The sequence below is a fragment of the Falco peregrinus genome, chromosome 6 (genome assembly GCF_023634155.1).
Source record: "Falco peregrinus isolate bFalPer1 chromosome 6, bFalPer1.pri, whole genome shotgun sequence".
Taxonomy (NCBI): Eukaryota; Metazoa; Chordata; class Aves; order Falconiformes; family Falconidae; genus Falco; species Falco peregrinus.
The window spans coordinates 47062589-47134677 of record NC_073726.1 but is presented as its reverse complement, the minus strand read 5'-3'; the positions used below and the strand labels follow the sequence as shown (position 1 = coordinate 47134677).

General features: G+C 42.1%; 1 protein-coding gene and 3 non-coding genes across 12 annotated transcripts; 3 read left to right on the top strand and 1 right to left on the bottom strand.

The window, feature by feature from the left end:
- Positions 1–36835: 36835 nt before the first annotated feature.
- TRNAD-GUC (transfer RNA aspartic acid (anticodon GUC)) lies at positions 36836–36907 on the top strand. The gene has a single exon. It is a non-coding gene; the product is annotated as a tRNA-Asp (tRNA).
- A 106-nt stretch (positions 36908–37013) lies between these two features.
- On the bottom strand, positions 37014–37085 carry TRNAD-GUC (transfer RNA aspartic acid (anticodon GUC)). Its single transcript has one exon. It is a non-coding gene; the product is annotated as a tRNA-Asp (tRNA).
- Positions 37086–37547: 462 nt separating this feature from the next.
- On the top strand, positions 37548–37619 carry TRNAW-CCA (transfer RNA tryptophan (anticodon CCA)). The gene has a single exon. It is a non-coding gene; the product is annotated as a tRNA-Trp (tRNA).
- Positions 37620–43569: 5950 nt separating this feature from the next.
- On the top strand, positions 43570–71678 carry TMPO (thymopoietin). Of its 9 annotated transcripts, none has more exons than XM_055807981.1 (11): positions 43570–43660; positions 55907–56033; positions 57663–57821; positions 61373–61473; positions 66250–66369; positions 66473–66568; positions 67125–67235; positions 68109–68198; positions 68275–68367; positions 68500–68594; positions 69803–71678. In XM_055807981.1, exons 2-11 carry the CDS (start codon positions 55970–55972, stop codon positions 70092–70094), a joined length of 1221 nt encoding a protein of 406 aa, XP_055663956.1. In that variant the 5' UTR covers positions 43570–43660; positions 55907–55969; the 3' UTR covers positions 70095–71678. The 9 variants fall into 9 exon arrangements, with proteins under 9 accessions (XP_055663956.1, XP_055663951.1, XP_055663954.1 ...); XM_055807976.1 differs by lacking the exon at positions 43570–43660 and adding an exon at positions 45771–46216 and having other exon boundaries at positions 57747–57821; XM_055807975.1 differs by lacking the exon at positions 43570–43660 and adding an exon at positions 45794–46216.
- Positions 71679–72089: the final 411 nt, after the last annotated feature.

Sequence of the window (72089 nt, the reverse complement as noted above, 5' to 3'; positions counted from 1 at the left end):
GTGGAAAGTTGTGGTGATAGCTATAGGATGGATATAATGGAAGTCATGTTACAGGTGAGCTAAACCAGTGTAACTATTTCCCTACCTGTAGGGGATTAGCAGTATAGTACGAAACACCATTTTTTCCTGTGAAAGCACATAGACTCAAACTACATACAATTGTACACTGCAGACATTCGACTGCTGTCTAGTTTTGAATCCTAGGCCAAATACATTACAAAATACACAGGATCTGTTATGCAAAATCTGAGACAGAACTGTCAAATTTCAAGTGTTCCTTTTAGTTTAAATGCACGATGTACAAAGAAGGCCATTCCCAAACTTAGTGGGACGGATATAGGATATACCTAAAGATACATTTGGGGCATGACTGTGCAAAACAAAATTTCTGCTGCAAATGTTATTAGACATGTTAAATATGTGGATATTGATAGATATGCTCTGTATGTTAGTAAGTTGGACAATAACAGACTATTAGAGAAGCTACTGTTCTCTGCAACTGGAAGAACTTTTGTTTTGTTGCACTTTGGTTTCACATTTGCTTTTCCAGCTTCTATGGTTGCCATTCTTGCCTTGGTAAAAGATCACCTGCAGATTACTCTTATTTTGTCTCATAATGAAATACACAATATCTCACTCTTGAGGAGAGAAATGTATACAATCCACTCTAGAAGGAAACTGTGCAGACTGAGAAAAGAAAATTTAAAATACAGAAATTAGAAAAAGAAACTAAAAATAGTCCTGGAATTTAAATTGTTTCTGATCATGGAGAAAAACACACATGATCTTGGGGAGCCTTGTGAATGATAAACATAGAGGACTAGAACTGAAATAAGGCCAACAGGCTTGTTAGTAGGATAGTCTTTCCACCTGCAAAATAAGCAAAACTATTCTAATTTTAAAAACTCAACTCAAAACTTAATATTCAAAGGTCAAAGACAAACCAAGAAAATGTTGCATTTCCATGTCATATGAGGAGTTCTAACAGTAGCAAATGGGTATAATATTAAAAAAAATGAAACAAGAAATGGAAGAAAATGCAGTTACAAAACAAAATTGCTCATGTTCCTGTATGCATACCGGTATCAGAGGCAAAAGTTGTCTCCCTTAGGCCAGTACTATTTATTGAAACTGAATCCTGCATGGAAGTGGGCTGACCAGAAAATTTCTTTTCATTGGTATTACTGTGCATATTTTTGAAGACAGATTAATAATAGCTCCTACTTCTTCAGCAGCTAAGCTGCATCTGTACAGAATTCTAAATAAATATTCAAGTTATTTTAAGCTGCAAGGATGAAGATTTCGAGGTGGCCTCTTAGAAAGCAGAAATCTCCATCAGAAGACTGACTTCCAGTTTCTGTCCACAATTTTCAGCTGCACAACGCAGTAGGAGCTGGACATGCTGCTATGGCCAAATCATGTCAGCAAAATTTGTGGCCAGTAAGTATATTACTGGTGTTACTGTAATTATTTCTGCCCTGCTGAGGTAATGCCAGAGGTAGGGAACTCATTGCATTATGTATTCTATAAGAATATGAAAATTAGATGGTCAGGTGTTTACATCATGATAATACAGATGGTGCCACAGGGGAGTGGAAGGAATTGTTTAGATGGTAGTAATCACTGAAATGAAAGCTGTGCGCAGCACATTGGATGTCTGACCATCCACTGTGGGATTTGCAGCAAAGAAAACAGGATTGTGGCGTAGAAGTTTAAATGAAATACCTTTGGACAACAAATGACCTAATGTAGCATCATTCCAACAGATTTATCTCTATTATATTGAGCTGATATATCAAAATAATTGTTTGATTGCTGTGATTAAAACAGTCACATGTCCATCTGCTTACCCCATATACAGACTTAAACTGAGCTAAAACACAAGGCTCTACATTTTTTCCATGTTTGTTTTTGTCAGATCCATACAAAGCAGACTTTACCAAGTTCAGTCAGCAGAAGCATCACTACTTGTACACTATAGTGTCACAATGTGGCAGCTGATAGTTCTCAATCTATTCTTAGAACTAGATGTAAAATCGATAAAAATCAGTGTCGTTATAGTAGACTTTGCAGAAACACAATGCAGATACTCCTTGAGCCAAACGGGCTTATAAAGAATGGGGAGAAAGCATACAGACAGTTAAGTGCAGGTTTAGCTAATACCTTTTAATACACAGAGCAGGGCTTTTATTACCTGCTCTCAGAAATGCCCAGCATGCTTTTCACTGCTCTCCATTTTGCTTTTTTCCTCCATCCTTCTGTAGCCCTGACTAAAACTGACAGACACCTGTGTTTCCCCAGATTCTCCTCTTCCCTCTGGACATAATTACCCAGTGGATTTTGAGGATTTGCTGTATTTGTTTGGGATTTCCATGTGTCTGGGTAGACAGAATGGGGTGGCACAGTGTTGCACATGGTCCAAAAGGAAAGCTGTGAGTAGAAATCTCAGTGATTTCCCATAGTATGAGTGTACTGTTCTGGTCCCTGTGCAATGTCTGTGCAGCACATGTTCGGCATGTCTGACATGAGTAGTAACAGCACCTGCAAACCGCTTTCTGCAGAGGACATCCCAGGCAGACACAGGACAGTCCCATCCCTGATAAATTATTGCCTTTTTCTTCCAAGTGTCTAATGTGTGTCGGTGTGAGGGCAAGCAGGATGGATGCAGGACTGGCAACACCATTAGCTCTGACTGGACTTTGCAGGAGGCAGGCAGCCCCAGGGGCTCGCTGCTCAGCCCTTCTCAGCCAGCCCACCAAACCGCACTGCTCTCAGGGCACCCCCGCTGCCTCCTGCACCCAGTGACTTCTACAGCATGTGAATGGGCCCGTTTGGCCTGGTCCCCTTTTGCTCTGGTCCCCTGTAGAGGGATGAAGCTGGGTTACTTATCATTGATAACATACAGCTGTGGGCTGGCTTCAGAGGAGGTGGGTTGGCCGATGTAGATAAGGTGCAGCTGTGGCTGGTTCTGGTGAGAGGTTGAGAGCCAATGAAGAGGGAGCAGCTGAGGGAGAGAGAGAACACATGCCCAGGATGAGGTGAGATGAGGAGAAGGCAGCAGAGGGACTGGCCTGAAGAGTATGTTGGTATGAGATGGTAAAAGGCCTTGTTGCAGCTTGATAGTTTGGAGAGTGCTGTGACAGTCCCCTTTCGCCCTGGTCCCCTTTTGGCCTGCCTGGCTCAGGTCGGTGTAACCACACTGCAGGCCCCACTCTGAGCTCACAGCTATAATCCCACTAATCACACCGTGATTATGGAATGCCAAACAGCACCCTCAGAGACTTTGTCCCACTCCTCTGCCTCTGATACGTTTTCAAGGTGAGTTTCTATCCCGGTGTCCTGGTGCGAGCTGCAGGACTGCATGCTTCCCTGTCGACACAAAATGCCCCACGCATGGAGTGACTTTGTTCAGGCTGGTGGCTGCAGCTCCCAGGTGTATATCCAGGAGAGAAGAAATCCCTGCCAATGAACGTCGACCTCAGAAACCCGTTTTTTCTGAAGCCCGGGGTGCCCGCAGCTCCCCCGCCCCAGCTGGGGCCAGGGATTCCCAGCTCGCCTCCCTGCCGGCCCCGCTGCACCGCACGGACGCCAGTGGCGGGTCGGGGGGGCCGCTCCGCTCTGCCAAACGCGGCTGAGCGCATTCCGGGGGTCGGAACGGCCAGGCGGGGCCCGGCCGGTGCCTCGCTCCCGGGAGGAGCCGAGGGCTCCCAGCCTCCCGGGGGAGGGCGAGTTTTCCACGCCGACCGCAAGATGTCCTCGCTGCCCCAGCGCAAGCTCTGCGGCGCCGCGCCAAAACGCCGGCCTGAAAGAGGCTTTCGCGCAGGGGCGCGCAGCGCGCAGAATCGCCTTAGGGCTAGACTAACTCTGCAGCTTAATAGCTGTGATGGTTTGCTTTTCCCCCACCGTGGTCCAGTTTGGGTTTGCGTGCGCTGAAAGCACGGCAGCCTCTAGCTGGCAGGTCGCAGGCCCTGTCACCGGGACCGCACACTCCCACCATACCTCAGGTGCCATCGCTCACTGGAGCAGGGCCGCAAGGCTTTGAACATGTAATCAGATAAAAGAAAGGCTTTATACTAAAAATGATAGATCAAATAGTGCATTTGCCGTACTGAAATTTTGGAAAAGTGTTAATTGTGTCATTAATTAACTCTTGATTTCGATTCATACCCATCTTCCTGCCTGTTCCGACAGTCCCAGCCCTAACCAGAAAGATTAAAAATTCAGTATAAAACCAGAGGCAACATGTGATGGGCAGGGGGGACAGCACAAAATAAAGAAACGCAACGTTTCTGTACATTGGGTCATATCACAACCACCACATAAGAGCGACAAGAAAAGTAACGAGAGCGTGCTGAGGCTCAGTGTCAACATAGGTCACCATCTGTTTTAAATTCCAGTTAGTTTTAAGCTAACAGTGCTCAGGTTCTGCACTCAGCAGCCAGACTTTTCTGTCCCCGCTGGCAGATACAAGTAGGTGGAGGAAAGTAAGTCAGTTATTTTTGGATATAGTCCAATGAGTCCAAGCCCAAAATGGATGACATCCACTGACTGTGAACTACTCAACTTTATGTACTCAAACAACAAAAAAAGGTAGTTCTGCCTCAACTTTTTAGATGTTTCTCCCACAGCTGTGGAAATACTGCCACATTAGATTTAGCTCCAGTACTAAGTTCATGTGTCGTTACATGACATTCACAGTGATCGCTTTCTTTAAAAACATATTTATATTCAAGGATATAAAACGGACTATAGGTGATACTGAAATAGTAAAATCTGACCAACTGTTTTATAATTTGGGAGTCAAATATCTTTCACTATTGAGGAAAATGCAGAAATGTGGTGTCATTATCCCAGATTTAAACAGGAATTGAAATACAACTGACACTATTTCAGCTGTAGAGTCCAGTAGAAGCAACGCTTACACAGATGTAAAAGTATCATGGGCAGTATGAAAATGAATCATTTAATTACTAGAAAGATAGAAAGGGAAGTTATAAAATCTAAAATTCACCTTTGAACTTTAAAGGGGTTAATCCTAGTTCCTGCTATGTCAGTATTAAATTCCATATATAATTAACCTTTAAGGACAGTAAAATATTTCCTGAATACGAGCTTTCCAAAATCCTGGTTGAGAGAAGAAAGAACCTCACAACCTGACATGGACTATGGAAAACTTGATTCCTATTAAAGAAGCAAAATATAGACCAAAAGTGAAGAATCCCTGTATACTCTTCCACTTCTCCAGTCAGGCTTCTAGTTTGATAAAAAGATAGGAATACTGCTCATTTGAAACACAGATACCATAAAAACTCTTTCTTTAGACATTCATAAACTTCAGATTATCAGAAGCCAGGAGCATGTACTAGGAATTAGATTTCTTCATAAACATTTTTCTCACATTCCTTCCAATTTGCCACTGTTCAAACCAGCATATTTGGGCCAATCAAGAAAGAAAATCCATATGTTATTTCCCAGCATACTTCAAGGAACGTCTGATAATCATGGCAGACTTTTCAGTATGACTGTGTGATGACTGGGAAAGCAATATGAGGTTAGAGTAAACCAATGGCCAGCAGCCTCAGGAAAGTGAACAGCCCCCTCTTGATACTTGTTGCTACTCTCCTGAGGTTACTCACTGCAGTCTTCCTCCTTGCACTTTATAGGATGTTTTAGATAAATTAGGGCCAGGTTCTGAAGCATCTTGAATATAGACACCAAGACAGCAAGCAGATCAGGCTGAACACCATGGGAAATGCTTGTAAAGACAGGAGGACAGATCTGAGAGGAGACACTGATGCATCAAATTTTCATTCTTTACCTAAATAGTTAGAGTACCTAAATAATGAAAGTTTCAGGTCCTAGCAGGCACAATATTGTAGTCTAGCCAAGACTTACATCATCATGTTGCTTTAATAGAGATACAAAGCTGCAGGGGAAAAAAAGAAAAAAGACACTCATCCTGGGTAAGTTATACAAGTATTATCTTAACAGTGTAATTATACTAGTGCAATTATGTAGACAAATACTTAGGTTGCTTTTGTCAGTGTCTCTCTTCTTTTATATAGCTCCTCGCTATAAAACACTATTCAAACCAATGTTTTATAGTTTCAGAGTATGTTGAATAGGAGGAGGTTGTGGCTTGGCTGCCAAGCAAATTAGAAGGATGAGTACTCTCCCTGGGTAAGAACAAAGCAGTCAGTTCAATAGCAAGCTTGTTCAGGGGATTGAGAGTAGTTATTTCATAGCTTCTGACCCTAGATCTTTAGAGTCACTGTTCAAGGGAACAGAGCAGATGCTCTCAGTTTGTGCTTTGTCCAAAGGCAAATAGAATGAGGTGAAAATGCAAGTTTTAAATGCAGCAACCCAGAGCTGGAAAGAGTGGGACTGGGGTGTGTATGTACTCCAAAATTCCTGAGAATGGCATCTACTAATGCATGCATTCTTAGACTCCTTTCATAAAGCAGTGTAACTGCAATGTGGGACTTCTATTTAGCTAGTTCATACCACGCTGCTGTCTTAGCATGTTTGCTTCGTGACTGCTGCTGTGTGTCTCAGAACCTGTACTTCCATGTTTGAAACAGGTAGGGTTTAAGAAGCCCTGTGGAAACAACTTAGGAAATGGGAAGCTAATGCTGTATACATACATTTGCAGAATAATATTGTCTAGAAACAGGAGTTTTTCTGCTGAGAGAACGTAGAAAAGCCTCTTCTTTTTCAGACTAAAAACTCAAGTTTTCACATCAAAGAAATTCCAAAATCGTGGCTTTCAAAAGTCCAGATCTCTTTGTGGTTTTACCTTTCCACAAAGTTCCTTCACATTCGCCAAGCCATGCTACACCAGTGTTTGGGATGGCTGGGCAGCTCAGGGCTGAACACTGAGAATTTCCCTGTTGCTGGCTCTTGGCAGCCCTGAGGCAAGATACTTAAAACTGAGAACATAGAAGCTGAGTTTTCAAGGAGCTACATGCCTGGCTCCAGGACTGCGTGGTCTCAACTTGCCATTGCCCCTTGCTTAGTCAAACTGGCAGGTTCTCACACGTGCCTCTGCAGCAGACAGCTCTATTCAATTTTTGCTAAAACATCTTCCCATAAAACACTTCAGTTTTGATAAATCAGCATCTTCAGATGAAAAATAGTTCTATCTAAAAATAAACAACTAGCTTCAGCTTTGAGAGATGTAGATTAGTTAATTTTATCAGTGAGTGCTGACTTTGAAGCTTAGATATAAACATCCTCTTAATATCCAAGCAAGCTCTGCTAAGCAGAAAGGATGATTTATAGATCAGTGCAGAAGGTGGCAGAGCCTAAGGCTTGAGATTAAGCCCTAGTTTAATACTTGTTGATATTACCACATCGTATGCCTCCCAGAAGGGATGATACAATACAGCAGAGAGGGATCAGGTTTTGGTCATGTTGTGTTCTGTTCCTGTTAATTATCTCCCAGGTTGCTGTGTTCATATTCTGCACATGTGGCTGCTAATGACAAAGGATCCATTACAGTCACACTAAAAACGTGTAACAGTCAGTCCTGAGTAATAAGCTAGAGCAGTGTTTTGTCTTGTTTCCCAAAGAATGTGCTTTGGCTTGGACAATTACATTGTAAATGCTTTTATCATACTATTTTGATCCTTAAAAGTGAACTTTCAAATTCATAGCATCTTCCTCTCCAGTTTCAACTAAAATGGTTTCTTTGTATGCCTTCTTTGAGCATGTTTCTTGCAAAACTGACAAGCTATTTGTCTTAGTTAAAAGGACGCCTGAAAGGTTTAATGTTCATGCCACCTGGCCACTATGTGGATTATGTTCTTAACATCATGAATATAAGGTAGGGAAAAATGCATCAAGAGCAGCTGAATATCTGATCCTGATTCCCCCCAGTTTTATGCAGCCCTGAACAGAACAGGGAGCACAGTCAAAGCCACTGCAGCCCTTGGCTCCAATAGACACCGATGCTGAGAGTATATGAAACTGCACTAGCATCGTATTGGCTCAAAAAGTGTAGGTTAGGCATATATGCTCCTCTGACTGTGAACATAGAGAGAGTGCTGCTAGAGCAGTGATTCGAGTATAGATTTATAAACTCTGAAATATTTCTCTGAACTGCTCTGATCTCATAACTGCAAGTTGTGCAGCTAACTGACTACGTCCCAAGTGCTAGCATTTTCTGTTTGGATAATATTCAAGAGTCTGCTCTTCTAAGTGCATCCTAATCATCCAACATTTTAAACTGTTTTTAGTTTCAAAATAAATGCAATTAAAATGGAATTTGGCAATATCATATGAGGATTTCTTAATCAAATGTAACACATACATTATTCAATGTGCATAATCTTTCAGAGCCTACAAGCAGCATACCAAGATCTCCATATCGCAATGCACAACCCCCATGATAGCTGAAGAGAAGGGACATCCAGCACTGGTCCACAGACAGGTCATTACAGTAGATCCACAAAGCTCCACCACCTCCTTCTCCCAGTTGAGGCTGGGTTAGACAGACAGACAGCTGAATCCTTCTGTGCCCTGGCCCAGGATTGTCCGTCCCACCACATTGCTCCGGTGGCTGGTTCAGATCACCACACAGATTCATTGCCAGTGCTGCTCCATCACTCGCCACAGCAGCAGCAGAGCAACTTCAATAGTGCATGAGCTGGCCAAGGCTGAAAAATCACATTTGGACATTCTGGACAGAGAATATGTATTATGAGGAGTTTGGGATCTTAAGCCACCAGTGTTAGTACTCACTAATGAGGAATTTCTCAGCTGAACACTAGGCAAAGGACAGGAGAAATTTTCTGTCCCAAACTATCCAGTGGTTCAGCCTACTCACAGAAGCTGCACTGGTTTAAAGGCCGGAGTAGTCACTTTGGTGATATTATTTCTTTAGGAAAAGCTCAAGGGAATTTGATAAGCCTCTCTGACCCCCATCATCCTCAGTTTTGTCACAAGACTATCTTCTGCAATCCCTGTAAGTTATGGCAAGTCAGTGTGTGCTGCTTAGGTGACACTCATATGCCAAGGCCCTTTGGGATTGTGCACAGTAGCCTATTTTACCCTCATTGCACAGCAAAGCTGCATCACTTGCTGCACCTGCTGCAATCATAAAAAAACAGCCTGCCCCAAAGCATACTTTGATCTCTGTTGCTATTTTTTCTTTCTTTATTCAGAAATTTGGGTTTCTTTCTCCCAGCTTGAAAATCTCTCCTAACTACTGTCTGCAGGTGTAACCACTGAACAGTTTAACTACCCCTCTGCAACATTTTTGAAGCTATTAAAGCATGCAGAGATACAAAAAAGGGAAGAAAATCTGGTCCAGGAAATGGGAGGACTGCTGGAATTACAGTGCTGGATTTTGAAATTATCCTTGAAGAAAATACATTGTTGAGAACAGCAAATATATGTGCTACTTATTTGAGAACTTGCTTCCTTACATATCTTTACCCCTGCCAGTTAATACACTCAAGCTTAATTAGATTCTATTAAACATTGCTACTTTCTTGCCCAAATCATATTAAAACTTAATTGGCAATACTTCTTTCCTACATATTTTTATTTCTCTTATTTTTCTCTTCCTCCTGGCCAGCTGGGTTTAGCCATAGAGTCCCATTCCCCTAACCTCAAAACCAACCGATTCCTCTTTACCTCTTCATTTTTTCCTGTTGTTATGCACTTTTATCCTGTTGTGGTTTTATTCCACTCCAACTACTGTGCTTGATTCCTGACATAAATGTAATAACTCCAGAGAGTTTGCACATGCAGATCTGTGTTCTGAGACTTTAATCCAGAAATGAGCACCAAATTTAGAACAAATCGGTTACACAAATCAACTGTTCATATAACATTTTCCTAGTGTCCTGAGACAGTGGCACCATATGCAATCAATAGAAGCCACTTATCTCTCTGACACTCACTGCAGGTGAATAAAAAACAGAAGGAACACACTGAGATCTCATTTTCTCTGCCTCATCCGTGTTAGTGATGAAGAACTGGTTATAATTAGAACCCTTAGATCTTCTGAATATAAGTGTTGAAGGTCTCTCTAGAGCTTTGGAAGGAGTTCCCTGGAAGGATTTGAGAAATTGCTGGGGAATAGTCCTTTCTCCCTTTGGCTTGTTAACTAGTAGCACTATGGAGGGAATGTGTTCCATGCTGGTAAGGTTTTATACGTACCTCCTGTTGTCCCGAGACACATGGGTAAATATTGAAATCCTGACTCAGCTGCACAGGACAATGGTGAAATTCTTAAAACATATCTGAATCCACTGGTACCTGATGAGTTAAAGGCTTATTTCCTGAACCAAACCAAAAGTAATTACTTTCATAAAATGTTACATAATGCATATAATATATAAAACATAATTAAATGCAAAACCTTAAGACATATTTCTGATAGAAAACAAGGACCCATATCCTTGCACATAGGTGACATATTTTTAAGTTCCCTTGCTAAAAAGCTGCAGTTCAGTTCAATCCAAGTTATTTGGCTCTTTCAGTTTACAAATCTTGAATTACAAAGAGCTTTTCCTAAAAGAATGCTTGACCATGCTTGATCATTTGTTTGCCTTCCAATAATCTTCAAGGTCAAATTAAGAGCTATTAGTTTCCCTAAATTAGAAATCAAAATTGTTCAGTCCTGGCTCTAACTAGAATATTATTGATCTATCATATCACAAGAAAGATGCTGCATGACCATAATCCCCTCATAACTTGGCTCAGATGAAAAGGTTTTGGAAGTTGACCACAGACCCACTGGTAAGCATTTGTGGGCTGAATATGTACTTGGATTTATAATGGCTGAACATAGACTGGTTTCCTTATACTTCGTCTTTCTATCATTTCCATTAACATTTTCTGTTTGTCAGGAACAGCATTAGCATATAGTGCCCTATAACACATTTGCAACATAATGAGGCTAATGAACACAGAAGTATTTTAGCAACTTCATCTATTGTGCTTTCACCCTTTGATAGATAATTGCCATAATGGAACACTTTACTATTCTGATCTTGTACAGCATGAAGTCCCATTACAATTGTACACTAATCAGGGCTGTCTATTAGTCCTTGCTCACATGAATAACTGTTTACAGACTCTGTTCCAAAATACTTTGCCGCATGTGTTTTCTTCCTGTGGTTTCTTCTATTTCCACCTCCATTTACCTAATCATAAGATTTTAACGTAATTTCCTGAAATAAAGCATTAGTTTCTTCCTATGCCACACGTCTTTTTGTAGCCTGCCTTAAACCCTCTTCAAGTCACCCATGGAGGGGAGGGAAGAGGAGAGTTTTCAGGAATGATTTCACAGGATCAGAGGATAATGCAGGTTGGAAAGGACCTTCAGAAGTTCTCTAGTCCAACCTCTTGATTAATCAAGGGTCAGCTATGAGATCAGACCACATTGCTCAGGTGTTTATTCAGTCAGATCTTGAAAACCTCCAAGGGTGATGACTGCGCAGCCTCCCTGGGCTCCTGTCCTACTTCTTGGCTGTCTTCATAGGGAAAATGGCTTTCTTTACATCCAATCTGAACCTCTCTCAGTTCAATGGACATCCCTTGTCTCCTGGCTTCCCACAATCCACTGCTATGAAGATCCTGGCTCCACCTCCTCAATCACCTCCTTGTAGGTATGGGAAGGCTGCTCTTAGGTCCCCTGAAGTCATCTCTTCCCTAGGCTGAACAAGCCCCATTCCTTCAGCTTCCACTCACAGGGCAGGTCCTCCAGCCTGACTGCCATGGTGACATTTTGCTGAACTTGCTCAAGTTTATCAAAGTCTTTCGTTTTGAGGAGCCCAAAACATGTACTATCCAGGCGTGATCTAACAAATGCTGGTAGAGATAGATAAAGACTTTCTTCAGTCTGCAAGCTGTACTCCTGTTACTACAGCTCAGGATGCTTTCCCTGATGTTAGGGCATATCACTGGCTCATGTTCAGCCTTCTGACTGTCAGTACCTTCAGGTCCTTCTGCAGTGAGCTCCTCCCAGCCTGCCAGTTCCCCGCTTGTATCATTGCCAGTGGCTGGTCCTTCTCAGGTGTAGGACTTTGCACTTGTCATGTTGAGGTTCATAAGGTTCCTGTTGGTCCATCCCTCCAGCCTGTCAGAACAGCAGTCCAGTCCTCAAGGGTATTGAACAGCCCCCTTGATCTGCTGTGATATGCAAATTCAATGAGGATGCATTCTGTTCACTCTACAACTCTAGAAACACAATCTGAGGACATGGCTGGAAATGAAGATGGAAAGATGATGCTGGGAAAGCTGTGAAGAAAAGCCATGAGACTGAAATAAGAGCTTAGACTTGGAGATTATACGTATCTAATTATTATATTTGGGATTCCTAAGAGCTACGTGTACAAGGGGGCATGGCAGGATGATGCAGCTGTTTTTCTGAGGGTTGACATATTTTGCAGCTGGTTTTCTGCAGATTTATAGCATTGTAAGTAGGTGGAGTCCTGCACCAAGGACTGAGAAATCAGTAAAATTACTTGAGGAGATGCTGAGCTCATTCTTAAGGAAACAAGCAAGATGCTGTATTTTCTGATCACTTCAGTCTTGTGATGTTTATTTCAGTATCATGGACTAACACTTCAACTTTGTCGTGACCCCTCAAGAGCTCTGACTAGAGGCCATTTGTCAATGATTTTTGTCAATACTCTGGTTCATACACCTCTTTCTTCTCATTAACCATCAGCTTAGCCTCTCCCAGGTATGTCACGACAATGATGCAGAAGATTTGGGGAGCTGAAATTCATATTTACAGAGAACTATCTCCCTAATATTTTCATTTCAGAAGTACTGTGGCAATACAATTAAAAATCAATGGCTAGCAGGAGAATAAATTCCACAAAATATTCTTAACCAGTATTTCAATCATAGATAATTTTCTTATGAGACCTCAAGGTGTCATGGTTTGTAATAAAGATAACATCTTTTATTTTTGCGATTCATATAGCTGGAAAAAAATGAGACTTTTCAGACAATGTAAGACTTTCTTTTAGTCTGAAATTGTGTTTGCATAAGACACCATGTTGTTGCCTGATGATGGTATTCACATTTAATGACAAGTTGAGTGTATTTCATTCACATCATTGACTATTGAGACTCAGGCCTCAGATCTCCTCAGTCTCTTGTTTCAAGTCAATATTCTGCAATAGTGCTGCTTAGAAATAATTGAAACTTGCAATCATGTTCTTAAATCAGTCCTTTCTTAATCTTTCTCTCTCCTATGAAAAGAATGTCATCAGTTGTACTTGAAGACCAGGAATCTACATCAGAAAATCACATAATCATTCAGATCAAGCAGTATTCACCCAAGGGGAGGGGCTGGATAGTTTGACTAGCGTGTTGGACCCCATCCTGATGTCCTTGATTTCTCTGTACTTTTTGCCTACTATTAGCCATTGACTAGCCCTGTGCTAGTTTAAGCAGATGTAATGATGCTATTTCTTTTCAGTCCTGGTGTTTTCCCCTTCAGTGGCTGAAACAGAGCTAACAGAAACTGTCCATTTCAGATGTATTAGCTGCAGAGAGGGAGGGACAAGTTACAGAGACATGCTCATGACATGGAAGCATGTCTTTACCTTGCTAGATGTAATTTGCTTTACGTTTAATAACATTTAATTACTCGAGCAATGGGCCCAGTTGACAATGTCTCCTCACCTGCTCTGCAGCTCTTATACAGCCTTCCTGACCCTGCCATAGGGTATGGTTCCTACCTGTTAATTGTTATAAATCCTGTGATAAACTCTGTTTCCTGCTGACACTGTTCCCCCACTTGTTCTGTAGTGCCTTTACTGAATAGATCTCAAAGGGTCCCGAGTGCATCCTCCCACTGTCTGGTGATCTGGCAGGAGGGCTCGGGGCCCAAGACAGAGCTAGCACAGCCCCTTCCCACCAGGAGAGAGGCCCCCAGACAGTGCCATGGAGATGTCCTGGCCAGCCATCCCAGGCATGTGTCTGACACCAGAGCTCCTCACCAGGACTGATCCTGACCCACATCCATTGGCTGATGCCCCAGCATGGCCTCAGCCCATCCCACAGAGGTACACAGTGCCCAAGGCTGGGGATGTGGCAGTGCCCCCCTGGCTGCCCTGCTCCGGGCTGGGGCGGTGGGACACGCCTAGGCTGCCAAGCCCTGTCCTGCCACATCCCAACCTCCATGGGGAGCCCCTGGCACCCCAGCTCCAGGGAGCCACCTCCCCTTGTGCAGCAAGGACAATATCCACTCATAGCTTCTTACCTATATTATCTCGTTTATATATCTATATCCAATCAAATACAGCTACTGATATATATTGCAGGGATGGCTTTTCCATGGAATCCACAATCTGGCTGACTGAATGATTGAGTTCCTGTTCTGCACGTTTAGTCTTTGGATACAAATTTCACATTTGATGGAAGTTTCAGGTTCAATGGAAGCATATATGCCCTCAGCCACTGCAAATACTGTGAATGGCAGTAAAACGTATTTACTGTCATCTTCTCATCTTAATTCTCCATGGCCATTTCCAAATACAAAATCAACTGCTATTCATGCCATTTGCTGCTGTAAATCCAACACTGTTGGTGGTCTGAGTCCCACCACACTTCTCTGCTCTTCTGTTAGCAAATACTGCTTTACTGTTCTCCTACTTGCTGCTGGCTTCACAAGACAGAGTACAGTCCCAGGAGTTCATGCACTCTGCAAGCTAATATCATGAGGAGCCCTTAAAATTAAAGGCTCTTAAAACTGAACTGTAGAACTGTTAAATATTTGCATGAGGTTTGCTTATTTGTTAGGTCTTACCTTAGTGCCTGAATTTCACTGTCAATATAGTGCTACAACCTTTCTCACCTTCTGCATTCATGTAAGTAAATGCAGTTTGTCAACAGTCTCTGTATGAGCTGTATTTCAGGACTGAGGTCCTGGAAAAAAAAGATGCAACAGCATTGCATTGTAGCTCTTATCTTCCTTGTCTCTGCATTGAAATTAGGCCCTAACAAACACTGGCAAAAGCAGCACCTCAGCTCTTCCTCTGCAAAATGACCAATATACCCAGCACATGCCCTATGTCCCGTGTTTACATCCCTGAGCAATCCATTACATACCACCCTGGAGTTTAACACACTGGGTCTCCAGAAAATGAGAAACGGTTTATAGGACTTCTTAAAGAAACATTGTAAATGGGGAACACTTGCAGCACACCAATGGTCTGACTTTCCCATGCCTTCCTCCAAACCTCTCCTTCTGTAAGATGCACTCCACCTGCGAGTTCATCATAAATGGCTATGTCTAGGAGAAAATTATGCTGTTTGAAGACCAACAAAAAAACCCTCCCCCATTGCAGGCTGTAGAAAAGCATATAGTAAGTACATAAAAGGTCAACAATTTTAAGGCACTTCAAAAGACAACAAGAAATCTATTCCCTTCAGAAAAATCTAGGTACCATAGCTAGGTGCATGATAGAAGAACTTTTCATAATACCAATAATTCCAAGCCCTTTTAGAGTCTTTCTTCTCATGTTCTTACCTTCTGCTGCAAACTTTTTCTCTATTCCACTTTATCTGCATTGAGAAAGCAAGGGATAGTCATGTAATGAAATCAAGCCATATCACATCTTTAGTTGCTTGAAAGCAGTCTCATCTATGAAAAGAGGTCTCATCTTTGAAAATGTATTTGTACTCTATAAATTCATTTTTATAGTTTGCAAAGATAGTAAGATGCGTACATCTCTCCGAGAACAATGGGATTCAGTGACTCTTCAGTGACTCCTGTTAGGCATCTGCTATACAAATGACACTATCACTTGCATAAAACAATCAGTCCAGCAAGCCAGAGTTCATATGTCCTTTGGATAAGGTCTTTGATGAATAGACCCTCTTATTCATTTCCAATCTATTATTAATAACATTCTCTGTGATCATCCAGACACAAAGAATTAAGACAATAACTCAGTAAGTGAATACCAGAGCCTTAGTTTACCCAATGGAATAACAGTCATTAAGTTCCTGCCAAAAGACCATTGCTTCAGACATAATGATGAGCAATTACCATACAGGCTTGGAAGGTGTTTATACATAGTATATTCAGTTAAAATATTCCCTCTTCTTGGGAGTTGCCTTGTGGTAGCACCAAATCTATCAATTAAATTACCTAATGAAACATATTTCAATATAAAACAATCTTCATTCCCAGTGTAACCATCTCCTTAGTAATAATACACCAAGAATATAAAGCTTTCGTGCATGACCATCTTCCTGTAGACACATTTAAAGAAAGAAAAAAATGGGTCAAGGTAGATAATATTTCTGTGTTGCTGAAATAATGAAAAACTTTAGGAATTAACTTCCTGGGACAAGGAGGGGGATATGAAACAAGTAGAAATAACAATTTCTCAGTAAAACAAGCTTACCTTTATCCCACCTGACCTTGGACACTGTAGGCAGCCCAGAATAACACTCTGCTAGCCTAACACTGAAATGCTGCCCCTGTCTCTCTTGTGTCAAGGTTTAACCCCAGACAGCAATAAGCAACATGAGCCACTCACTCACTCCTCCACAGCGGCATGGGGAGAGAATCAGACGAGTAAAAGTGAGAATACACATGGGTTGAGGTAAAGAAAGTTTAATAAGTAAAGCAGAAGCTACGCATGCAACCTAAACAAAACAAGGAATTCATTCACTGCTTCCAATCGGCAGGCAGATGTTCATCCATCTCAGGAAAGCAGGGCTCCATCACTGTCCTGGTTTCAGCTGGGATAGTTAATTTTCTTCCTAGTAGCTGCTATAGTGCTGTGTTTTAGATTTAGTATGAGAATCATGTCGATAACACACTGATGTTTTAGCGGTTGCTGGGTGATGTTTATACTAAATCAAGGACTTTTCAGTTTCTCGGGCCCTGCCAGTGAGAAGGCTGGAGGGGCACAAGAAGTTGGGAGGGGACTCAGCCAGGACAGCTGACCCCAACTGATCAAAGGGATATTCCATACCATACGATGTCATGCTCAATATATAAACCAGGGGTAAAGCTGTCTGGGGGGTGCTGTTTGGGAACTGGCTGGGCATTGGTCAGCAAGTGGTGAGCAGTTGCATTGTGCATCACTTGTTTTCTATATTCTAATTCTTTTATCATTATTGTTATTTTCTTCCTTTTCTGTCCCATTAAACTGTCTTTATCTCCATGCATGAGTTTTCTCACTTTTTCTCTTCTGATTTTCTCCTCCATCCAACTGTGGATCGGGGAAGTGAGTGAGAGGCTCTGTGGTGCTTAGCTGCCAGCTGGGGTTAAACCACACAGTCCTTTTTTGGCACTCAACATGGGGCACAGCAGCTTGCGATATGACAAATCTGACTAGAATTCATTAGAACAGATTCATTATAAGCATTCATTATATTAGCTTAATAGTCACTGGTCACAATGTTGATTTATTTGCTCTCAGAGTTGGTGTGCTTGTTCTTGAAGTTGCATTATGTAACACTTTACTTGCAGTTCATGTTCCCTGTTGTGCTGTTTATCACCCATGGGAACTGGGCTAAGGTTGTTGTATTTTGTAACACTGGCTTATGATATAATAGAATTGCTCATCATGAAATTAATCTGGTACTTGTTCTCAGCACTGCTGTCATCTCTGTACTTCGGGAGCCATCTATTGGAAACTAATAATAATTAAAGCTTTTACCTTTTCTCCTCAGAGACCCAATCCATGAAAGAGACATCTCCTTTCTCCTCCAGGCTAATTACAATAGCTCTTGAGATTTTGAATATCCTTGGGATTTTCAAACCGGCATGATCTTATTGCTGTATCTTCTGAACATGTTCCAGGTCTTGTTTAAGGTTAAACAACTATTTAATACCACCAAGAGATCTGCCCCAAGGCCAGATAGTTATGAGTGTCAGGGTGTGGGGGATAGTATGGGCAAGTATTTAGGACAGCGGGAACCTTCAATGTCTTGGAACTTCATCCCTGAACAAGTGTGTTACAGATCTGCTAATAAGTTAGAATTAATTGACTTTATTTGATTTTATAAAATCATTTGGAATAAGAAATATATTTTAATGAAACTTGTAGTTGCACGGCAAAAGCTGCTATGAAATCCTTTGTACAGCCCTGTACCAAGGGCAGAAGAATGGGCTAGAATCATTGTTTAAAACTTAGGTAACAAATTTGGGATTTTACAGATTTCTTTGTATTTGACTAGTCTTCTGTATGTAGAAAGTGTATTGAAATGTCAGAATATAGAACTAATGGGAACTGGGGAGAGTCAACTGGAACAACTTGTAGTTACCTGCCAAGAAACCGTGAACTTTAGTAAAAGGTAATTCCGGCAGGGGGAGATGGCCACCACCGACTCACATACTACCTACCCAAATCGTACCCCAGACCCATTTCTGGACCTTTCTAACCTTTACTGCACAGAATCGGATATGGGAGGAGAGTATGTTAATGGGTTTTGGGAAATACTATGATTATGCATGAATACTTAAAGAATATGCATGAATAAGTTCTATATATGGTGTATGGTTTTGAAACTTGGTGTGCGTTGATCGTGAGAGAACTCACTCACGCACCTGGCCGTTAATAAAGAAGTGTCTGCTTATCTACATCACACTGGTGTTGATAAGTTCTTCATTCCGAGATTTCGGTGACAAGTGCAGAATCTGGAAAAAACAGTAAAATGTTTGGAAAAGTATGCTGTAACCCTGGCAATTCCAGAGAGACACAGATCACTGCAATGTGCTGAGGCCTAGCCCATGGCTACCAAGCCCTGTTCAACACTGTTAAGTACCCTCAAGGGGAAAATAAGGTCTTTGGATCTACTAACAAAATGACATGCACTGCAGCTACTCCAACCTTGATGGTACTACAGCTACTCCAAACCCTGTGACAGACACTGCAACTACTCCAGCTCCTGCAACAGGCATTGCAGCTGAAGCACAGAACCAACCAATGCCAGCATCAGTCACCCCTATACACAAGAAGAAATACATACAAAGGTCAGCTTGTTTTGTAAGGGGTAAAGAAGTAAGGCCATGACAAGAAGAGGAGGAAAAAAGGCAGAACCCATGAAAGAACCACCTGATCTCTATCCATAAGTGAGCTGCCAGACATGCAGAAAGATTTCAGCCATCATCCAGGCTAGCACATTGTTACCTGGCTGCTCCAATGCTGGGATAATGAGGCCAGTAGCCTGGAATTAGAAGGTAGGGAAGCCAAGCAGCTGGGAACCCTTTCTAGGGAAGGAGGCATTGACAAAGCGATTGGAAAAGGGGCACAAGCTCAGCCTCTGGCAGCAGCTTCTGTCAGGTGTGAAGGAAAGGTATCCCTTCAAGGAAGATGTTACAAGTCACCCAGGCAAGTGGACCACCATGAAGAGAGGTGTCTAGTACCTGAGAGAGTTAGCCATGCCAGAGGTGATTTATGATGACCTGGACAATGAACAGCTGTCCAAAGACCCACATAAAGTCAAGTGTATATGACCTATGTGGCAGAAGTTTGTATGGAGCACACCATCATCATATGCCAACTTTATTGGCATTAATGACCTGGAAAGATTGAGAGGGACTAACAGTGGATGAATTGGCTGGCCAACTCCAACAGTACAAAGCCTCTCTTCCTCCCTGCGGGCCTACATCTCAGCTGTGGACAAACTGGTGCAGCAACTCAAAGAGGAGAGGTCCTACTCCCCACCTATATGGAGCAGTGTCTCAGCTATTGGGAGTAAGCATTCCTCTGCTCAAGAGAGAGGATACAGTGGGTACACACCACAGGCCACCTTGTGGTTTTACCTGCAGGACCACAAAGAGGACATGAGGAAGTCGGGTGGAAAATCTACCTTGATCCTAGAGGCACAAGTACATGACAAAAGGGGGTTCTTCCATAAAAACTGCTGCTCCGGTCTTCATTGGACAGTGCCCCAGACAAAGAAAAAGGACTGATCTTACTCCAGATCTTAACGAAAGACTTCTGATTTGTATTTAGAAGTGAGTAGGGAATACTACTCCACCCAGCCAGGTGGGGAAGGGGGACAACTGGATTTACTGGCCTGTGTGGATTCAATGGCCCGGTACATCAGGCCCACAGGACTATAAGGCTCTAGTGGACATGGGTGCACAGTGTACCCTAATGCCCTCAAGCTATAAAGAGGCAGAATCCATTTGTATTTTTGGAGGGACAGGAGGATCACAACAGCTAACTGTGTTGGAGACTGAAGTAAGCCTGACTGGGAACAAGTGGCAAAAGCACCCTAACTGGCCCAGAGGGTCTGTGCATCCTTGCCATAGACTACATCAGGAGAGTGTATTTCAAGGACCCAAAAGGGTACTGGTGGGCTTTTGGTATAGCTGCCTTGGAGATGGAGGAGATCAAGCAGCTGTCTACCTTGCCCCATCTCTCAGAAGACCCTTCTGTTGTGGTGTGGCTGAAGGTCAAAGAACAACAGGTGCAGACCACTACCACAGTGGTGCACTGGTGGCAATATCACACCAACTCCCCAATTCCCATCCATAAGCTCATCAACTGGAGAGCCAAGGAGTGATAAGCAGAACCAGCAGAACCCACTCACCCTTTAGCAGTTCCATATGGCCAGTGTGAAAGTCTAATGGAGAGTGGAAACTAACAGTAGACTATTGTGATCTGAATAAAGTCATGCCACTACTGAGTGTAGCCATGATGGACATCGTAGAACTTCAACACAAACTGGAGTCAAAGGCAGAAGTGGTATGCCACAACTGATATTGCTAATGCATTTTTCTCAATTCCTTTGGCAGCAGAGTGCAGGACACAGTTTGATTTCACCTGGACGGGTGCCCAATACACCTGGAATCGACTGCCTCAGGGGTGGAAACACAGCCCTACCATTTGCCATGGACTGATCCAGACTGTGCTGATCCAACTGAAAAAGACATTGGCAGCATATGAAGGAGATCCAGCTGCTTTGGAAGTGGTTGGTAATGAAGCATAGCTCCTCTTAGCACCCTGACTGCCAGTGCTCAGCTGGATGTTCAAAGGGAGGGTCTCCTTTATGCGTCATGCAACTGATGCTACATGGAGTAAGTGGGTTACACAACGGGCTTGAATAGGAAACCCCAGTCACCCAGGAATCTTGGAAGTGATCGTGGACTTGCCATAAGGCAAAGATTTCAGAATGTCATCAGAGGAGGAGGTGACACCTGCTGAAGAGGCCCCACTGTATAATTGCCAGAAAATGAGAAGCAATATGCTCTGTTCACTAATGGGTCCTGCCATATTGCGGGAAAGCTTCAGAGGTGGAACACTGCTGTATGGAGTCCTATGAAACAAGTCACAGAAACTGCTGAAGGAGAAGGTCAGTCAAGCCAATTTGCAGAGGTGAAAGCTGTCCAGTTAGCTTTAGACATTACTGACCAAGAAAAGCTAAAGCTCTGTCTCTATACTGACTCATGGATGGTGGCAAATGCCCTGTGGGAGTGGTTGCAGCAACAGAAGCAGAGCAGCTGGCAGCACAGAGATAAACCCATCTGGGCTGCTGCATTGTGGCAAGGTATTTCTACTTGGGTAGACAACCTGGTTGTAAAAGTCTGTCATGTAGATTCTCATGTACCCATGAGGCGGGCCACTGAAGAACATCAAAACAACCAGCAGGTGGATCAGGCTGCTAAGATGGAAGTGACTCGGATATGAATTGGCAAAATTAGGGTGAATTAAGCACAGTGGGCCCATGACACCTGAGGCCATCAAGAAAGAGATAGAATCATAGAATCTTAGAATGGTTTGGCTTAGAAGGGACCTTAAAGACCATCTAGTTCCAACCCCCCTGCCATGGGCAGGGACACCATCCACTAGATCAGGGTGCTCAAAGCCCCATCCAACCTGGCCTTGAGCACTTCCAGGATTGGGGCATCCACAGCTTCTCTGGGAAACCTGTGCCAGTGCCTCACCACCCTCCCAGTAAAGAATGCACCGTATAGATGGGCTTGTCGTTGAGGGGTGTACCTGACCATGGACGCACAAGTTACCCATGAATGTGAACCATGCACTGCAATCAAGCAAGCCAAGTGGTTAAAGCCTCTCTGGTATGGAGGATGATGGCTGAAATATAAATAGGGGGAGGCCTGGCAGATTGCCTATATCACACTCCCACAAACCCACCAAGGCAAGTGCGATGTGCTTACAATGATGGACAGAACTACCGGATGGCTAGAAATATGTCCTGTGCTCCATGGAACTGCCCAGAACACTAACCTGGGCCTTGAAAAGCAAGTCTTACAGTGACTCGGTACCCCAGAAAGAGTTGGGTCAGACAATAAGACTCGTTTCTGAAACAACCTCATAGACACCTAGGCCAAAAAGTACGGCATTGAGTGGGTATAGCACACCCCCTAACACGCACCATCCTCCAGGAAAATCAAACAATTCAATGGACTGTTAAACACTACACTGAGAGCAATGGGTGGTGGGACTTTCAAACATTGGGATACACATTTAGCAAAAGCCACCTGGTTAGTCTACACTAGAGAATCTACCGATTGGGCTGGCCCTGCCCAACCAAAACTTTCCTGTAATGGACCAGGGGATAAAGTTTCTGTAGTGCACATAAAGAATATGATAGGGAAGACAGTGTGGGTTATTCCTGCCTCAGACAAAGGCGAACCCATTCATGGTTTTTTTTTTCTTCAAGGACCTGGGTGCACTTGGTGGGTAATGTGGAAGGATAGGGAAGTCCAATGTGTACCTCAAAGGGTTTTGATGCTGGGTGAGAATGGCCAATGATTTGAATTGTATGATGTTAATTGCTATATAATACTATATGTCATCACTACTATGGTTGCTATATGCCATAAATGGTGTTATAGTAGAATTACCCAGATTAATGAATGAGTTTTGATGATAGAATTGGACAAGCAAAGTGGTGATGGAACTAGAACTGGCTTCAGCATGCAACAGTCCAACACCACATACCATCTCTCCTGCCCTGAAGGACTACTATGACAGACAGAACCCAAAGTCATGGACTAAATTAACTCAATGAACAGTTTAAAGGGAAGGCCCATAGACTAAGGGAATAACACCTGTGTGTATATACCAAAAGACAGGAGAAGTGATGGTGATCAATTGGGATATATTGGAAAGTATGGGACCTGAACATGACATAGATGGTATAGAGTAAGGGATGGATACTGTCCTGGTTTCAGCTGGGATAGTTAATTTTCTTCCTAGTAGCTGCTATAGTGCTGTGTTTTAGATTTAGTATGAGAATCATGTCAATAACACACTGATGTTTTAGCAGTTGCTGGGTCATGTTTATACTAAATCAAGGACTTTTCAGTTTCTCGGGCCCTGCCAGTGAGAAGGCTGGAGGGGCACAAGAAGTTGGGAGGGGACTCAGCCAGGACAGCTGACCCCAACTGATCAAAGGGATATTCCATACCATACGATGTCATGCTCAATATATAAACCAGGGGTAAAGCTGTCTGGGGGGTGCTGTTTGGGAACTGGCTGGGCATTGGTCAGCAAGTGGTGAGCAGTTGCATTGTGCATCACTTGTTTTCTATATTCTAATTCTTTTATCATTATTGTTATTTTCTTCCTTTTCTGTCCCATTAAACTGTCTTTATCTCCATGCACGAGTTTTCTCACTTTTCTGATTCTCTCCCTCATCCTTCTGGGGGGGCAGTGAGTGAGAGGCTCTGTGGTGCTTAGTGGCCAGTTGGGGTTAAACCATGACAATAACATGTAATGGCTTCTTGGCAAGACAACTGCCATCACTCTCAATGTGTCCCCCCGTCCGTCCGTGTGTTTCCCCCCCTCCCCTTCCTTCTTCTTCCCCCAGCATTTATATTGCTAAGCATGACATCATACAGTATGGAATATCCCTTTGGTTACTTGGGGTCAGCTGTCCCAGCTGTGTCCCCTCCCAACTTTTTGTGCACCCCCAGCCTACCTGCTCGGTGGTGTGAGAAGCAGAAAAGGCCTTGAGTGTGTAAGCACTGCTCAGCAGTAACTAAACCACCTCTGTATTACGAACACCGTTTCCAGCACAAATCCAAAACATAGCCCATAGTAGCTACTATGAAGAAAATTGACTCTATCCCAGCCAAAACCCATACAACTGGCTACATAGGGAGGGCGTGTTCACAGTATTCTCATTAAGTATTGCAGTTAGGAGCTAGGAGGTAAGTGATTGCAATTCGGGTGTTGCTGTTATGTGCATGCAGGGTGAGAAGATGAATGTAGGTGCAAAAGCCTGTCAACCTGCTGAGATCTCTGACAGTGAACTTTTGACAATGTGCATGGTATGCCTGCTGTTGTTGGACGCCCCGATACCGCCACCTATCCCCATCCTTTCTTTGTACCGTATCCAGCCATGGAACTGCCGTTCTTGATGTGTAACTTGATGCTGTTTTCCCTTTCAGAAAGTGACCTGGCAAAGGGAGAGAGCACACTGCACAATGACTGTCTCTTGGCTGTATCGTTTGAACACATGAAGGAAATGTGGCTTATGGGCTGCAGAAACTGTAGTCGCGACCTTCCAAATTTAATAACCTCTTTCAATGAGTTCTGTGTGTTTTTTCCTCTCTATAAACATAGCTTTCACTACTCTGTCTTTTCAAAAGCTATGAATTCTCTTTATTTCACTCAGCAAAATCTCAAACCAAGTAATTGTTTTACCACAGAGGAAGTTTAAATGTGGAACTAGCACAAGGCAACACCCAAATTCTAAATGCATCCTGAAACACAAAGGTATTTGAATCTGAGATATGTATCTATTCACAACATCCTTCTCCCAAATATCTCGGCTGAAGTTCTGCATCCGGTCTGCAGAGCTGCAATGCTCTTCTGTCCCTCCCTAAATTGTAGGCAAACTCAGATCTAGATCTAAACCTTACACACAAGCATGTCTCTGGTTAAGAGAACAGGGATAGTATTAATTGGCCCTGTAGTGACCATTTTTGAGTACAGTTGTTCTTTCACTTCCACATATAGGGAAAACATTGCTACACTCTGCAGTTACAGGAGGTAGCATATCATAAGAATGTATGTTGTAATAGGATATCCACAATTCATTTACCTGAAAAAAACTGTTTCATTTTGGTATTTTAATCTTTCATCCTATGAAAATGTGATGTTATGCTACAGGATTGGTCAGACATTAGGAACTCTCTCCCATGCATCCTAAGGATTTTTTTCTAAATGGAAGTGATGACCAGAAGATTGGTCGATTAGTGCATCTGTCTTCTAATATATCTTCTGCCCTGAATACATATATTTCGGTCAGATTCCCAGACTGATCTAAATAGTCTTGCAAAGCTACATCCCATCAGCTTTGAAATCTTCTAGGGAACTGTACCAGATGATGGGCACTGTAAAAATTATCCCATAGCCAGGTTTAAGGATTGACACACCCACAACAGTCTAATGCCTTGGTGCTTGCCAGTTATCCTGATGTTATCCTTAATATAACCCAGATTAAGACAGAAGTGAAACTAAAAAGCTTGGTTTCAGCACTGTATTGGAACAGAGCCCTTCTGCAAAGCGATTGCTTTCTCTCCTTTGTTTAAAAAAGCACCTTCAGGAATATATACACTCTAAATGCATTAATCATTATTTCTTTAACAAGGGGGTTATTCATTAACAGTAATTAACTACTACTAAACCCGGTAATATAATTACTGGTTAGAAGTAAATTTTCAAAGTTTTATGAGTACATTTTTAAGTATCTATAGGAAGCAGAGTTGCTTTACAAATAGTGAAATTTTTACCTACTTAATTCCTTCTCCCCCAGTTTTACTATTTTGTGTATATAAGCAATTTAAACATGTTTTTTGGCTTCTAAATGTATCTTCATTTGTCATCCCTTTTCTTGCACTGTACAGGCCTCATTAACATGCAACTAATCTAGGAATGTACTAACAGTTAGGCTCTCTCATCAGCACATGTTGCTGTTGCCAGTGCTTAGCTATAAATAGTCAAGCTCAGCTTTTAATCATATGATGAAGTTATGAATGACTTTCCATTCTTAATGCACAGTTTCAGCCATTTTTGCCTTTTAAACATGGCTGAAATTTCTTATATTCTTTCTTGGCTCAGAAGCTAGCTTTATTTAAAATTTGGTAACTTACTACTGGTTCAATTGATTTTAAAAAGAAAAGGTCATCGTCCAAAACTGCTGGGTTTTGTAGATGTAAAACAAATGAACATTGTGGAAATGTCAGGGAAAAAAGTTGCTGAATAACACAGGACTTCCTCATCTGAACATCTGAAGAAACAAGAATTACTAATACTAAAGTTCGTATTAAATATTTTAGAATAACATGCTGACACATGCAATATATTGCTTATCTGATGGTGTGTGTGTTACAGGTTAAAGAAATATTCCAAGAACTTGCAGGTGTGCAGAATTATGTAAATAGGCCTTAAGAATACCAGACTATTTTGCTTAAATATACTAGTAAGTGAATCATAGAAATTATTCATTTTGTGGTAGACATATATGTATACACTCTTCACAAATGTACAGCTCTTACTCATAGTATTGTTGGTTGTGGGGTTTTTTGAAAACCCAAATAAACTGTCTGAAAAAATTCGGAAAAGCTCAAATTTCAGATTCAGTAGAGTAATAAATTCATTAGCAAGTTATCTAATAAGTTTGTTTAAATTCTTTTGCTTAAGCAGAAGAGTTTGTAGGATGAGGGCTTTGCCCATGTCAGACTGGGCAAAAATTTAATATCTTCTGCTGAATTTTGTCAGATATGCAAAATATTATTTGTATTTAGCACTGAAGTCCTTTCAAAAGGTTTAGCCTTCATGCCATTTAGAAAAAAAATGGTTCTAAAATATATCTTTAGCATTTCTCTTTTTCTTAATTTTCTTAAACTACGTCAGTTTGTGGCCCCCTCATCCATTAAACATGGATTTAAAGAGTTTACACAATTTCTTCCAGTATCAGTAGTTAATCCACAGAAAAACTTAGCCATTTCCTCTCTTCTTTCCGTAGTTTCTGAAGTGCTATAATTAAAAGTGTATCAGTGTATCAACCCAAGAATGTTCATAAAGCAGAGTCAAACTGATGAATAAATACTCTCCATCTCTGGTTCCAAGCAATAGTCCTTGAACTCTCAGTTATTATTAAGTAAAAGAAGGGGCAGGAGCATTCACTCATTTGGGAAACCACATTTGTTAATTAGGACTTACACTGCAGAGACAGGGGACTGGGATGGAGTAATGATACAACTATAATAATTTTGTTCCTTTCAGTCAGCCTGGCTACACTGAGCAACTGCAGAGTTACCTAACTCTAGGCAAATTGGCTAATTTAATCTTTTGCAAAATTCCCAAAATGTGGGTCCTTCCCACATGCACAAACAAGGGAAATGATCTAACTGCTTCCCCATTTCCTACTCCTCTTTACTTTTTTCTTTTCTGACCTTTCTATATTCATTATTAATAACAAATGGACAAAAACAGGCATTAACTGCACATCTGGTTCAGCTCTGGCAAGAACTCTCAGGATGCCAGTGGCAACAGCTGCCAAGCGCCTTAATTTCAAAATGAAAATTCTCCTATTAAACTTTCTGTAAGAGCCTGATTGATTTTTGCTGCCAAGTGAAACAAGCCAGTCCCATAGTTAAGACATTGTTGTAACTCCTCTCCTTTCCAAACACATACTAGCAAAATGCTATTGATTAATTCAGTTCAGAGAATGTGAGGGAGGGGAAATGATGTTTTTGCCAGCCATTTTGACCCAGATTGCTAGAATTTCATTTTATGAGCTGATTTTGTGTAAGATGAATAGGATTTAAGAGATATGGTTATTTCTTTTTCGTATTTTTAATATAACAATTACATCAAATAGTAACCTCAAATTTCTGCTATCGAACTAATTTTGCATCAGTAATTTTACTGGACTATAAAGCAGAGCATTTCAGAATGCCACCAGAGGGAGCCAATGCAATTACGAACTAGAAATTCTCCGGTTTCTGCAAAAAAAAAAAAAGCATGGAAAGATCATTATCCTGCAAAATAGCAGACAACAAAGAAATAAATATTATTGTTCTGAAGCACAGTGTTTGTGCTTTTTGAAGTAAAAATCCCCACATTCCAATCACACACAATGAGGAACGTTGATATAAATGAAAAAAAAAACCCTTGCTTATATGTTTTTTTCCCAGGAATAGATGAATTATTTTGCATTGCACTTCACTTTAGTAACCCCTTACTTTCATTGTTTATTGTCACTTTGACAATGTCTCCCTTCACATTTTAACCCACACCAGTTCCCCAGCCTTTTTCTCATCTCTTTGAACTGACATCCCCAAACCAGTGATTGCAGATCACCATCTCCCATCCATATCAGCTGTGAGAAAGCTGTAAAATGTCCTGTGTTCTCTGAATCTGACTCTACCTAGCAATGCATCCAGTATTTTTTTTCCTCTTGCTGCTTTTTCGTTGATTTTACTAGGATTAAGAGTAATTTGGTGATTGTCAGGCAATGTATTGCAGATACTGAGTAGTGTTAAGCTCTTACTTCAAGCAGCTGTGCTCTAAGCACATCATTCTCAACAGTTCTTCATTTTTAGCTTTGGCTATTCAACTGACTTTAAATATTCATCTCTTGTTTCAACTTTAAAGTGCACTGTGATTCATTTCTGTGTCTTTTTTTAAGTGTCAGGCTTTTACAACTGAGCAAGATGGTTAACCATCCATCACATCTTGAACAATCTCTGGTGAATGTGCACATTTGCTTTTCTCTATTACGAATAACATTGGAAATGGCAATTAATTTCTGTAAGGGCTTTTTAATGTTTTATTTTATACCATCTTCCTTCTTTCATCTGCTAAATCTAAAAGCCTATCCGCTTCCCTTCCATTTCTCAACCAGCGACTGAAAATTGTGTCAAAAAAGAAGCCAATCCCAGGATCTTCTCCTGGCATGGCTGAACAGAACAAGAAGTTTCCTCCAGCCTTCAAGTTGCAATTTTGCAGTCCCATGGGACAAGACATGGGGCATTGCACTTCTTGTTAAGCAGAAAGAGTAAAACAAAAGGGAGGGCGGGGGTAGGGGTTGGTGAGAATAGTGAAAAGGAGGACAGAAAGACTGCAGAGTGGAGAAGCCTGAAGTGAGAGCAATAGAACAACACATGACAAGGATAAAAACCCAACTACTGAAATGAGAATTAAGCCTTAATGTTTTTTATCAGTCATGAGGACCACTTGTGATTTCCCAGGGTCTCCTTGTGCACATGGATTACTGCAATCATTGGAGCACACCCCTGAGTAAGGAAAAGAAGAATGTGGTTTCCATGCCATGTAGCCCTTGTATCCTAAGGAAAGGAGAAGCGAGGAAACTATGACCCCCTCAAGCAATAGTTTTGTCCAGAAAAGGAGCTATTCTTCTGTTCCCCATGCACAATGCAATGAAATAGTAAATGCAGTGAAGTATGTGGTGACCAGAGGGCCAGGAACGCACAGTGAAGCCAGCACTACAAATCACTAGAGTGCTTGTAGCTATGACCTAGTGCTTGATTGTTAAAATAAATGAGTTGTCAACTTTGTCTTTTGCTGAGACTATTCTTAGCACTTTTGAGTTTATAACATTTATCATACTTTTTTTCCAAAACATTCATCAAGCTCTGAATGTCTTCTCTAATTGAACTCTCAGAGAAAGATTGCTAACAGATATTATATAGTTCATATAAGCTCAGATGGCATTTAGAAGATTCCAAACTGTCATTTGTTACGCTTTTTACTTAATACCAAATACCTTCACAGACGAAATGCACCTTGATGATGCACTATGACGTTTCAATATCTGCTCACAATGCTGCTTTTTCTTTCAACTACAGTGTTTTCTAAACTCTGGATTTTGTGAGTCCTCAATATTTTTTGTGAGTCAATTTCAGTGACGTATATCTGTTTGTCATGCTGAAATTTCTCAAAATCTTTATAAAAGTGGCAAAACATAAATAAATTTCCCTTTATATTTCCATGACATGTTCTGATGGTGTTTTCAAGGTGAGGTCAGTTTCTCTTGTGTTAACTACTAGACAAAAACTGAACTGAATTCTATTCATTCTTGGCTCAGCACACTGACTTTTTTTTTTTTTTAACCCACTGATTTTTCAGTACTACGGCAATACAATCTGTCAACTTTAGGGCACAGCAAGCACTGTTCAAGGTTTGGGACATTAGTGAATTCTGATGTGGGAGCATACAACTTTTTTTCAAGTCTCCTGCAGGATCTTTGTGTATTTCTAATTTAATACCTTAAGCAAGGACAGAGGTTTCGGTTTTAATAACACCTCCTCTCTATGCTCATCTTTGGTTTTGATGTCCAGTTTCCCCATAGTATTCACTTGGCCTGTACTTGTCTGTAATAACTATATTGGGTGAGCATTGGAATGCATTTTTGTGATAATCAGCTTTCTAAGATGAAGTTAAATTCATTGCATATTCCCTCATTTACAATTTTGTAAAGCCAATACCTTTAAAAAACTCCCCATGCTCTTTGCAGTATAGTTAATTGCTTTCTGTGATGCCTTTACCTCATGACGTCTTTGTTTTGGATACCTAACTTCAGTCTATGGTGCTTTTCCTGTATTATTTTTCTGTGGGTTTTGCTATCCTATGCTTTTCCTATGTCTATGTTTTGCTTTATTAGGTTCATAATTCCTTTTCTCTTTTTGAATGACAGTTGTTTATTCCTAGAACTGATATGTAAGAGTCAGACCTGATAGTTATATTATAGCTGCATATGACAGTATTTGATTTTTTTCATTTTTGTCTGTAGAAATTTCCTTCTTAGACACTACATAATTGGTCTATTTTGAAGCGAATTATTGACAATTTCAAGATTGTAAGAAATGCCATATTTCAGACCAAGTCAGACAAACAGTGGAATTGTTTTGGTCCACTGCAGTCTTTCAGCACAGCTAGAAAGTTTTGACTATTGTTGTAGCCATATGGTAGGCATATTCTAGTACCCCGAATGGCATTACACAGGAATACTTACATTAGTACACAATCTATTCGGGTTTTGGAGTGTCCTGATAACATTCTTTTGAGACTACTCTGAAACAATACATCTCATACACCAAAAGAGATGCATTCTGCATACAAACTTGATCGATCTTCTTCCTTTTAATTACTGAGTCCTATCCTCTGATTTCTAAGCAGGACATCTCTCAGGGTTTTTACTCTTCTGAAGTTGAAATTATTAATTAAAACCAGCCAGCCTCCACTTTTCTTGGTTTTAATTTTCCAATTTTTTACGGTATTTCATCAGTACATTTGCTTGGCAACCCCTTTTGAGGGCAAAAGTGATTAGAATGCAGATTCCCTCTGAGGAGTCTATTCTTATTGGGAGTATCCATTGGATTCAAACCATGCCATAGGAATAGAAATGGCTAGATTCAACTATTCAGCTTTTCTTTCAGAGTGCTTTTTACTTAAACAGAAAATGCAGTTCTGCATGGGCACTTCTTGTCTATCTTATTTTGCAGTTCTCAGGACATAAATTTTCAGGCCCTGAGATTCCTCCAACAAGTTTTTAAAAGGCTCCATTTATTAGACAGTTCACATGATGCAACACGGAGAGGAAGCTGCCCAGCTGTGTGGCTGCATTTAGTACTGTATAAACTATAATAGGCATGCTAATAGGGGAAAGCCCCTTAAGTCCTTCCTCCCAGTAATCCTCCAGGCACTGACATACAATCTCATAGTCCCCTTTACCTTGAATTCAGCTCTTCAGCCATTGATTGTACATGGGATGACTGTTCACTCATTCCCTCAAGTGATGTAAATTGATTTTTCTAATAACTTCTAAAACTTCAGTTTAGCCTTGATCAAAATACATTAGCACAAAAAGACATCACTGAGTCATACAGTTTGCACAACAAATCCATTACACCAGACAGAAATTGTACAAGGCCAAAAAATACAGAAAGAAGTACTGTAAATTAATACGCCATCTGATAATTCATACATTCTTACTGAAAAGCTCAAGTCCCGTGCTGCGAACTTCACAAAGTGAGGGTACAGGCAAAAATTAAATGGAAAACAGAACACATAGAGCAGATGAAGCATTGGATGTGTGTGAATGGGCAGCAATAAGAGTACTAGATAACTATGAAGATTAATCAGAATCAAATGTATTCAATTTGCAGCTGCTCTTCTGGATCAGGGCATCCTAAAGACCACACACCAGTGAAGAGCTCCACTTCTCATCTAAGTTTTATGTTTGTACACCGATTTAGAAGCATTAATTTCTGCAGCTATAGAACACTCTTTTATTCCCCCCACTGAATATAAAATTACAGTCATTGGGCTGAATGGCACTGACTTGTGCCATTTTACAGTCTGGCAAGGAGATGAGTGCCTAACTAACTGCTCACAGAACTTACCTGTCAGCAACTGCTGGTCCTGAGGACTGTCCTCATTTCTTTCCGGCCACCCAGCTCATTGTGGCAACTACAGCTGGAGGGAACTGCTGGTGCAAGGAGCTGCCCTGACAACATTTCATCTTAGACTTCGCCCATTCCCCCTGCTGACACTTTCCAGATCACTCCATAAAACGCTGAAGAGGCAAAACCACTTCTGCAGCTTTTTTACTTTTCATCAGTTTGAACCTCTAACTTTTTTCTAAATAGACCTCTGTACAACAAATCTAAACCAAATGACAACTGATTTGTTTTCCTAGCTTCTTTCATCGACTCTAGTTTCAAAACCCCATATTACTCTTCAGTATCAGGGGAGTTCTTCAGAAGGCTGTAGTGTTTTGGAGGTGACACTGAGCAGGTGTCACTCGGTATTCACCTTGACTAATCTGAAGTAGATATATTTGTAAGTATGCATATATATGAAGCTAACCAAAAGCTATCTCAAGAAAATTGAAAGTAATCACAGTAATCAAATAAAATACAGTCATCCATACAGTTGTTTATGTTAAAAAGAAAGCTTACAATATTTAATAGAAGGCATCATTTTCAGAGTATGGTTCAACAAAGAGTTTATACTGAGAGATGCCCCATGTAAAAGGCTTGATCTAGTTCAAGACACTATTACATGGCCAAATTTTAAGTGGCTACTTAAAATTAGAGACAGTATCTTGACTTTGTAGCACCCACGACCATGTTGCTGGTATCCTGCATTGCACTGTGTCACATCCACTGCTTTTGGACTCCGGGATGCCTGCACAGCTGCACTGTGAGGATATTTTGTTCAGCCAAGCCTTCTGCCTGGGGGACCAGACAGTGCCTCCAAAGCAGCACTGCTGCACTTCACAGTTTGCATCTGAGATCTGCAAAAGGAAACCACAGTCTCAGCATTGCACTTAGGCAACCATAATGCTAGAAGCACGGGTAGTTCTACATGGCAGGAGAAGTAGGAGCAGCTGCCATAGCATGGATCCATCCCAGATCACAGTGCCAAGGATGGTATCAGCTGTGCTGAATCTCAGTGTGCCAGTAACAATATACGTTCCTTGTTAAGGCAAGTAAATATCAGCAGGTGACACAGGTGGATGACATCAAATTGAGGGGAGCAAATGATACGCTCAAGTCCAGGGCTGTCATTCAGCAGGACTTCGAAAGGCTGAAGAAATGGGCCAACATGAATGTCTTCCAATTCAACAAAGGCAAATGTAAAGTCCTGCACCTTGGATATAATAAACCCATACAACAGCCAGGAGCTACCCAGGTAAACAGCAGCTTTGCAGAAAAGGTCCTGGGGAGTCCCAGTGAACAACAAGGATGGACTTGAGTGAGCAATTGCTCTCACAGCAATGAAAGCTAATCCTATACTGGGCTGCATTAGTAACAGCATAGCCAGCAGATCAAAGGAAGTGACTACTGCCCTCACTCCCGTCTGGCACTTGTGAGGCTACCTGTGCACAGCCTGGGGCACTGCAATACAAGAAAGATATCAACAAACTAGAACGAGTCCGATGGAGGGTCGCCAAGAGAATAGGGAGCTGGAGCACGTGACAGACAAGGAGACGCTGCTGAAGATGGGTTTGTTCAGCCTGAAGAGACGCCTACAGGACAACCTAACTGTTGCCTTCAGCTACCCAGTGGGAGGGAATAGAGAGAATGGAGCCAGACTCCTCTTGGAGGTGCACAGCAAAATGACAAAAGGCAACTGATCAAGTTACAACATGGCAAATTCCAAGCAGATGTAAGGGTCAGGGTGGGGAGGTGTCTGGTGGGGTGGGTAGGAATTCTTCACAGTGAGGATAGACAAGCTGTTGTGGCAAAGAGATTGTGGAATCTCGCATCCATGATGATATTCCAAACTCAGCTGGCTAAGTTGCAAGCAGAGGTTCAGCTAAGTAAGCCGCTAGCTTCCAGTGCTAGATCCCTGCCCAACGCCTGCTTATGGTCATAAAAGGCCTCTTGCATACAGCTGTTGCTCCAGGGAGCAAATCTCTAGTGGGTGCTGAACACAAAGCTGGTGCAATGATAACGAAAGCATGGAACAAGATTGTTAGGACCAGACACGTGGCATAGCTGTATGCAGATTCTGAGAAGAAGGCAGGTGCTTCACAGACTTTGGAACATTGATACTAGTTCCTAGTGCCTGTTCTGCTTTGTGTTTACGTGTCCCTGTGACAAATCAACAGGGAATGCATTTGTTCTGTAACTGCAAGTCATTGCAGCCTTTGAATACTCCATCCACTTCAAAACAGCACTTTTGTTGTGCTGACTCATACCTCAGTGTCTCTTCTTGCTCCCCTTCTTAAACAGCTTTGCATAAGTCATATTCTTGCTTTGGATACACAAGGATATCTTTAAAAGACTAGCTTCAGAAGTACATAGAGTTTTCACTGAGAAAACAAAGGTGATCATCGTTTTCGCCATAGCAGGACAGTTGGTCAACCTTTCTTTAGGGTTAAGAACTGCCATCACCAGCTCAGGCCATAGTAAGTATTTTTAGTAGGTATGCTCACTTTCCCTGCCAAATGGGGAGTGGGAGGAGGCTGTGCAAGAGTATGTGCCGGCATATTGACTGGCACTCTTGGTTCAGGGTTGCCCTGCTTGGAAGAAAGTGTGGAGAATGTATGAGATGGCTGGTGCAGTCAGAAGTAGCTGTCCTAAAACGGGAGTGGGTGTGCAGAAGCACAGCGGTGAGTTGAGGTATGACCAAGAACTCTTGCTACTGAACTAGCTGCTCTCTAATAAAAACACCCACAGCAATGTACTGAGCCATTCCAAATGGTGCTTCAAGAGTCTGTTGCACCATAGGCTTTTCCCATATCTCCAGCGTGTCCAGAACTCCCAGCCAGACCTGCTTCTGCCGCCCATGAACAAACCGAAGAGTACAACAAAATGGCCGCACAACTTGTTGTGAGCCTAGCTCCGGTATTCTGAAAGTGCTTAGCAATGCCAAGAATTTGCATGAGATGTTATGGAGACAGTGGAAGTCTTGTTCCAAGAGAAGACAGCCCAAGGAGAGGTCTGTGCAGGAACCCGAGGCAAAACCAGCTCTGAGGCAAAGAGCAGCAGCTAAGGCAGGTCTGACTGCAGCAAGCACCACTGCTTATACAGGTGGTCACACCTCAGCTACCTGACGGCAGGGATCAGGGAACAGCAGGAACTGAGAGTTCGAGTGTCCCTCAAAATGCAAACAGGTGGTAATACAAGAAGTGCGAGTGGTCCCTCAAAATGCAAACAGGCAATGTTTGATCCACCAGAAAGTCTCCTAACTTGAAGTTAACCATCAACAGCTTTTGAATAAAATTTGAACCTGCACAGCAGGTTTAGACCAGCCTAGCAACACTGGTCCCGATCCAGCTGTGGGTGGTTTAAAGCCTATCACCTGATCACAGCCCTACCAGGCCATCTCATTACACTGCCTCTAAAGTAATGAAATTATTATGAGGCTTCAGTTGTTATTTTTCACTTGTCAGGACAAAATTTGAATCTGTTGCATCCACTGAGAAACAAGTTTATATTCAAATCCTTAAATGACTAGGCCAGTTTTTAAAAATGCTTCATTTACAGGTCACTTGTATTTAGATGTTTACATACAGACAGCTGTTTGTTCTTTAGCTATGCTTGTCTGAAAAACCTAAGCTGGGGTCTTTTTGTCCAAAGAGAAAACGAGCAGTAGCAGAGACATCAAAAAAGAACACTGGTTGTTCCACTCGCTTGTTTATTATATGGCATTGCATCTAACAACCCAGCAAATTAAATAGTTTCCTGTCTAATGTCACCGTGATTCTAACTCACAACCATGCTACTGCTGACTGAGTCAGTATCAAGCCATATGGTCAGTGCGTGTCCTTCTGCCTTTTACGCTCAAATCTCAAAGGAATTGGTTTCCATTTCTCTCGTTCCCTTTTTAGGTAGGTCAGAAGCAGGTGCTGGAGCCCCTTCACTCCAAGGACTGCTGACGGTAGGGCTTCTCAGGTTCCCGTAAAAAGAAACTGTCTGCGTGAACGAGATGCAAAAATGCCCAGACACCCGAGCTGCCGCCCGGCCCCGCACCGCCTGCAGCCGGGCGCTTCCCTGGCGCTGCACTGCTCGGGGGGCCGCGCGCGCAGGTCCCCAGACGGCTCCGTCGTGGGGCGGGAGGGAAGAGGCGAGCCCACGGGTGGGACACAGGGACACAGACACACCCACACCCCCCGCGCCGGCACGAAAGGTGCGCAAAAACGCGGACACGAGCCACGGGGCAGCCTTTCTCCTCCCGCCGACCCCCCGTCGGGACCCCGCAGCGCCCGGCACAGCCCCCTCCGCTGCGGGGGCGGCGGCGCACAGCTCACGGCGATGGCGGGCGGTATCGGGGGCTGCGGTGCCCCCCGAGCGCCACCCTGGGGCTCTGGGCGGAGCCGGGGCGGACCCCCCTCCCCGCGGAGCGGCTGCGACGGGGCCTGGGAGCCCCGCGGCTCCTCGTTAGTATAGTGGTGAGTATCCCCGCCTGTCACGCGGGAGACCGGGGTTCGATTCCCCGACGGGGAGAGGTGCGCTCGCGCGTATGTATTTTTTTTTTGTTTCCCCGAATTCCTCGGCGGGAGATGGCGCTGGCCCGCGCGCCAAAATGCGCCCGCCCAGGAAAACGAGCGACCTCCCCGTCGGGGAATCGAACCCCGGTCTCCCGCGTGACAGGCGGGGATACTCACCACTATACTAACGAGGAACTGTCTTGGTGAGTCTTTTCGCGACACACCTCTTATGCACAATCCCACACGGCCACCCACCCCTCCCTGCCGGTGGGTGATGGCGTCGGAGGGGTTTCGGCAGAAGGGCGGACGGAGCTATCTCCGAGCAGCGGGAACCGGTACCCACGAGCCTGCATACAGCGGCAATGTGGCGGGAGCCAGCTCGGCACCACCGGGGTGGCGGGAGGCCCTGCAGCCTGGGGCCAGCAGTGGGGCGGGAGTGGGGAGGGTTAACGTAACTGCGTGGGAAGGCGGGAAGCGAAGCAGTGGCGGAGGAGAGGGGCCGGCGCTGGGGGCGCGACTGAATCGATGCCGTTGCCATTGCGGGTGAGAAGGGTCGTCTTCCGCCCCTGCCCCGGCCCCAGCTCCGTATCTGCGGGGCGGAGGACGGCGGCCCATTGTGGGCGAGTTCTAATGCTCTGGGTGCCACTGCTCAGCAGGACCTCGTGGCGCAACGGTAGCGCGTCTGACTCCAGATCAGAAGGCTGCGTGTTCGAATCACGTCGGGGTCATTTCTTTTTTTTCTATCCGCTTTCACAGGCTTCACCTCGGAAGAAACGGCGGGATGTTATTATTTTTTTTTTTCCCTAAAGTTTAGGCTCTCCTCTTCTTGCTTGAGCCTGAGAGGGAAAACAGAACTATAGAGGAGGGCCGTCTCAGCGGTGTCAGCGACGAGGCAGCCTGCCGAGAGAAACACGAGGAACAGGTGCCAGGAAAGCCTCTCGCTTTCGACAGCCGCGGTTTGGGAGAAGCGCTGGGGCGAGGCAGCGCATCGAGGGGAACGGAATGGAGGACGCTGCCCGCCGTCCCGGCCGTGGGCACCGCGGCTGCCTGCAGCGGGGCAGGCGGAGGGGCCGGGAGTCGCCGCCCGCCTTGGCGGAGCCGGGGCCCGGGGCAGCGGCGGCCCCCGCGGGACACGGGCGTGCGCTGAGCGGGGCGGAGCGGGGGTGGTGGGTTAGGGTTAGTGCCGTGTCCGTGTAACGGCAAAGATGCCATTGCACAAAATAGACGTGCCTTTGCGTGTGGTGGTTGTGTGTGCAGGGCTTTCTAGCATCATGCTGAAACACCAAAAGCAAGAACGTGTCAAAGATCTACTTTGAGTTTGTAAGACAACAGGCAGTATGGAAATAATGAGATAAAGTCAGAGGTATGGAAAGCGTAACTTTAAATTGTACATGAGACAGAGGCCGAAAGCATGGCAGGGAGATCTGTTTTCAATACACAAGTTCCCACGAGGCGTGGAAGTGCAGCCGGGGAGGCAGGCGGGCCGGGCAGGGCAGGAGCTCAGGCAGATGTTAAGAACCCTGAAGGCAAACAAAACCCTGATGGGGCGTGAGGGGAGGGAGCCTGGGGCGAGCCTGGGGGGTGGTGGGCTTAGTCTGTGGGGCAGAAGTTTTCTCGGAGCAGCCATTTCCACGTGCTGAGGTGCCAGAGGCTGCTGAGGTGCCAGAGGCAGAAGCGCTCAGAAGGCGTTTGATTTTGATCTAGGTATGAGATGGTGAGTCTAGAGGTAATGCTTTAGTGATTTGGATGGACTGAAAAGTTTGACACTTAATGAAATTTAATTAGGAGGGAAACAGTAGTTTGTCAAGGGCCTGAGTTTGAGGGACAGAGAAAAATACACCCGAGATACAATTAATTCTAAGTTTGTTAGAATTGTGTTGTAAACCGTGGCAGGAAAGGAAGAGAATACAGAAGTCTTAGAACCAGACTCAGCAGAGTCATCAAATTATGTGGGGGTTTTAAAGATAAATACTTTCGGTTTTACAGGCTAATATTTATTCCAGATACCCTTAAAACCTTTCAAATACAGAAATTCTGCGTCTTCCTTAAGTCCTCTGTTCCACTGCTTTGCTACCCCTTACTACAGACGCGACTATATGTAGTTTAACCTTCATGCCTCTTTTGCCATAACTTAAGTCCAGCCCTCGTGCTATTACACTGAAGAACAGTTTGTTCCCTTCCCCTTTTATAGGTACTTCTTACTTACTTGGAATTTGTTATGCCTCTCCATAGCTGTTCTAGAGTAATAGACTGTGTTTGCTGGGCCTCTGGTAATTTGTATCGCTCGCCTCTGGAGTCTTTCCAAATGAGCTGCATTTTTAAATGCCCAGAACTGGTCACAGTATTTCAGCTGATTCAGATTTTACCAGATCTAAACAGAAGAGGAGGACTACCTCACATGCTATGCTGACTAGACTTCCATTTATGTGGTTAGTCCTTTTATTATTTTTTTTTAATGCATAATCTGATGCATGATCTATCAGATGTTTCCCTGGCCCCCCAAAATATCTTATGCCACTGCCTCATCATCCATCAGAGAGCTGGATGTAATAAGCGGTGGCGATCTGCTTGCACTCCTGTACAGCTGCCAAAGCAGGTGCATTGCTCTAAGCATTCCAGATCGTTGCCAGACAGCATCTCTGGCTTGCAGCATCTAATGACAACACAGAAGATCTATTAATAGGAGCTGAAGTTTTCAGTTTTCAGGGTGTGGCTTCACACTAATATACCTAACGTAACATGAGTGCAGTCTGTCACAAAACAGTCTTGTTCTGCCCTGTCCATCCCTGCCTGCATGTTTCCCCTGTCCCACTTGGATCACACTGTGCAGCAGCAGCTGCTGGCTCAGCATGCAGATCTGGTGGCACAACTACTAGATCTAACACAAGGAGCGTGTCAGGAGTGCAGGGTCTGGGACAGGATGGAAGGCAGAATAATCCCTCTCAACAGCAACCAATGGCTCCGTTAAATTTTTCGTCAGTTGTTCTTTGGAGGGAGAGCCAACTGTCCCTAAATAAAAATAATCTAGTGACATTTCAAAACTAAATGAAAGAATCAGATGCACCTTAGCTATGTGCAAATTCTCCCTCTCGATTTCCTATTGGTAAAATGGGGATAATAATTCTCTTTACTCTCACAGCTCTTTTGTCGAGTTGACTCCGTTAATCCCAAGGCACCGAAGTACACTGCTGAGTATTTGTCTTTCACCAGCATTTCTACAGTACGTGTGCTTCTGGGCTTTTGTCCCTTTCTGACTTTGAAATACTTCATTTTGTAACCTCAGTGATCTTTTAACAGATGTTTTCTCTTACAAAATTGATACTAGCTAAATATAGGCAATAATTTAAACCCACAAAAGGTTCAAAAATCTTGGAGCTAAGGTAATAGCTTACATATGGTGAATACAGCTTCTGCACTATCTCTGTATATGATAGAAATAGATCTCCAAATAATTCTTGTTTGGAAATGATTCAGTGTGGGAAACTGCCCTGTAAATTGTCCTGTTCATTTTATTTCTGTCAGTGTACTTCAGTAGGAGCTGATACTTCAGTAGGAGCTGATACTTCAGTTTTCAATCTTTGTTGGTACAGGCCTTTGCCTATCAACAGTGTCAGCAGTAAGAAGCGTTAAAACAGTTCTACCACTCAGTTGTACACATTCCTTTCCCTGCCTGGGGATGGTTGTACAGACCACCCACAGTGCTGGGCACCCCTGTATTCACAACAAGGGCAACAACCCCTCTGCTTACCAAGTCAGGAAACACGGACACAGCAGCGTTCCCCCGCGGATGCCAGTGAGCAGTCATCTGGCCTGTCCCCCTAGTGAAACTACATCCACTGGCAAGTTCAGGAGGACATACAACTTCTGTAAGAGAATTGCTCTAGAGCGATGTGCTCCATTAGAGTAAGGCACATTTTTTTCTTACCACTGTGCCATTTCTATTTGGAGTATACTTAAAAAAAGATGTTTCTGATAAGAAAGCTAGGGTTATTAAAAAGCCACCGATTTTTTTCTAAATTAATCAAGAACATGGAGAAGAAATGAACGGTTCTAGAAAGTACAGTTACACTGTGCCATAATGATTAGTCAACTGCTTATTTATAGTAATGCTTTCCAGTTTCTATCGCCTTTCCCAGAGGAAGTATTATTTTCATTGTGAAAGCCACTGTGCATCAACACTGAGTTAATACTTCATATAGGTTTTTTACATTTCCTTTAGCTAAGAAGCTATCCCTATCAGCTCAGTCTAAGACAAGGACACGTCACTAACACTTCCTTAAATGCCTTTGCCATTCATGGATTTATAGCCTTCACAACGTTATTATGTATCATGAGGCAAATGTTACATGCAAATGCAAACTGTACATCCATACTTCATCACGGATTACATGTTATCCCAACCCTCCAATGAATTTAGGATACTTTTTTTAAAACACAGATACAGAAAATTCATTTTTTCAGTGCAGTGCAAAATAAAACATCTCATTTTTATGGGTGGTATTAGAGGTTAAGAATCATAAACTTGGGGTAACTCAGAGCTAGAAATCTGAGATAGTTCAGAAGGCATTAAGTGTTTTCATGTCAAAGATGACTGTATGACTGAAAATCTCTTTCTCACGCTCAGGAAAGCTAACAAATTCCAGACATTTGGGAGGGTCCTACAAAGGAAGGATTTCTGGCTTCTGCTTTCAGCATACTTTACATTTTTAGGCAAGTTTTACAACTGCAAGTTTTACAGCAGTTTTTCAACCACTGAAAATGGCCATAGTCTCATACCATTTGCACTTTTTTCCTAAACTTCACTTTTGTCACCATCTATACTGACAAGAGCTAAAATGTCACTACTTCTCAGGTAGAGCGGGTATTCTGGTCTTTAAAATACAGAACTTGATCTTACTTCACAGAAGGCACAGCAAAACAACAGTTTTGACCTCCAACCTTTAAGACACAACTGGTCTAATAGGTATATGGACCACTGTTGTTTTGGGGTGTTTGTTTTCTGTAAAAACATTAGAAAGGTGTTTTGAGTTTGTTCATAATGAACTCATTCCCTTATCCCCCTTGACTGATGCCTTATGCTACAAAATGCAAGCTTTCTTTCCTTCAAAAAAACCCAAACAATAAAGTTGCAGATTCTCTGCTGTATCCAGGTCTAATTGTGGTGATAGTTGCAGGTTTCAGTACTAATCATTATGTATGTGCACATTTTGGTGCCTTTTCATATTAATTTCGTATAATCTCGTATAATGCCCCTGTCTTTATCTTGCCTGGAGAATGCCTGTTGTTCCCAAGGAGCAACAATGGAAAGTGTAGAACCAGGAAATAAAGGACAGTTTTGTGCCAAGGATTTTTTGTGGACTTGGCTTCCCAGAGAAGCCTACTTCTCTGAAACAGTCACACTAAAGTCTTATTGATGCTTTTTTAGCTTTTGTCTCTTTGAAAGCAGCTAAATGTGAGACAATAAAAGAATCCAGTGTCCATGCAAGGGAGTTATATCAGTGTAACAATGTAATGGAGAAAAATCATTCACAGAAGATAATATATATCTCTACAGTTGGGTAAATAACTTTCAAAACATAAAAGGACTGTAAATATGAACTGTAATGTTAATCTGAGGGTGCGGCTCCACAACCACTGTACTGGATTTTGAACAAGTAGCCCAAACACATGATGCTGAGTTTCTGCTGTCTTTATCCTTGTATGCCAGTTTTGCCTGACAGCAAAAAGGCAAAAAATACAGATCCAAGATAAAGCCAGTTAAGCCATCCATTTTTTGTGACCAAAGCTGAACTGAGAGTATAACTGTAGTGATTTGGTACTTCATACCATATTGCTGTTGCATTTTTTAACTGCACTTAATGCATTAAAACCAGACTTACCATCAGTGTTCTTAGATTGAAAGGTGTAAACTGACTTCAGTCTCAAGAGTTTGTTCCTTCCATTCCTAAGGGTCATTCATAAGAAAAGCACCAACTGTATTGTATATTTTGCACAGTACTGTGAGAAAATCACCTTGAGGGGAGGAATTAGAGAAAAATTGGGTCCTAATAGAAGTGTAGTATTACAGAAAGCTTTTTAGAGTAAAATACAGCTATCACCTTCAGGATGGTTGGCATGCACGGAATCTAGATCACCACAGTTCCCTAAGCAACGCAACTTGCTATCCTGGAGGAACAGTGGAGGGTGGAGAGGAGTGGAGACATTGTGGCCAGGCTCTGCTGTACTCCCTGCAGGATTGGGAACCTGATGATACCACACAGCTGATAAGCTGCATAGCAGCTGCCATGAGAAGATGACTGTTGCTGGGCCAACGACTGTGGTGAAGACACAAGCAGGAGCCTCATTATCTATGAGAGAAGGTCGGGAGCTCAGCCCACTCAGCACTTCAGGAAGGGACGGTTAGCACAGATGTAGATGAGCTCAACAAGAATGTAAATAAGGAGCCTTCTGACTAGGGTAAAATAGTTGTGGTAGTGGGAGATTGTGACCTCCTACTCAAATGGCCCCCCCGAAGAGGATGAATCCCCCGCTCAGGGAGCATGCGTAGTAAATTTAAAATGAACTGTATCTTTAAGTGAAAGCGAGAGAACTTTGCACCAATCATAGTAAAGGAATGTATGGCTAGAGTCACTCAAGCTCCACCTGAGAGCAAAGAAAAGTATAAAAAGTGATTGAATGAGGGGAGAAGGGGGGAAGACACCATTGAGACTGACTCCTGGGATCGGCTGATGGGTTGAGCCTTTCTTCTCCCCTCCTTGGGACGCCTTGGGTGAGACTTAAACTAAGCATTTCTTTGGGAAACTTAGAAAGACCTATTAGAGAGTTACCCTTTGACATTTATAGCCAGGCTGTATTGTTTGTAACTTTTCTGTGTGTTTTATACTTAATAACATTTTATCCGCACGTGCTTTCTTGCAGACAGTCACTATCACCAGCAACCCAAAACCCTGTATTTCTGTTGCACAAATAAAACTGCACTGTTTAAGTAGCTAGTTGTCGCAGTTTCTCATTGAATGTGACCGAACCCTAGAGTGTGGTCATGCTAGTTCATGAGCACGACTGGACTGGCGGTACAGACTGCTATTAGTGTATCCAGAACCATGGTATTTTAATATACATATTAAATGCAACTGGACTGATAATGGTAAATTGGATATCACTCAGAATTTAAACCTAGCTATGTCTAACCTCCCACCTCGGTGAGGAGAGTTAGAAGGCAAGGGGGTTTATTTTCCGCCAAATTACTCCACCCCGTTTAATGCAACAAGTACAATGAGTTGCAAATGTCAGCTGCACTCCTGTAAGAAGTGTTGTCAGAAAACAAGCTTCAGGCCTATAGTACTACTATTGTCTGTGGGGCTATTAGATGATGTCTGTACCATTTTTTTAGATCGTATTTCCACTGTTAACTTTGGTTAAAATTTCCCAGACCCAGTTGCCCCCTTTAAACATTTTAAACATTCCCTGCTTTAAAACATTTTAGACTTGATATCAGTTGAGGTTGTTCCTTTTTTAGTTCAGTATGATAGCTGAAGAATCTCTCTGCTGCTGCCTTTCTGAACTATGCTGTATCAGTCTGCAAATGGTTTCATAGCTGAATAAGATGTAAATTCTTAAAAGTGAGGGAAAAATTATTTTACAAGGCATCTAGAGGCTTTTCAAGGTGAAACATACTATCTATAATTTAAATTGTTACTATCAAATTGGGAGAGGAATTAAATTTTCTTTTAATCATTTCTGAAACACTTGTCATGTGATACCATATTCCAGGAAAAACTTTGGGTAAGGTATGCTGAGAAAAAAAATTAGAATAATCTAATTTGTTTTATTCAGGCTTAAAAGTAAGTGATAGTGGTCAATCCACATTGGTATATGAATATTGGCTTTGTATGTGTATGCTATCAATGGAAGAAGTTTCTACCCATCTTTCATCCTCATTGTCTAACAAACTGAACATGTTAAATATATACAACACCAAGAACCGAATACTTTCAGATATAAATTATAATGAACTGCAGATGATGGCTACCTCATATCACTACTTGCACTACAAGGTAAATAAAATTCCCTGAGCTAAGCTTCTCCCTTGTATTAATTACTTTGTTTCACCACGCCAATTCCTCAGTTGGAAGCATCAGTGCGAGTCCCTGATGTGCCTCGAAACAACCTTCCACAAAAATAACCCTCAGCACCTTCACGTGAGTTTTCAAAAGAATAGTTATGCTAACAGGTTCGCTACCGGTTAGCCGGATTTCTCCTGAGGCCTGGTAGCTAACGTACTGCGTGAGGTTAAGCACTTGGCGAGCGACGGCGGCAGGCTCCGCTCCCCGGGCTGACAGCTGCCCCGGGTGCCGGCGGGGCCGCCGCTGCACAAAGCCGCAGGGCAGCGGCGAGCTGGGCGGGCGGATTGCGCCGGGGAAGCCGGTGCCCCAGGAGCCGCGGCGGGGGCAGAGCCGGTAGCAGATGTCACCGCAGGTCACAGGGATCACCGCAGCTTACAGGGATCTCCTTCACCGCCTCCCCTGCTCCTCACGAAAGGCGCGAGGCTGGGCCTGGACCGCCAGCCCAGCGGGGCGCTCCCACCCCTTTGTCCCGTCGGGGGAGAACGGCCTGTCGCTGGAAAGGGCGAGACCCCGGGGAGAGCCCGCGGCAGCGTTAAAGGGAGCTGCACTGTTGTGAGGCGCCCACCTCAAGCGCTGGTAGCAGCCGCCGCCTGAAGCTGAGGGAGAACCCCCTCCGTGCTCCCGCCCCGCCCCGCCCCGCGCGAGCACCACCCCCTTCGCCTCTCCCGCCTGAGCCGAATTTAAACTGCGTTACTATCCCTCGCGCAAAGCACTAACGCTGGTGCGTCCCGCGCGCCTCTCCCCTTTTCTGCCCGACAACCAATGGTAGGGCCGCTTTGTTCTCCCCTCTGCCAATCGGGGCGCGGTTTATTGCTGGCTGGGAGAAGCGCTCGGTGTGCGCTCCCGCCCGCCGTGGAGCTGGGTCCTTAGCGCGGGGCAGGCGAGTTCTCCTCCCTCCCTCCCCCCCCCCCCGCCCCTTCTCCCCGCGCTTTGTTGGTGCCTCTCCTGGGAGGGCGGCGGCGATGTCCGAGTTCCTGGCGGATCCGTCGGTGCTGACCAAGGAGAAGCTGAAGAGCGAGCTGATCGCTAACAATGTGAGCCTGCCGGGCGGCGAGCAGCGCAAGGACGTGTATGTGCAGCTCTACCTGCAGCACCTTACCGCCCGCAACCCGCCCGCCGCCGCGCAGCCCGATTTCTCCAGCGACGAGGAGCGGGAGCTCACGCCTCTCGGCGCCAGGAACCGCGGCGCTGCCGTCGGGCGGGTGAGTACCGCCACCCCGCTGGCGCGCCGGGATCCCGGCCCCCGCCCGCGCTCTTTCGGCTTCCCGGCGGCTTCGGGCCCGCTTTCCCGCCCGAACGGGTCTGTCCGCCCCCACCTGCCGCCCGCGGCTCGGGGGCCGGCGTGAGGCGCTGCGGCTCCTCGCTGGTCCTCCCGCCTGCGCTCCCCCTCGCCTTACTTGAGGCGCGGCCCGGCTTGGCTGAGGGCGCGACCGTGCCTGGCGGGGACGGTCCCTACCGGCTGGGGCGGCAGGGCCGGGGCGCGCTGCCAGGCGGCCGCACGGCACCGGGAGGCGAACTGGGACGCGCGGGGTCGGGACCGGGGCAGCCGCCGGGTCGCCCCCGCCTGTGCGCTTCTCGGGGGCGGCGGTGTCGGGGCGGCGGGGCGCTCCTCCAAGCCGGGGGCGGGCGGTTCGGTCGCGCGTGGAGCGCGACACAACACCCCCGCCCCCCCCCCCCCGTAAACTGGAAAGCCTTTACTGCCATTTGGCGGGCGGTCTCGTAAGTTAAATACTTGGGTGTTGGAGGAATAAAGCAGGAGAAACTCTGCACGAGGCTGCAGGTTACTTAAGACGACTCCCGTCAGCTGTCTCGGTTGTACTGAAGCAGCGGTACTCTCTGTAAATATCTCCAGCTGAAAGGATGAAGCTGTGAGGGAACAGCTTGATTATTTTGTCTAATGAAGCGGACTGTTTAGTGTGAAGAGAGTCTGCTTAATGTAGGTGTCTCTCTTACACCTGTAAGCGTATTTTTTCATACAAAGTGCCGCTGCTGCTTAGACTTCCCTCTGTCATGTAAGGAAAGAGGAGGGGAGTTGGTGCCATTTGTAATTTTTCCCTTTGCGGAAAATGTGATTTCCCTTTTAATTTTTTAATAAGCAGTCTGTAAATTTGCATATATTGGGAAAGCAATCTTAATTCGTAATTCTAACATGATTGTAATTCAGAGGTGTCTGTTTTCACATAAAAGGCTTGAATAACGATTGCCAACTACTGGAGTTGTAATGTATGTGATACTACATCTATTTAATTGTATCTCAAATACTGTCTTTCAAAGCTAATTTGTAAAAAGGTTGCAGAGAAGGGGACTCCTTTGAAGGTCTTTCATACTTTAAACCTTTTAAAAAACCCCAACAAATGGTTCTTGAATTAAGAAACTGGAAAATGTGACTGAAAGAGGAAGAGATTTCTGACCAAATTATTTACCTCTTTTTAACATCTGTCTGCTTCAAACACTTAACTGTCATTAACTGGACAAACCTTACAGTGAATTGGACACTTCTTTGATTTACAGATAATGGTCTGCCTGTAGCATTCGTGAGGTGCTTTTGAGTAGAATAGGACGAGCTTGAATCTGACGTTTCACACTTGAAGGAGAAGGAAAGTCACATAACTGCTGAAGTTTGTAGATCTGATTTTTCTTTTCCCTTCTGCAGTGCTTAAGCATAAACAGTTATGGGTGACTTTGTTTGCAGAATGGGTGGTACTCCTACACTTCGTTAACATTGTCTGGAAGGTTCTGTGCTATTTCTGCTAATTTTGTGTGCTAATGTTAGAGCACTGTATCCTCATAACTTCCAAAACTTCAGCAGATAGTCTAGTGACAGTTGCTTGAATTTGGGTCTGTTGTGCGCGCCCCCCCCCCCCCCCAAAAAAAAAGGGGGGGGGGGAAGATGGTTGATGTCTGCTCATTGTCTATTTAGCACAGCTTAGGTAGTTCTGAAACTGCTTGTATTTTGAGTAGCTGTTGTCCCTGTTAATGCCTTCTGGCATAAGGGTGCTTCCCTGATCAGCTGTCCTTCCAAGAGTAGCGTACGCTTCTCAAGAGTAACTTGCCCCAAAACGGTTGAAAGGGAGAGGAAGTTTACATCCAGCGGAGTGGGATTCTGGTATGGAAACAAAGGGAAATCATAAGGGAAGGACAGGAGGGAAAGCACTCAGACCTATGAAAGAGAAGAAATGAGAAATAAGGGGCGAAAGGGAAGAGGCTGGGACTGCAAGGCTAAACAGAAAGGAGGAATATAATAAAGGAATCGCTTACTTCTTCTAAGTCACCTTGTAGGCTCTGGAAACAAAGGTGGATTCAGCAACCTCTGTCTTACTCCTCTGTGTAACTTTGTTATTTTATCTTAGGTATTGCTTTTAAGTGTATATTTAAAAGGACCAGGAAGCAATTTGCACCGGGTGCATAAAGAAATAAAAGTACTCTAAAATGTACTGGTATAATAACATGGCCCTTTCTGTTATTAGGTTGATATCTGAGTAACAGAATTGCAATGCTTTATTAGTTCAATTTTTATGTATATTGCATGTCTTGGAAGTTGTAGTATTGGTTTGTGTACGTTGAGGGGGGTATGGGAAACCAACTGTTTCAAACTTACAGGGGTTCAGCTATGCAGTGTTTCTAGAGCCCCAAAATGCTTGACTGTATGACAAAGGTATCTTCTGCGGGATTAAAAACTTTGGGCTGTACTGTTCAGTGTTTCCTGTATCACTAAAAATTTGAATACTGCTTAACTTGAAAATTGCAAAAGTCTCTTCAGGTGACTCAGTCAAGGCTAGTATTAACTTGCAAAAACACTTGAAAGAGCACTTAACATAGGTTTGCGTTTTGGAAGGTTCTGTCCCACTGTGCTTTCTGCTGTTCTTTATTTTTTGATATTGCTTTGGATATAGCTTAATAATCTACAGTCCTTTAAAAAAAACAAAAAACAACCCACAAACCAACAATCAAAAAACCAACCAAGCAAACTGGTCTGGTAGTGAAGAGTTGCTCTCCCTGTCAGGATGAAATGAATGAATGTGTAGAGGGAGAGGCGTCGGAGAGGGCCAGAATAATTCTTCGAGCACAGAAATGGGTACTTTTGAATAGAGAAGAGCGACACAAGTGAGAGGTGCAGTCTCGTTAAGTTTGTGCTTACTCAGTGGTAATACCAACGAAGGAGTTGCAAGTGCTTAACTTTGTGTCTGCCTGCAGAAGCCCAAATGACTTCAGTTTACAATCCCTTTCTATTGCTCAAGTCGTCTGAAAGGTTGGGATCACAGTCGGAAAGCAGTCTGTCCTTACTTGATGGGCATAGACTCTCAAAGATGTACGAAATATATTGTTTATATCGCTTTTAGTGTGAAAAAATTATTGTAATCGGGTTACTATATTGGCCTGAATAAGGGTGGGCCTGTCTTGTCAGGCACTGGAGGGATTTGCCGGTCGCTGAGCCCCCCCCCCCGGCTCTGGGTCCGCTCGCACTGCGCTGTAATGCCAAGCGCCATACACTCCCTCCCCGAGCCCGCCGGTGCCCGGGTGAGGGGCGGGGCTGCCGGCCGGAGTGGCCGCCAGGGGGCGCGCGGGGCGCCGCGGGTCTCGGTGTGAGGGGGAAGCGGCGGTTGCTGCTGTTTGAACCTCTACCTACCTCGATCCGCCCGCAGGCTTACGGGTGCTGAAGGCGGGGCGAGGGCTGTTTACCTTAAGATGGGTGTGAGAGACAAGTTCAGAGGAGTACTCTCCAATGACCGCAACAGGGCTATTCAAAGATGGTAAAGCTAAACCAGGTCTCTTGATATTGACAATGTTTTGATGTCGCTGTAGTAATTTGTTATTTTAAACTGTCTACGCTGTCACTTTAGTGTTCTTGTTTTCTAAGTTCTGGACATTTGCTAGTGCATTTAGGTGCACGTTTTGTGTTGATAAAAGCTATGCAGCAATGAGACGATACACCAGTTTTAGGTCTACCACAAATTAAGTCTTCTAAATCCATCACTTTTCCAGCACAGCTTTATCAATATTACATCCGACCTATACCTTTCTCAGAACAAATAAAAATCTTAATATGCTGGTGATGTGAAGTTCAGATATTGTGAGACAAGTGTCATGCATACATAGTGATGCTGTTTCTGTTTCTTTTATATTCATGTGGGTTTATTTTGATAGGGGTTTTTATTCTGATACAGATGATTAACATGTATGTATGAGCAGATCAGAACTTACGGGGTTTTATTTTGACTGCATTGTTTTCAGGCCTTGAAACCATCATGCTTTGGGACAGCAAACTCTAGGCAGTTAGCATTTTTTTTTTTCCTGGCACCCAAAGTTATGAATTGGACTCTTAATCTAGTAAGATCTTACTTCCCCTCTGTGAAACTCAGCATTTTCACACTTTGTAATGCAGTGCAGCAACCCCCCTCCAATTGTGTAAAATGCAGTCCGGTTTGTAGAAGGTGATTTCAAAGGCTGTCAAATACATTAAATTCACCAAAAGTAAAATTAAATGTTAGCCAATTTTTTTTGAAAGGTCTTTATTGTGATATATTTAAAAGTGTAATTTTAAATATGGGCACTTCTTTAGATGAATACTTTTGTGGGGTGGCGTGCACGCAGAAGGCTCACTTTGCCCATCTACTCTTACCAGGAGAGGAAACACTTAATCATGCTTGTTTGGGCCTCAATCTGACAATATTGTTTGGAGGAGTCAGCTTCTCCAGCTCCAGTAATATTTTTGAGCAACTTTTTCCTAAGCCTGTTTAGCATAGTGGTATGTCGGGACAGTGGTTGGTATGCAAGACACCTTTTTGCTGCGGGGAGGGAATCATCTGCATCTGAATGCTCCTGGTCCTGGTTAGTTATGGGCTGAATGTCAGGACAGATAGCTCAAAGGAGAAATAACAATGAAATGGTGTTTTTGCCTCTTTAGGAGTATTGTTTTAAAGCACATACCAAAAATATCATCTTGACACTGTTGCCAAACAAGGGCTGTGCAGAGCTTAGAATGTGTAGGTTTTTATGACTTGGCTTATTGGTGCATTTAATGTCCTGGAAGAATCTCTTCTGAAACACTCTGATATTTTTGACTTTTAAAGTCATGAGTTGAAAAAGATCAGTTAGATGTCTCCTCATTACTTTTGTTAATGAAGGTATGAGGAGGGCATCTGGGCCTGAGGAGCCTGTTTGAAAGGTTATAGAAGAGGCCTATCAGGTAAAGATGTGTTTTTTGTTTCAATCAACAGCAAAAAAACCTCCAAAAACAAACAAAAAAAAAGGCAAGCAAGCCAAGAGCTAGCTTCAGCTCTTTGTGGTCAGAATGGTGTGGTAATGATAATATCTGTAGCAGAGGTAACTGTATGGTTTCAACCCCCTTCCCTAGTGTAAAAGGAAGTTCAGGAAGACTAGGAACGTGGAAGGTGAAAGTGCATGCTTGCGTGGGTGAGAGAATCTAAAGTATATATGCTACCTGGTGAAGGAAGAGAGTCTATTCAATGTTCCCTGTGTGGCTGCATCTCTTAATTATTATGTGCTGTACATATGTGACCTAGAATATAGATTAACAACTTTGTGGCCTTTTAAATGGCACTCATCTGATGTCTGAGCTGTGAGCAGTAGGGGTGAGGTGAGTAATTCCCACTGCAGTGAGAAGTCCTGCCATGTTGTTCTACACCTTCAGACTTTCTGCAGTTCTAGACTAACCAGCCAGGGAAATCTGCTTGTTAAGAGTGCTGGTGTGATAACAGTGGTTATTTAAATAATATAATCCTGTTGAAGTAATTTTTGTCTAGCAGTGCATGTCAATTGTTCAGCAGGGACACATAAACAAGCCACATCTTCAGATCAGCATTCAGTTGACTGTGAGCCATGATACCATCTGTTTGGTTTCTTGATTTGTTTTTTGTTTTCAGTTTTCACTCTTTCACTTAGATTCTCTGGAAGCAACTCTTTACTATGCAGCATTCATCTTCTTTCAGAGTGGGTATGTTTCCTTCACTGGGTAACATGGAATTTCGTGTCTGAGGAGAGAAGGGGCTTGGAAGGGTTGAGTAGTCCCTACTCTTGTAATTTTGGACTGTTACCATACATAGGCTTGGAAATTCTAAGTCTGGCACTTACTAACTAAGGTTAACATGTAGAGAATTCTAAAACTTGTGTGTTATCAGTATCTCTGAATTACTGATGCATAATTTCCTTTCCATTGTTTTTTGTCTGTCCTGTAGCTCTTGGTAAATACTATCTCCAGGCATTTCAGGTTAAAAATTTCAGTAGGACTTGGTTTAAAAAAAATAATATCCTACTGCAGGAAATGTTTGTGTGTGATAGAATAAAAAGTACAAGGGGAATGGAGACCTCTGTATTTCACAGTATAAGTCTATTGTTGAGACTTGGCATGTGCAGTTCCTTATCTTTCCCTCCCCTGAGAGAAATACAGTTGTTTGTTACCAGAGAGGACACTGTACAAAAGCCTGTCTTAACCTCATTCAGAGAAATAGTAAAGAAGCCCTGAGCCGTTCTGCTTCTGGTGATGAAGCTGCACCTGTTTAGGATTAAAGTCCTTCAGTATCCTAATGTAGGTGCCATTTAACTTGGGATTTGAAAATGCTTCTTTTGATGATGTCCCATAGTTGTCTGTTATATTATTTAATGGCTTCTTCAAGATGTTACTTGGATTTGTCTTTGGCAGAGTAGTGCTAGAACTAGTAGAGGTACCCATACAGTTTTTCTGATAAACTGGTCTGTGTCTGTTGGATTTCTATTCATCGGGAATGCCAAAGATAATGTAAGGGATAGCTTCTCATCGCTTGCATTTTCTGTTCCTCTCATTAGTGAGAGAAGGTGAAAGCTTTTTGCTATCAAGAGGTGACACTGAGATGGTGAACAACTTCTATGCTAGTGTTTTCCTGTGGCCCTGGAACTGAGAATGCTGTGTGGGAGCCCCATGCTTATAATTAACTTCAGTACTTTTTAGAAGGGTTGGGTCCTAGTTACTCTGAAGCTGAGCCTGACAGATACCACTACCAAATTGCCATCTCTTTGGTGTGAACAAATCTGTTAAATGAAGTACGCAGATCTTCTTCCATCTTCTGTGTTTTAGAAAATGGCAATGACTAGAAATATTTTTTTTAATGCTGCTAGCACTGGATGAAATTAGAAAAACTTCAGATAATGTTTTACTGGTCTGGGTATAATGTTGCAGGAATATTTACATTATGTGCAAAGTGGTCAGCCGCACCACCTTACTTCAGTAAATCCTAATGTTTGCTGCAATTTCATTTTAAACACTTTACCTCTGTACCACAGTAAGACAACTTAAACTTCACTAATGGTCACCAGACCAGGAAAATGTGGGTGGGTTTTTGTTTGTTTGGGTTCTTTGTTTTGTTTTAATTTGAAATGATAATTTTAAAGCTAGCTCTTTTGATCTGTCTCGGGGGTAGTCCTATGGATAAGCTGTGATGATGCACAGCAGTAGTAATTACAGGTAATGTCATTGCTGAGTTTAATGCTGTCATACCACAGCCAAAGGATGAGAGAAATTCTTCTATTCTGCCTGGTGCTTCTAGGGACTGATCTTATTGGACCAGTGAGTTGTTAAATGACAGCTTTCTACTTGTACAAGTGATGTCATTTTGCTTCTGCTTTAAGGACAATAGCTATTAAAAAGTAGAAGTTGAAGACCTCACAGAACACAGGGTAATAAATGCATCTGGCCATATTACTGAAGAACACGTTACCTTCAACTTTTCATCCCCTCCCTGCCCCTCTTCTGTTCTGAAGCTGACTATTCTGATGGTCTCAATGTGTGGTAATCCTGTAGGAAAAAGTTAAATGGTACTTGGAAGGAAAAAAGCTCCATAAAGATATTATGAGATTTGAGTTTTACTGGTGTTAGAGGACTGTATTACTCATTAGTTGCAGTTAGATTTCTTGTGGCTAAGATTTCTGTAACACGTCTAGTAGAATATGATGTAGGTCTTCCAGTGTATATTGTATAGTCTCTTCTATGGTTTGAAAGTGATGCCAAGGTAGAGACATGTTAAATTAGGTTTCCAGTTTCTTGAAAGTGCCATTGGAATGCTGATTTCCTGTACCAGGGTAGTTGTTTTCTTCTGAAATATGGAAGTAGCATCTTAATTAATCTGCTTGCTGATGTGTGCAAACACCAGAGCTGTCAGTACAGATCCCAACAAGAAAACACAGCATGTGTTTTAGAACTTCCTTCCACTGGTTGGGTAGTTCAGTCATTCAAGAAAAAAAAAAATCACTAAATATGAAATTCTTGTTAACATGATACTTGAAACAGTGTTATGACCAATGCATTTGAAAGTAAACATGTCTCCTATAGCTGTAGGCTGGTTGTTTTTTGTGTACTACAGAAGTAGGCTCAATTGCTTCAAAAACTAATTAGATTTTTATGTGATAAAGGAATGGAATGATTGGTAGAGTTATCTGTCATTAGTCAAATCTGCCACTTGAGTGACCCTGTTCTTTCTTCAGACTGCTTGGAGTCGTGTTTATTAGAATTAAGAAATAGCATGAGCTCTTGCAATTCTGTTGCTTTTTAGCAGCTGATTTTAAGTCATCATGCTGGGATTTTCACAATCCAGGAGTTAGAGGAAAATCTGATATAATTAGGGGGTCAGTTACATTTGGGAAATCCTCAAACAGTCCTTGTTCAGCTTTAAAATATTGAGAGACTTGAGGCCAGACCAAGCTTGCATGCAAACCGATATTGAACTGGCATTAATGGCTAGCTAGATACTTTTGACTCATGTCAGTCATCTTACAGTTTTTTAGTGATACCTTACTAAATACAGCAAGAAGAAAACTGTTAATTGTGACTGTTACAACATTTGTATTTGGAATTTCAGTCTTGGATAAGTACCAGAAAACCCAGATAGGTCTTCTGGGCAGCTAAGTTGAACAAAATGTTAAGTTTAGAAGTTGTATCTGTTTGTGTTTGTATCTCTAAGTTGTAGAATATAACTTATTTCAAAGCATTATCAGTATCTCTCTTAGTTGAGAGCAAGCAGATCCTAAGCATATTTTTTTACTGTCTTAGCTCCTCACTCTCTTGCAGATCTTGGAGCTTGAAATGCCTATTGTAGTAACTGAGGCTTCCCAAGTTGAACAAATGTTATGATCACTCTGTTAGGATATAGTGGAAACTGCTAATTTAGGAGTAGCATCTTGGCAGATTATTTTGATAACCATCTGTATGTGGTGGTAGTGTGTTGCCAACTGTTCAAGTAGTGTTGCCAGAGTTGGGTTTGGGATTCGTTAGAGCTACAGTAGCAGAGGCCTAAGCAGACAGGCAGGATTTTGAAAATTGGAGATTGTTTATGGTTTTGCCTTTCTTGCACTCACTCTGTAACATTGGGTAATCTTACAGAGATTATCAGGGTAAGTGGAATGGGGATTTTGAGAATTTACTTGAGAGCGTGTAGATACTGAAGAACTTTCTTTTATCATTAGAGGAAGAAGTGTTGACCTACTAGGTAGGAGAGTAATGAGAAGAAATCCCAATGGAACATAAATATTTGTAACCTAGTGTAGTGATGGTGAAACAGCTAGAAACTTGCTTCTCCAGTCATAGGAAAGAAGTCCTATCCTGTTATATACTTGGATTTCATATTAAAAAACAGGATTAGAATGAGTAGGTTTTGTTTGGGTTTTTTTTCGCTTTATAGGAGGCTTGTAATGGGTATTTCCTTATATAAGTAGGAGAACCGTGCATGTTTGTTTAGTAGGTGTAAATGTTTGAATGGTTTCACATAGGCTTTAATGGTGTAGAGGGGGAGTATAATTACTTTTTGTGGGTTTGTATTTTTAGGACTCTGCTATCTTCCTGTTCCCTTAGAAGAAAAAGATGTTTTATTAACTGAAAATGCTGTTTCTCCCTCCCACACTTACAGAAAGCCACAAAGAAAACTGACAAACCCAGGCCAGAGGAGAAGGATGACCTAGATGTAACAGAGATGAGTAATGAAGATCTTCAAGAGCAACTTGTGAAGTATGGACTAAATCCTGGCCCGATTGTAGGTAGGTCAACTGAACTAGCAAATACTTACCTGTTCAACAAATTTTTCACTAAACCTCAGTTCTGAGCACTCTTAAGCTTCTCTGATACAGGTACTAAGTTTAGTACCAATACTATTACAGTCCTATTTCCCGCTTTGTTTTCATTGAAGTAGTTATATTGAGAAGGCTTGAAGGATTGCAGTGTAGGCAAGTCCACTGTTTGTTCCTCTGGTGTACTTGGCCAGCTGGAGATGTTCCAACTTCTGTTCTGAAACTGCGTAATTAGTGCTGGGGTAAGTATGTCTTCTGATACTAGGGTTGAGATCTGGGGCCTGCTTACATAGGAAATACATCTTACATAATAACCTAATAGCATTGAGAGCAGAATGAGAGCATGGAACTTCCCCTTCCCTAGAGCATTCCCTACTGACTGCATTGTGCAGTAATGTTTTCCTTTGCTTTTTTTTTTTTTTTCTGGCTCCTTGAGTGTAGTGTTCTATCTTGCATGTTAACTTATGTCAGGAGAAGTCCTGAACCCAGCTTAATCTCCTGGCTTGGGCACTCACCTGTGAAGCGGGATCAAAGCGCCTTGCCTTTCAGATTGTGCACTGTCCTAATGGCAGGGGACTTCCATTTCACAACTCTTCAAAAAAAGATGGTTGCCTTAGTGTGCTGAGCCTTCTGTGGAACGCTCTTGAAACCCTGTGTGGATGGAAGTGTCAATGATGGAGCCTGGAGTCCTGTGTATATTCAGTCTTATGCATAGTCTTTTCTGTTAGCTGTTTCTGTATGCCTTCCCATTCAACCTATTCCTCTTGGATACTGCTCAAGTCTTCTGAAAAATTCAAGTACCTATGCAGTCCACTGGAAAGATGTTCAAATTTTGTCTAAGTAAAAGCCTCAGAGGGATTGGATTCTGTTTCTTTTGAGTCTGCCACTTCTTTTTTTTTAAGAGTGGCTTCCTCTTATCTGAAATCTTCTGAGGTTAGACTTCTCTGCAGATAACAGCTCAGTCACCTCTACATGTTTTTGCCAACACAGTCCTGACATGGAAGTGTGTGCTAGACTTGATGCCTTTGAGCTTTTAACAGCTGTCTTTGATCAAGTGAGCCAACCTGACGGCCAGATGCAGCGAACAGGAAGTTTTGTAGTTGCTGCTTTCTTGCACTGCCTCTGATGCTTATTGGACTGAACTTGCCAACAGGGCAAAGGTTAAACTAAGAGGGAAGGGATGTTAATCCCAAGGTGAAGGGAGTAATAGGCTTAACAGTGGGATCTGCATGGAAACTGTTGCCCTTGCAATATCAACCTCACTAAATTTTTTGTGAAGGCGTAACAACTCGTGTTTTGCAGCATATGAAACGGAACATCTAAAGAAGCAAGTTCCCTTTCTGTAGATAAATGCTTGTAATTTTCAGTGTGGTAACAGGTCTAAGTTTATTTTAAGAATTCTCTTAAACCAAAAAGTTAGAAGCTGTAGAGAATTATATACCTAGAGGTATATGCTTTAGACCATACAGACTAATTAAAAATAAAAAAAACAACCCACAAGTTTAGAGATTCCCAAGGAATATATAACAGCCAAGTTCTAGCAATCATGTCAGGAAAGATGAAAACTATGTCTTTAGCATATATCCCTCCTTGTTATAGCTACTACTAGGAAACTTTATGAGAAAAAACTGTTGAAACTGATGGAGCAAGGTCCAGAACTAAAGGCACCCGTGCCTTTCCCAGAGATTTCTTCAGCTCCTGAGAACACCAGACAGAATGGAAGTAATGATTCTGACCAGTACAGTGACAACGAAGAAGGTAAGACTTAAGCGGAACTTGCATGTCAACTATTCAAACCATGTATCAGTAATGGTTGCAGAAGAAATATCTAAAGAGGGCATGATCTTGCTTTTAGGTTAGGCTTTGAGATACTGCTGTAGACCATGTGAGTCATTGTCATGGTTTAACCCCGGCCAGCAGCCAAGCACCATGCAGCCAGCTGCTTGCTCACTCCACACACACACACCCCCCCAACCCGGGATGAGAAGGAGGATCGGAAAAGAATGTAAACTCAAGGGGTGAGATAAGAACAATTTAATAGGTAAAGCAGGAGCCGTACATTCAAGCAAAGCAAGGAATTCATTCGCTATTCCCATGGGCAGGCAGGTGTTTGGCCATTCCTAGGAAAGCATGGCTCCATCACACGTAACGGTTACTCAGGAAGACAAATGCCATGATACCAAATGTACCCCCCTTCCTTCTTCTTCCCCCAGTTTATATAATTAGCATGATGTCATATGGTATGGAATACCTCTTTGGCTATCTTGGGTCACCTGTCCTGGCTGTGTCCCCTCCCAATTTCCTGTGCCTCTCCAGCCCTCTGGCTGGCAGGGCCTGAGAAACTGAAAAATCCTGACTTCGTTGTTGCTGGCTGATGTTTATACTAAAAACATCAGTGTCCTATCAACATTGTTCTTACATCAGAGCCAAAACAGAGCACTGTACCAACTACTAAGAAGAAAATTAACTCTATCCCAGCTGAAATCAGGACAGTATCCACCCCTTATTCCATACCATTTACGTCATGCCACACATTTTTTAATACAACCTCATTAACCACTATCACCCTTCCCATCCTTTGATACAATACACAAACATCATTCCCCTAGTCTATGCACCACCCCTATAGAAATGTCTATAAAATGTCCACAAAATGTCCATTGAGTTCATTTATTCCATAAACGTGATCTCTTATGGCGGTCACTCAGGAGAATAGAGGTTGTATGGGGTTATTGGGCATCAAAGCCAGCTCAAGTCAGGTCACTGTTGCACTTGCACTGCTTCTTGTAAGGCTTGTCCTCTAGTGGTTCAGGTGGTTGCTGCTACAGTCATTCCTATAACATGAAACTCAAATCATGGGTTACAACAATTTAAAGGTATATCCATTACAGGCTCCACCCCTGGACCCCTCGGACTACCCCGTAGGGTTTAACATTGCAATGAACTCTTCCCCTTGCCCCTGCTTTGGCTTGGAGCAGGTTGCAGTCTGTGGATAAATCCAAGTGGAGCCTCAGCGATGAGCCACAGTCTCTGCGGGGGTGTACCTGCTGCAGCACAGACTCCTCCACAGCCACAGTCACTTCAAGGTGCACCTGTTCCAACATGGCCTTATCCATGGGCCATCACCGTAGACCTGCTCCAATGTGGCCTTACCCACAGCCATAGTCCTTTCAGGAGTAAATCAGCTCCAGCGTGGCCTTATCCTTGGCCACAATCCCTTCAGGGCTGTACCTGCTCTGTCATGGGCTTATCCGTGGCCACACAGTTTGAGGTGCTCCAGCATGACCTTACGCACAGCCACTGATGCTTCAGTGTGTACCTACTGCAGCACTGACTCATCCACAGCCACAGATGCTTTGAGGTGTACCTTCTCCAATACGGACTTGTCCTTGGGCCAGAATTCCTTCAGAGGCATACCTGCTGCAGCACAGCCATAACCATGGCCACAGACACTCTGAGATATACCTGCTCAGGCATGGACTTAGTCACGGCTGCAGGGGCTTTGGGGTGTCCTACTCCCACATGAACTCATCCACAGGTCATAGTGCCTTTGACTTGAGTACACACTGGAGTTCCAGCCTGTCCAGTACAGCAGCACAGGAACAGCAGCGATGCCCTGGCCACCTGGCAGCCCCAGCACATCACCATTGCTGTTAACAGAATGTTCCTGGGCACAGCACAGTAAGATGATAATACAGCAAGCAGCGAAAGCAAGCAGCAGCCACTAACAAGCACTAGACTAATACACAGTAAGGCAAGCAAGCCCCATGATAAGCACAGAAACCTGCCCCTTAACAGCTAAACAGCAATAACAGCTATAAATTCAAACTAGCACATTCCAATCAAATCTGTTATTGTCTCAAACCCTTCATGTCCCATATTGGTCATGCAGTGCTAGCACAGCGATCCAGGTACTTGTTCTGGAAAAAGAAACTCTTTGCTACTAAACTGTTCTCTTTAGTCTGCTTTGCCCAGACTGGAGCCTGGAAATCTCATAGGTAGAATTCCATATTAAGTGTTCTAGTGTTCTTTGCGTTTTTATGTTTCAGTGCAGTTTTGTCTTATGGTGCTCACAGTAGTTATTTACTATAGGAAGGTGTATGAATGTTTGTGTATTAAACTTCTGTAGTTTTTTGCTTAATGTCTATCGTGTATTACTCAATCCCTTTTATGCTCTGTTCCTTACGGACTTACTTTAGGCTGGTTGATAGATTAGTATTGGGTGCAGTTTTTGCAGTTTTGATATCAAACTTATATTGAAAAAGTATAGGGGTGGCGGAAATGGAACCTAAACCACACCATACAGCTTACAGAAAGTAAAAACTGTAGGCTTTAAAGAGTGTCTTGAATGGAAAGTTAGAAGATGCTTATTTTGTGTGGTTTGGTTTTGGGGGTGGTTTACTTTTCTGTTTTTACAGGAACATCCATGGAGATAGGACAGAAAGGGTTAAACTAGAACCAAGAACTTGATGGTTCTCCCTTGCGTATTTGGACTTGTTTCTGAGCTTTAATATCTTGCACTGTCAGGGGGAAAAGGGGTGTTAGAGAATTATTATTTATTTTCAAGACAGTCAAGAGCCCAGTCACAACTGACAGCTATCTCCTTACACTTACATGTGCTTCTTCTAATTACTGTACTGTTAAGATGGGGGGGGGGGGGGGGGGGGATAAACATACACTCTGCCCCTGCCAAAAACCAAAAAGTCAAACACCACCCCCCCACCCCCCCAAACCAACAACCCCCCCCAAAACCGAACAGGTTTCTATAAATGTACTCTTAAGTTGGTATAATGCTATTAGAATTTTAGAAGAGGGGGTGACCATAATACATCCTCTTACTGGTAAAATGATTGCTAGCCACTCACCCTTCTTCATCAAAAAGGAGTTGTATATAAGAGGACCTATTTTAAAGGAGATGAAACATAACAGCCTAAACAATGTTGAAAAGCTTCAATACCCTTACTACAATCAATAGTATAATGGTACTTTGGTTGAAGTAATTGCAGCTTGATACAAGTTCCTAAACGGAACTGTTGGATTGGTCAAAGCTTTTCTGAAGTGTAGGACTTTTAGGACAAAACTGAAATACTTGGGTCAGTGTTTTAAAACAGTTTTTAAAGTTGTTCTTCAAAAGTCTTTGTTCTTCTACATTCAGTTAAGAAACTGTCTCATGACTTTTTAAGGAAATGGTAAGTAATAACAGAGTTATGTTGCCTCTTAAAATGAATTTTTATTAAAATACAATTGGTTTAAACTAGTACAACAACCAGTAGTATTACAGAAACTAGTTATATTAAAACTGGTTACAGAGCCAAAGACTGAACTGAGGCTTGAGAAGAGAGAACCATTGAAAGCCAGGACGAAGACTCCAGTAGCACTCAAACAAAGAAGAGTTGTTGAACACAACCAGGTATGTTTAATTTAGTGGCATCTGGAATAGCTACTAACTGCAGGTGATATGCTCACTAAACACCTTACTACTTTTAACATAATCACATTCAGCTAAGTGGGCTGTGCTGTTTCTTAGAAGTTCTTTCAGAAAGCCCATTCTAATACAGCATGAAAATCTTTTGAATTAACTATAGCTGCTGTGTTTAGCCTGTCTGATAACTTTCAAAGTTATGGTCTGCTAAAGGCTGTTTGTCTGACTTGCCAGCTGCTGTAGCATCTCTTAGAGAAAAGTAATAGGCAGCCTTAACATGTTTGGTTTTGGAAACCTCACAGGTTTTTAAGTCAGATGGGCTGATGTCATCCGGTTGGTTGTTTGTAAACAACTTGATTTAATAAAAGAAGCAGTTTTTTAAAAAAAAAAGTTTGAAAAAGTTTTGGGTGTTTTGATTATTATTTTTTTGGTTGGTTTATTTTAGAAATGTTTTAAATACATATACATACATATTTGTCTTGTTTGATAGCTATAGATACATGTATGCATTTTAAATACTTATGTTTAATCACTTAAACATAGTCATTTAAACGTAATACAGAAGGTAATGTACTTCTATATATGTATAAAAATATGGTCATATACAGAAGTGTATGTGCATACACACATGCACTAGTTATCTATATTATTTTTTTTCCTCAGCTATGCTTGTAGCAGCTGTACTAGAGTAGATGTTAATTTGATGGAAAGCTTCTCCTAAGAAGAAAAATAGCAAGTTTAAATTTTGCTGTGTGTACCACTTACCCTTTACTTAAAATAGTACTGGTTCTGTTGTCTTGGTGAAAGAGGGGTTTTCTGAAGCACCTCAGGCTTTCAAATTGCGGGCTGAATACTGGATTTGTTAGTTGGTAGCTCATCTGTCCTTGTGATGTGGCAACGTCACTAAATACCCTGTTCTCCAGCTTAGGTGACTTAGGATCTTTACAGTGTTATTTGTCTGACCAGTAAGCAGTGGTCGTGTGCTACAATAAAGGACTTGCACAGAAAATGTTCAGTGACTCAAAATCTGACCTGTTAGTAGCTTGATGTACGTTAGCAGCTCAGTGACTTTCCCCACTCACTGATTTATGGTAAATGCCAGTATTTCCGACTGAGATTGTGTGTGGATGTAAGACACATGCATAGCAAAAGCATGTTTATGCATAGAGCAGGTAACACGCTGCTATGTGAGTTTGGGCAATACAACACAGTTATGGAGATATGTAACTAGTTCTGCTTATTTTTATTTGGATTTTCAGAGAACAAGCTGAATGGACTTCACTTCTACAAATCAAAATACATATGTAGTTCAACACACAAAATACTCCTTAATCTAGTCATGTGACTTTTGCTCATGATGGTCTTTATAATGGGCATCTGAAGCTTAGGTTCTTCTATTTTAAGGATTAATTTTTTCTAAATTGCTGTTTACCCAGAAATCCCTGCCAGCCTCAGTGTAAGAGAGGTATTTAATGCAGCTATCAACAAGCAAAGCTTCCTAGTCTTCAGGAACCCATTTACAGAATAAAAGGGAAGAGATACAGCAATGTATTTTTGTGGCATTTTCAAGTGATGAGTGCTTACTCATTTTTTTGTCATCCCAATTTAATTGTAATAGCATTAGGTCATTACTGTGTTTTGTCCTGAAGTCTTTTACATCTGCAGTGCATACGCAATATTTTGTGACTTAAATATTTTAATTACCAGTAGTTAATCAAAGGAATATTGCCTGATTAATCAAAAAATTATCTGATTTCAAAATGATGCCAAATTCTTCAGGAGTTCTAACTCTAGCTTGTTAAACCTTTCAACTCCTGACTGCTGTGTTTAAAAAAAAAAAAAACAACCAACAACAAAACCACAAACAAAAAACCAACAAAAAAACCCCACCCAATAAACCAACCCCCAAACCAACCCCACCCATTCCCAACAAAAATTTACAGCTGCTTGAAGCCAAGGAGAACTCAGTGTTTTTGGCCAGCAAATGTGTGTAGTCATATATTTTGCTGAGAATAAAAGTGTAAGATTGGGAAGATGTCTTTTTTTCTTTTCTTCTTCCTGTGAAATTGGAATCTTAAGTTTGCAGCTAATGTGTCAAGTGACCGTACTCATTCTGCAAAATTACATGCAATTGTTGTGCACTGCGTGGCATTGGCTCAAAGACTGTGGTGGCTCTGAGGAGTGGTGGGACTGAATTGGTTGGTATCGTGGTGTGAGCAGACTTGCTAGTCATTTCTGGGTCCTGTGCACCACTAGTCTTAGTCCAGATGTACACAGCTGAAAAGATTGTCATTTTGCATGGATGGACGTTGCTGTTTTCTTAAAGAGAGAATGCAAATAGTCTTTAAGCAGGCTGGCACAGAAGGAATTGGGTGGGGAGGTTGAGCAGGCTTACGGGTCTTACCAGTCAGTTAGCAGTGGAGGGCTAGATGAATTTGAGCTCTGCTGTTTGTGTTTAATCGCCTCCTGATAGTGGAGAACTGGAGGAGTTGGAAAACAACCCTAATTTTAATGTCCCCTTCCATTCAGGTAGGTGAACATACAGTTACAGTTCAAAACTGAGCGTAAGGCCCCATGGTGAATGGCACTGGAGAGAGAGAGAGGCTGAACAACATAAAGTCAGACTTTGTGTAGTGATGTTCTGCTACGCCTCCCTGCGGTTTTTTGACTACCTGGATAGCTGGGCTTCTTAAAAATAAAAGCATGCAGTGTTGCAGCTGCAGGCATACAAATTTCATGTGGCCTACACCAAATAAATTTGGTAGGTGATAGCTGAGGTAGACTCAATCTATAGCTTCACTGCTTGTGGGTAATGTGACAGTTAAAAGCACGTGCAGACTAGTACTTAGGTACCCCACACTGTCATACCTTTATTGGCTTATATAGAGTGCTAGTGTACCTAAACATGAGTATTACATTCTAATAGGGCTTTTTTAGTTCAGGTATCTGGGATAAGCAGACAGAGCCTGCTTAATTGACAATGAGGATAACTGTAAACTGTAGACAACTTTATTTTTTAATTTTGTCTGTTGAGTATACTCTGCTGAGGTCTGGATGGGTCTAATGCAGTAGACTGGGGTTTTTTTTTTCTAGACTTCATGCAAGAAAAAACTTGAAACTTGGTACTTAAAACACAAGACTGACAAACATCTGAAGAACTAAGGAGAGAGGCTGTTATTGAAGTACTTCTAACTTTTTATTAGAATAGAACTAGTTCCTAGTCAAACAGCCTGGGGCAGGGGAGCCCTCCATTAGTAGGGTGAGAGCATTGCCTTACAGCTTGTTTGAGTGGAACCACTCTGAAATTTGTGTTTTTCTCTAAGCTGAAGAAAAACCCCTCTCAAAGAGAAAGTGTACAAGAGTGAGGTGGGAAGGTTGCAGGTTAAACTTTTCTTAATAGGGAGGCTGGTGTCTGGTGTTGGGAGATCCTTCATTAGAATGCCGTTTGAATTGAAACGAATATTGGAGACTTAAGCTGAAATCTGCAATTCTATACAAAACATCTGAATCTGTTTGGTCTTAGTCTGTGTAGAAGAAATACATATCATGTGGTTTTCAAAGTATTTCAGTGGCTTTGATGTAAAGCAAAACACTTGTGCTCCCTCTGCTGGGTATGTCAGTGGCTGTAATACAGAACTGATGTTAAGAATTGTGAAGCTGCTCAGCTTCTAGTTTCACGGGAGTATCTTTAAGATACAAGTGGGGAGTGGATAAGGGCATTGTTAGACTTCTCACCGCCCCCCCCCCTGCCCCGCGCCACTTTCCAGCCTGCTCTCTTAACATGTTTCAGGGCTAATACTGTCCCAGTGAAGTTATTTCTGCTGTTAGACCTGTCAGTGACACAGTTGCACTAGTCTGTATAACTTCATTGGCACTGAGCATGACCTCCAAAAACTTGGTAATGCATCAATGCATGAAGTGTTAATGTGCAAAGTTTTCAGTATTAACAAAGCAGTAATTTTTACTTTTAAACTTAACCAAGTGAAAAGGAAAATCTTGTATATAATCTAGAAGAACCAGGCCTCTACCTCCCTTTCTCTCCTGGTCTATGTTTGAAGTTTTGAGGAGGATTTTTTCTGTGAGCATAAAACTTGCAATAAGGCGTAGGGAGTGGTCAGCCTTTAAGTTTCACGTTTCATGTTGCTACTTACATTTGTAAAGATCTGTGCCATGCTTGGTCATTTAAACCTACTGTTACGTGGAAATTGTGAGTTTCATCTCTGTGAAATTTTTAAGATTATAAAATATCTCCTGCTGTCCCCTGTGGCTGGAGATTAGTTTCTGTTGAAATATAGGTGGCTCTGCTAAACTATTCCCATCACCGCTTGAGAGAATAGCCCCCTGTCTGGGTAGAGGCCAAGGTGATGCTTTCTGCTTATGCTCATAGATTAATTTTTTTTTTGTGTGTGTAGGCAGGTAATGTAATGGGCTGGAAATTATATCTGCTGTCCATGACTTGATGTAACTACTTGTAGCATTAGTTAGCTCACTCTGAAGTGAATGAATCACCACTTTTTACTGTTGGGCATTATTTAGTCAATTCTGTATTTGAACAATAACGTGCTCTTAATGTAAGTATTGTGGTCAACACTAATAATCTAGTTAGCTATTCATTACTGAATATATTAGGATGCACTATTTTTATATTTTGATTGTGGACACACTGCTTCTGGAGTATGCATGCTATTCTGGCTTTTGGTTGTGGGTATCCAATATTGAGAGCTGGCTTTCATGTATTTGATAATGTGTTTGATGCTTGAATAGACCTTTTCTCAAGATGGAGTTACTGAGACTGTCTGGACAAGTGGATCTTCAAAAAGTGGACCTCTGCAGGCATTTTCTAGGGAGTCTACAAGAGTGTCAAGAAGAACACCAAGGAAAAGGGTGATGAGAGGCTTATTATAATAGACAAGCTTTTTTTCTCACTGTTAGGGTCCCAGTGGCTATTTTATTCAATTGTTTTCTTTTGTTTGTTTTAAACAAACAGGTGGATGCTACAGCACAGTTGCCTGTAGATGATGCTGTAATATCAGAGAGTACTCCCATAGCTGAAACTATATTGACTGCAAGCAACGAGACCCTAGTAAATATGCTTAGTAAATACGTTTAATAAATCATGCAAGTGGTATTCTTCTGTAATATACCTTTACTGACAGAATCATTCTGTTGTGAACAGATAGACTTTTAAGGAAAGTAAGACTATTTGGTAGTCTTTGAAACCACATATTTTTTATCTGTATAAGTACCTAATGCTGTTCACTTTGAGATGGGACTGAGTAGACATCTGGGTCCCATCTGATATCTGTTTGTGGGGAGGGTTGAAAGAACCGCTTTAAAAGTTTAGATTTTTTTTTTAAGTACATGCAGAATATCTGCTTTTAAGGTTGGCTTTTCTTGTGAGCTAAATAGCTTTTATGTTTCTAAATGGCTTAAAAGAAACTACTTGGAATGATAAGCAATGTGTTTGCTGTGCTTATTTCAGAGTATCTGTTAGATAACCTTCTTGAGTTAACTCCTAACATGCATATATGCAATGCACATAAAGGTTTTGTTGTTTGCTTCTGCCACCTTTCCCCCCACCCCCTTATTTTTTTGTATTTTGGCTGATTCTGAGTTTGAACAATTTTGAATCTCGGCAGGTTGTCAATAGGGTGCCTGGAAATTTCAAGCATGCAGCTCCTACACTGTCAATCAGTGAACTCTCAGAAATGCCCAGAAGAACACCAAAGAAACCCTTGATGACAGCTGAAGTAAATAAATTAAAACTTAGATTGCTCTTGCTTACTCTCTGTGAACAAGATTCTTGTGTGTATGTGCTTACCCCTTAGTAAGAAGGGATGGAGGATGTCATTGCCCAGGTGGCTCTAGTAAAAATAGTGTTGTCACATGGCATAGAGGAGAGAATATAAACTTAATTTTATCTGCCCCTTTCAGATTTGGCAGTGGTGGTGGGAGAGTGGAAATCCTGCTGTTTTCTTTTTTGCCTAAGCCAGATATGTTTTGGTGTGTTATTTCTCCTTGTGCTGCTGTTTTTCTAAGCAAAATGTAGAAATTTTTTTTTTTAAATTCTTTGAATAACTCAAATGTAGAACTGAACTGGGTTGTCTACCTTTGATCTTGTAAATCAGCCTATCCTGAAAAACCACAATGTTCCTTAATTTAGGTTATCAAATAGTAGGATTACTTTAGACCAAAATCTGAATTTTAAAAGCATCTGTACATTCCTGTCCTTTACCAGGAAAGAAAAGAATTCTTTTTCTGTTAACCTATTCAAGCTGTCAAATTAAGTCTCTCTTGGAAAACTAAAGCACTTGCAAGTATAATGTAATTGTATTAATATAGTACTGTAATATTGTTGAATTTTACATTACTTGGCTGAATTTAAGTGGAGTTCATTTCTTTGTGTAGTTACTTTAGATAAAACTTGTATTAATACTTGTGAAGCCTGTTCTACTAGTGGGTCTGGGGCTTATGAAATAGCTTGCTTTATTTTTTTTTTATGTGACTGGAATGTAGACTTAGTTGTCAAGTGGAAAGTTGTGGGAAAACTTGGTGTTTTATTTTAAACTGCTTAAGTTTTTTTTAGTTAGTATATTACTGTACTGTAGCATTGTTTATTACAGCAAGAAGAGACAGATTGCCCACGTCGATGCTTTTTTAATCATGTTGGCCACAACCAATCCTGTGATCTACTCAACACAGCCATGATGGAGGTGATGGTTAGTTCTTTTGATCATCTGCATCATTGGCTGGCAGGTGTATTTATGCAGCATATTGTTTATCTTAAAGGAAACTGCGGAGAGCACGGAGTGCTTTAAGACACCAAAAGTGACCAGACAGCTGCCACTAAGAAAGTTTAAACTAACTTCTAAAACCCAAGAAGTAAGCTTCTTGAATGTCACTGGGTGACTTACTCATTCTTACAAATTGCACGTGGTTGTGGTCACTGAGAATCTGTGCAGGAGATTGTTGTGTTGTGGTCTGTTAGGCCTATAACTGTTTTTCATTTCCTAGGTGCTGGAGAGAACTCATACAGAAGAAGGAAGAGTAGAAAGAGATATTCTTAAGGAAATGTTCCCTTATGAAGTATCAACACCTACAGGAATTAGGTATTTCTAAGGTTTATGGGGGCTTGTTTACAACTGAGAAACCTATTTAGGCAGAAGAGTATCTTTATATTGGTAGATTTCTGAGGAAAAATTTTTGCACTCTGGCCCAAGACAGTTGAGATGACCGCCTAGCTCTTCTGTTCTAGGTACATAGGATTGAATCCAAGAGTCTCCTCTTTATTTAAATTGGGGATGGGAGAACAGGGTGGTAATATAGTAGGAATCATTACTGAATTTCTGGATGCTGGAAGTTAAATGGAAGGGGCTTCTCTAATGGCTCATAATATTTAAGTTTTTGGCTAGATGTAACTGCTTTAGGCTTGCTGTTAAATTAAGGAAAGAATTTTCAGATACCCTATTTTTTTAATTTTAAGTAGCAATCCTGTTGTGGTCAAAGAGTACTCTAAGCATGAATAAGGATGGCAACTAGGAAGGGCTATTACATTTTTCCTTTGCAACTTGGTATTTAAACAAAAATTGAAGCAACCTTCTGGATAGTTAAGTGATTCACAAAACTTTGTCCTGTTTAAAGAATATGAGAAAAAGTTGAGATTAACTCTAGTGTTTCCAGCATGTTAATTATAGCTTCAATTTAAACTGCAATTGCATAAAATTTTACCCTAAGGAAAACATATGGTACCGGTTACTACTACTGTGGTGTATCTGCTCACCACTCAGCTTTGTTCTGTCTTGTTTTGAGGTCTATCAGTCTTTTCAAATCTATACCAGTTTTTTTAATAAAAAACATGCATGTGTACTCTTCGTATGTAGGGACTTGGCAATGTCTACTTACTTGGCAAACCCTTACTACTTTGCCTCCTGGCTCTGTGTATTGGCTTAGCCATCAGTAGATATGTTAATGGCCAGGAACAATCTTAGGTTTAGAAATCCCAGTGGGGCTGCATAAGTTATTAAAGATGAAAATAGAGAGACACACTTCCGTAGAGTTCTATTGCCAGTTACGATCCATTGATTATGTGGGTAGGGTGAAGTGACATTTGAGGTGTTTTTTTGTTAAATGATTGTTTGAATACTGAATGATTAACCTTACAACTAGTAAAGATAGACATGTTGGAGTTTTGAGATGGATATTTCGGGGACTGCATTCAGTAGAAAGAACTTGTAGTTCTTTACACTAAAGCTTTCCTGTGTACCTTAGATTGCTCTTCCAAATATGCAATATTTCAACTTTTTTTTTTTACTAACAGTGCTAGCTGCCGCAGACCAATCAAGGGAGCTGCTAGCCGACCTATAGAGCACAGTGACTTCAGAATGGAGGAAAGTTTCTCTAAGTATGCTCCAAAATATGGTACCTCAACTGACATCAAGTCGGAGAAACCACCAACAAAAAAAGAACGCTCCATTCCCCTGTGGATAAAAGTTCTTCTTTTTGTTGTTATTTCAGTCTTCTTGGTTTTGGTTTATCAGTCTATGGAAACTAATCAAGGAAATCCTTTCTCTAAATACCTGAATATGGTCTCTCGGGGTGGTGCCAAATGAGTATCTTTCTGAAAGGCACACCCAATTTGATCTCCTGTTTCTAATTGTAGAGAACTCTTCTGCCCTCTCATCGGCTCAAGGACTTCTTACAAATAATGTGATTGGAACCTGATAAATTGGATAAATGAAGAAAGGTAATATTAAATGGACATCAGTAACTTTGTGGACTTCGGACTAGTAGGAGATCACTTTGCCATAGGAATAACGTTTTTTTAGATCTTCAAACTTTTTGTAGGCTTTATTTTTTTAATGTGGACATCCTTTAAATTCATTTTTGAGAAACTGTATATTTGTTTTTGCAAGAACTTGGAAGCTGAGAAGGGCAAAAATGTAGTAAAATGTGAAGCTGTGTTTTTAAAGCTTTTCCTTTGTACAGAAAAGAAGTTGTACTTGTCTCTATAGATTATTGTGGAGGAGGATTTTAACACGTGACAAAGGGAAATGCATCTTTGTATGCATTTTTTTCAGTAACAGTGTAACAGAATTGGGTATCTTAGGATGTAGGGAGAGTACAATGACAAACCTTTTCTGTAGGTTACTGTAACTTTAGTAAATGTAACTGTAAACCTGTTTGCATTTCTGTAAAAGTCTTAGTATCATTAGTAACTCTGTTTAAGTGTAACATCGTTTACATGTATCCCTTCATTTTAGTGCTTAGTGTTGTAGGAGCTGAATACAAATCTTAATTGGCAAGAGATGTCTTAGAGGAACTTATTTATTAGTAATATGCGTGGAAAATAAAAATTGCATCAATATAATTTGCTACTAAAATACTTTTTTGGGTCAAGGTTGTTATCTGAAGTAGTCTAAATTCTGACTTTAGCTGTCGTCTTTTTTCTTTAAAAACGAGGTCTTTCCAACACAGCTTTATGTGATTATCTTTGAATATTCATGTAGAGAAGTATTCTCAAAGTGTGAAAATTCCATATGAAGTTTTATTCTTGTATGAAGAGGGCATTGCTGCATTTTCTGCTACAGTTTCATCTTCTAAGGTGAGATATACTACTTTTATGCAGTTGAATATTTTTCTCAGTGGAAGCATGCTGAAACACTATTGTGTAACTTAGTTGAGCAGGCAGCTGACTTTACTACTACCAGTGAAGAGCGATAAGCAACAATTTTTTTAAAGCGAATGTATACACTTTGGTGTGCTTAAACCTGCAGCCTACAGATGTTCAGTCTTATTGCTTGGTACAAAATCGCAATAAATCATACTACTTATTCTTAAAGTGCTACTTACAAAAAGCTGAGAATATTAGTTAATATTCAGCATCTTTTTACTCTAGGTACAATTATTGTATAGACTATAGCTATGAGGAAGCTTTACTTTCTGTGAACTTTGGGACAAACATGGTAATTTGTAGCAAAGCAATAGTTTTTTTCTCTGTTAAGATTAATGTTTTTTTTCTTTTAATCTGCTTTTTTGAGTAATCCAAATAGCTAAACTTGTGTCAATCCTATAGAAAATTGTAACATAATACATTCACTTTTAGTGTCAAAATACAGAAAAATAAAAAATGATTTTAAAGTGTGTGGATTTTCCTTATCAAAATAAATGCATTGCTGAAAAGCAGCAAAAGCAAGTCAACTGATGTATCAGTGGTGGTGTCTGTTGCTGCTACAATCTTCCATCTTAAAATAAAAAAAAATCCAATTGTGAAACCAGAGTGGTTTGTGTCAACACTTCATGTGAGGAATATTCATCATACTTACACTATAATAATAGTTTTGCACCATAATCCTTTAGCCTGTGTTAGACCTTTAATTTGGGTGGGGGGAGAAGCTAGTCTTCATTTGGTTTCCAGTGCTTAAGGAACTTCCTTTTCACTTGAAATTATTTTTTTACCTCACTTTGCTATATGTTTTAACATGAAATATGTCTTTCTCTTCTAGTTACATGAAATATTTTCAGTTGATCTCCTTCAGGGATACTATTAGCGTCATTAAAAAAGACAAAAAAACCCAAAAAAAACCCAAACCCAACCAACCAAACCC

What these genes read in the sequence shown, in the direction of transcription:
- TMPO (XM_055807975.1), top strand. Translation starts at nt 45,977, where the DNA reads ATGTCCGAGTTCCTGGCGGATCCGTCGGTGCTGACCAAGGAGAAGCTG. An exon ending in AAATCCTGGCCCGATTGTAG is followed by an intron (nt 56,034 to 57,662) that starts GTAGGTCAACTG and finishes TCCTTGTTATAG; the next exon opens with CTACTACTAGGAAACTTTAT. An exon ending in AACCCTTGATGACAGCTGAA is followed by an intron (nt 67,236 to 68,108) that starts GTAAATAAATTA and finishes TGTTTATTACAG; the next exon opens with CAAGAAGAGACAGATTGCCC.